At 34.6% G+C, this 72089-nt stretch overlaps 6 protein-coding genes across 6 annotated transcripts; 2 read left to right on the top strand and 4 right to left on the bottom strand.

Annotated features, from left to right (window-relative positions):
* Positions 1 to 24833: 24833 nt before the first annotated feature.
* Positions 24834 to 25351, bottom strand: LOC101706097 (keratin-associated protein 13-1). The gene has a single exon (XM_004842574.4). It carries the CDS (start codon positions 25347 to 25349, stop codon positions 24834 to 24836), a length of 516 nt encoding a protein of 171 aa, XP_004842631.1. The 5' UTR covers positions 25350 to 25351.
* Positions 25352 to 30852: 5501 nt separating this feature from the next.
* LOC101709101 (keratin-associated protein 13-1) lies at positions 30853 to 34238 on the top strand. Its single transcript, XM_087213254.1, is given in 2 exon segments — positions 30853 to 30929; positions 30932 to 34238. Coding segments are annotated over 2 exon segments (525 nt in total). The 5' UTR covers positions 30853 to 30922; the 3' UTR covers positions 31450 to 34238.
* Positions 34239 to 36158: 1920 nt separating this feature from the next.
* On the bottom strand, positions 36159 to 36897 carry LOC101709449 (keratin-associated protein 14-like). Its single transcript, XM_013071284.3, is given in 2 exon segments — positions 36159 to 36426; positions 36429 to 36897. Coding segments are annotated over 2 exon segments (504 nt in total). The 3' UTR covers positions 36159 to 36391.
* A 2256-nt stretch (positions 36898 to 39153) lies between these two features.
* LOC101706447 (keratin-associated protein 15-1) lies at positions 39154 to 56910 on the top strand. Its single transcript, XM_087213234.1, has one exon. The coding sequence runs from the start codon at positions 40109 to 40111 to the stop codon at positions 40568 to 40570; it is 462 nt and encodes a 153-aa protein (XP_087069360.1). The 5' UTR covers positions 39154 to 40108; the 3' UTR covers positions 40571 to 56910.
* A 10034-nt stretch (positions 56911 to 66944) lies between these two features.
* Positions 66945 to 67163, bottom strand: LOC147830351 (keratin-associated protein 19-3-like). Its single transcript, XM_087213240.1, has one exon. It carries the CDS (start codon positions 67161 to 67163, stop codon positions 66945 to 66947), a length of 219 nt encoding a protein of 72 aa, XP_087069366.1.
* A 3488-nt stretch (positions 67164 to 70651) lies between these two features.
* On the bottom strand, positions 70652 to 70903 carry LOC147830350 (keratin-associated protein 19-5-like). The gene has a single exon (XM_087213243.1). It carries the CDS (start codon positions 70879 to 70881, stop codon positions 70666 to 70668), a length of 216 nt encoding a protein of 71 aa, XP_087069369.1. The 5' UTR covers positions 70882 to 70903; the 3' UTR covers positions 70652 to 70665.
* Between the last annotated feature and the right edge of the window lie 1186 nt (positions 70904 to 72089).

The raw sequence follows: 72089 nt of genomic DNA, 5'->3' as shown, positions 1-72089 counted from the left end.
ATTTTGGCCTAGAACCTGATCATGTGAGCAAGGGTGACCTAGGACAAGAGGAGACTGAACTCATCTTTTTATAGGAAACTACTCCTAGGATAAAGAACTTAGTACCACCATAAGGACAACACTGATACATTTATGAAGACAGTGTCCCAGTGGGCCAAACACCTCCCAGGGACACCTTCCAAGGCCACCACACTGAGGATCAAGTTTATAAAACATGAACTTTGGGAGACACATTCAAACCACAGAACAATGTTATTCAAACAATAGAAAAATATAAATGTTTCTTTGGTTTGAGAGTATTGCCAATTTACAAAGGCAAATCAGAGAAGGGTGCTTGAAATAACCATGAAAAGAGGAAATAGGGATAAAGTAATCATGGATGGAAAGGAGAAATGACAGGAAAATAGAGAAGGATAAAAGGAAAAGAAACAACACAGCATTACATAAGTAAGATAGGAAGCTACTGATCACTGAACTTTACTCACTGGTTTTATGAAGGTTTAAAAGTTATACTGCAGGTGCTATCCCTGCATTTTAAAACAAGTTTACTTTGGAAATATCAAGTTTATCATTCAATCCTAAAAGTTTCATTCTTGTGCAAAAGAGGTTCTTGGACCATAAAAACTTACTTAAAAATATGTACAACAAATTCTGATTCTGTAATCTGATTCCTCAGAATCATGGGGAAGTCGTTGCTTTGCATATTTGACCAAAAGTTTACATAGATTCCTAAGGAACGTCCTGGAAGTAGCCCAGCATCTGTATCTATATTTATATATTTATATTACCCCATTTAGTTTACACAATAACACAATCAGGGAAGTATTATTAACCCCACACTATAGATGAGAAAAATGAGGCATGGAGAGCTACAGTCCATGGCATGAAATTCCAGTGCTGGAACAGTCAACATCAGGGTCAACAGCAACAGCAGAGTCCCTATTTTTAACCTCTTAATTACTATACATTGTCACACAATCTCAGTGACAGATCTACTCCCCAAACTGCTTTCTGTGCTGGTGGGGATTCTGACATCTATGTTTTAGGCCCCATTCTTAATCTCACCAATTTTTAAGATTCGGATTGATCAAACATTCTCCATTCCACAAGACCCTCAGATCACATTGTTATTTTTAATTGGAACTCTTTAAAATCAATTTAAAAATCCTGCTATTATGATGAGTTTTAAAAAGTCATTACATCCACAAGCTCTCCTTAAGGAATGTAATCATGTATTGCAAACATATACTAATGAAAATAAAAACTGAAAAAAAATTAATGGGAATGAAAGAAGGAACTCTGTGCATAAAACTTTCTCAAAAATAAACCCACGTTTATACTACTAAAATCCATTCATACTCCTATTAAGACCTAAATCTGCTGAAATGGGGCAGAAACTTGCAGGTGAATTATGCTTTGGGCACCAACAATGTTCTCACATGAAAATCTTGACACTGATCTTGACCACTAAAATGGGAAAATATGTAAACTGAGGTAAGCATGGTAAGCTGCAAGGAATGGAGAAAACCAACACAAGTAACCAGAGCTCAGTATGGAAGAAGAGAAAGGGATACAAAAAAATCTGGATTACAAAATTAAAGTAAGATAGCAGAAATGTATTCTAGTGTTCTATCACACAGTACCATTATGGGTAACAATGATTTACTCTATATTTCAAAATAGCTAGAAAGGAAGAAATGATAAATGTTTGAGGTGATAGATATGTTAATTGTCTTCATCTGACCATTACACAACATATACATTTATTGAAATATCATGCTGATATCATATAGATACAGTATATGCACATATTATGTGTTAATAAAAATAAATCTAAAAATAGCTTAAAATTAGAGATTTCTGGTTCCTGGATCTCTTTCCAGTTCTCTTTTGCAAACACCAAGATGCTCTCACCTTTGTGCTATCTGTACCTCTGATCTTTATTTACCCATAACAGAATTCTGACAAATGAGCTGGAGTTAGCAAGATCCCTCCAGAAAAAATAAAGCTCTGTTCCTATTCATCTTTGGGAGCTGATCTTAACCTTTCTTCTAAAAGAGTCTGAGAATCAAAAATTCCTCACATATCCTCTACTTTAAACCTCAAAATCCACAAGGAGCTTGGGATATGGCAGGGATCTTTTACTACACTTCCATTTTCTGGATCTTCTATCCATGCCGTGTGTGTGTGTGTGTGTGTGTGTGTGTGTGTGTGTGTGTGTGTGTGTACATGCATGCATTTTCTCCCTCCAGGGAGAAATGGAATTACTTTTTGTGAGCCATATATCATGCTGTTAGCAACTCCTGGGCTCTCATCAGGAGAATCAGAGGCCCAGAGCCACACAAACAGGACTTTCATTCTTATGTTCCAGTGTAAGGCAGTACATGGGGAGCAGAAATCCCAGGCTGCCTTAAAGGAAAAAGATGCAAAGCTTTCTATGGCATCTATGAGAAAGCAACTCAGTCTTCTTCATGTCATTGCAAGTAAAGGCATCATCTTAGTTGGATTCCCTCATGAATCTCCACATGATGTGTCTCTACTCTGTATCATCTTAGGTCTCAGTGCTGTTATGGCTTTCATGATGTTAAGACAAGGGTTGCTATGAGTAGTTTTGTGAAAACTTCATGCATGCATTTGCTTTTTACTACCTAGATTTTATCCCCATCATCTGAGAAAGTTCCTAATATTGCTTTTTTCTTTTTCTTTTTATTAGTACATGAGCCCATGATGTTAAGTGAACTAGATCAGACTAATGCTGTTTTAGAGCAGGCTATTGCCCTGTCTCAGTAGGTTTGATTTTAATGGCCTTGTAGCTTTTAGCTCTGACTCCCTGGTGTCTTGTTGACCTCATAGTCTTTGAAGGCTGTGCTTACTCCTGACTTTTTGTTTTGTGTGTGTCATTTTAACTTCACAGCCTTGAACATGGGTCTACTATTTATTCCTGATCTCCTGGAATGCTTGTTCATCTCAGGACAGACTGAGGATTCACTTAGCTATCTCAATCCCTTCAGTTCCTAGCATAGACTTTGGAGAGATCAGGAAAAGTCTAGGCCTTCTCAAAGTGGCAGAGGAGGAAAGGAGCTTTGATACACATATTTTCTAGCATGTTCTGTCTCCCCTTTAACTGACTGCTTCTTTGTAGGTGATGTCCTGATGTCAGACAGATGAACACAGACCTCAGATCTTATTTGACCCTTGTTAAGGATTTTGATTTCTGGGCAGAAAACCTTACTTTGTTTACTAGGTACAGACAATCTTCACTGCACTACCCAATCAATGAACAAATACACAGTATTTAATACTTAATAAAATTTCCTCCTATACTTTATTTAATTGAAGACATCTGCACATCTAACTTCCTGTTTATCAGCAAGTGTCTATGGAGTGTCTGCTACATGTCAGGATTGCTTCTGTGTTGCTTATATATTCAATATACCATTCATCTGACTTCTAACTCAGAGGCCATTTTTATTCTGGTTCCCAATTTCAGCTGTCATCGTCTCTCATGATTGCTATTCTTCTTTCTGGTAATTTTCATTCAAGGAGTTGTTACTAATCATCATAAGGCTGTCTGTACAATGCTATTGAGTAGCGACACACAGCTTTTGCTCAAACTCTTAAGAGGCTGCATCTTGCAGGATGGATATTAACGCCACTAAATCCATCTCCCACATTTCCCGACAGGAGCATCTCTAATAGCTAATATATCTGCACAGCAGCATTAAGAGAGGGAGTAGCACATTATTATCAAGAACTTCCTATTATAGCAGATTTACAATATTATACAAGAAAATAGATTACTTTTCCTCTATTCCTTTTTTTTTTTTTTTTGGTACCAGGGATCGAACTCAGGTCCTTGCTCTTGCGAGGCAGGCAATGGAACCACTTAGCTAAATCCCTGGCCCTACTTTTCCTCTAGTCTTAATTTTACTCTTTATATATCTGGAGAGGCAGGTTCTGTACAGAGGCAATCACAGTGCTCAGGTGTGTAGTGTGAGCTCATAGTGCTAAAAGGCTCTTCTGTGGACTCAAGATAGATATTGGCTCCTTTCTCCAACCATGGTGGCCCATGAGAATCACAAATAAAGGAGCCTAGGAGGTGATCACAATGTGCCTTTTTCCCAAAAAGTTGTTTGTTTATTTTTTGGTTTGTTTGTATATCCTATAATGACCCATTGTTAATTCCATTGTAATATTCAGTAGTGAGAACATCCCTGATTCAAGACTTTGTGAAGCATAAAACTCCAGTTAAATTTTGCTGAATTAGGAAGCATTTTAAGTCAGAGGGTTTAATGTCAAACAAGTACTTTTTGTAGGCAGATCATAAATATTAGTGAGATTGACCTGTGATTCATTTCATGGTTGATGAATCCATCAACACAAACATACAACACTTTTATATTGAATACAGAAAATCCTTTAAGTGCAAGAAGAATTAGTTTGTTTTCACAATTTTTGTAAGAATCCAAATCTTTTTAATTCATCTCTCATTCTGTCACCAGTGATAGAGACTCCAATGGACATAAGAAAACAAGAGCGCGGATTAGAAGACAAACAGCAACTGACATGGGGGAGGAGCGCTGGCAGGGAGAGGGGTGGAAAGAGTGGTCAGAGTGGTCAGGGCCCTTAGGAACTAGGTGGAGCACACTCCTGTGATCACGCAGCCTGCCTCAGTCCAGCTGTGCATGAGGAAACCCCACATCAGCAGACGTTTAGAATTTTTTTAATGGGCTAGAAATTCATATTTTATGTTAACTCTGTTTTCATTTTCAGTATTGACAACTAATGTGGAGTTTACCATAACACGATGTGGCCTGCTTAGATTAAGAAGGCCGTGTGGGCTGGATTGGATGGTTGACCCGAGAGTTTCTCTTTTTCACATGCCCACTCTGAAGTGGGGAAGTCTGGATAAGTACGGGAAGAAAAGGTCACCACCGAATGCCAGGGCAGCCAGCCAGCCATGACAGACACATTCACTGACTTTATTATTTTGAAAACACTGGGCTTGCTTCCACTGAACAAAATGTCACCCTTAATTGTTGCAAGACAGCTATTTTCAAAAACTTCTTTGAAAAATGGGATTTGAGAAAGGAACGGTCTCCATAGCATTACATAGGCTGGGAGTTTTATGCCCACAACCAGGAAACCATAGGAAGAAATTTGGAAATCTAGAAGATCACAAGAAAACCTTTTAAAATAGCTATTTGAAGTGTGTGCCTCTACTCTGTCATTCCTTTGACTTACTCAAATCCCGTATAGTGATACTTTTTAAAAAAAAAAAAACATTTTCACTAAAGAAACATTGATAATTTCATCCTTTATCATATAATTCTGATACAGTTTTGTTGAACAGAACTGCAATCCACTGACATAAGCCCTGACATAATATATCTTGAGCCTCAAATCATGTATAGTATTTCACATTTGATATACTTCATCAGTGTATTTGTTTTGAACAGTCAGGAAACATATAATTGTATTTAAAAACTAAATATATTGTATATTTTCTTTTTTTTTTTTTTTTGTATTTTGATTTGCAATGAGAGAAGACCAGGAGAAACAACAACAAACATAGAGTAAGCTAATTACTCAAAGTGAAGTTGGGTCCCTAGAGAGAGGCATTACCATGAAAGATATTGTGAGGGAGATATGGGAACTCAGTGTAGGTCCCTGACAGTGTAGAGAAAGCATCGCAGATAAATGTTCAGACACCTTGGGTGATGAGACACCATGCAAGCGAGATCCAACTATTGCTAGATGATATAAAAAAATCAGATTTAGGGTCAGGGATTTAGATCAGTGGTTTTGCTGCCTGCCTCACAAGTGCAAGGTCCCGGTTCTATTCCCAGTACAAAAAAAAAATCAGATAGGAATAAAGAAGAATTAGAAGAATGTATGAAGATTAGAAAATATATAAAAATTTTATTCACTAAAATCATAGCAGAAAACTTTCCACATCTAGGAAAAAAATAAGTATTCAAGTACAAGAGGCATGTAGAACCTCAAATATTTACAATCAGGAAAGACTCTGTAAGGTACATCATAATCAAAATCTCCCAAATTTAACAAAAGCAAAGAATACTAAAATCTACTAGAGAAAAACAGGAAGTAACCTATAAAGGCAAGCCCATCAGTATAACTGTATTTCTCAACACTAACCTCAAAATCCAGGAGAGCTGGAAGCAGTTTTAGAGCTCTAAAAGAAAACAAGTAATAACTTACACTTTTATATCCTAAAAATTAGCCTTCAAAATCGATACAGTAGTAAAGAGTTTCCACAACAAGGAAATCTTAAAGAAATGAATGACCATTAAACCAGCATTGCAGAAAATACTTAAGGGGATCCAAGACAGAGACAGTGAGGCCATAAGTGCCAGCGAGCCCAAAGAAAAGTATGCATCCAATTGGGAGCATAGTTAAACATAAAAATATTAGGAATCAATGCTGGAAAAATAATAAATAAAATAATAATGCTCAGTGTCAGTGTTCTCAACTGCAGAGAGTATGATCTCATACTTGGAAGACCCTAAAGGATCCAACAAAATATACTTAGAGATAATAAATTCAGCAAAGTAGCTGAATTTTTATAGAATCAACATTAAAAATCCAATAACTTTTCTATGCATTAGGCATGGACTAATTGAGAAAGAAATCAGAAAAACAGTTCTCTTCTCAATAGCTTAAAAAGTAAAGTACCCAGGGATCAATCTAACCCAGGAGATGAATAAGTGCTACAAAGAACATTTGAAAACACTAAAAATAACAACAACAGCAAAAACTGAAAAGCACATTAGAAGATGCAAAAATCTCCCATGTTCGTAAACTTTTGCAGAATCAAAGTTGTCAAAGTCATCATATCATCTACATATCAAATGCAATCCTCATCAATATTCCAATGATATTCTTCACAGAAGTAGAAAAAACAATCATAAAATTCATATGGAATCGAAAAGATCTAGGATAGCCAAAGCAATTCTAAGCTAAAGTAGCAAGGCTGTAGGCACGACAATACTTGATTTCACATTTTACTACAAAACCAGAAGAAAAAAGAAATAGAATGATTCTGGCCAAAAGAAAAGACACATAGGTCAATGGAACAGAAGAAAGAGCATGGAAACAAACTCATATGAATACAGCCCTTTAATTTTGGACAAAGGAGCCTACAATATACATTTCAGGAAAAAAAAAAAGAGCATCTTTTAACAAATAGTGGTGTGAAAACTGGATATTCATTTCTAGACAATTGAAAGTAGATCCCTGTCTTTCACCTTCTACAAAAATCAATTCAAATTCAATAAAAGACCTATCTATAAGACCCCAAACTTTAAAATTGCTAAAAGAAAACCTAAGAAAATACTTGAAGCTATAGGCATGGACCAACATCCTAAACAGAAGTACAGCACCACAGGAAGTGATAGCAAGAATCAATGGTACTAAGTCAAATTTAAAAGCTTGTGCTCAGTGAGGATAATAACACAGTGAAGAGACAGCCTGCCGAGCGGGAGAAAATCTTTACCATCTACTCTTCTGACACAGCATTAATATCTAGAATCCAAATCAAGAAATCCAAAATCAACTCCCCCCCCCAAAATCAAATATCCCAACTAATAAATGGGCATGTGGATCAAATAGATTCTTCTCAAAACAGGTACAAATAACCAATAAGAATATATTAAAAAAGACATCATCATTAGCCATTAGGGAAGTGCAGGTCAAAACCACACCAGAATTTCATGTCACCCAGTCAAAATGGCTATCATCAAGAATACAAAGTAAATAACCAAATTTTAGTGAGATTATGTGGAAAAGGGATCTTCATACATTGTTGGCAAGAATGTAAATTAGCACTGCCACTAGGAAAATCAGTATAGAGTTTCCTCAAAAAAACAAAAACAAACAAACAAAAGAAAACTAAAATGGAACTACAATTTGATCCAGCTATACCAGTCCTTGGCTTATACTTGAAAGAATTAAAGTTGATATTTATAGGGATACTTACATATCTATGTTTATTGTGCCACAATTCATAATAGGCAGGATATGGAACAAGTCTAGGTTTCCATCAACAGATGAAAGACTGTGGAAAAATATATATCATATATATATATCCATAAGTATATCCATATTTTTATATATATCCATAAATAAATAAATGTTTTCATTTTCAGGAAAATGTATGAATCTGGTCATCACTATGTTAGCAAAGTAAGCCAGAATCAAAAAGACAAATATCACATGTTCTCTCCAATGTGTGGAATCTAAAAAAGATGACATGGAAGTAGACTGCTAAACAAGAGGAAAGGAATTAGTGGGAGGGAGGAGAAATTAAGTGTGTGGGATAGGTGGATGGATATGATCAAATACATGCATTGAACCTCCCACCAAGACAAAGGCAAAACTAGGGGTAGAGGCTTGGAAACAAGGGTGATAGGGAGTAAAAATAGGACAGTATGGATTAGTGGATTAGTGCATAGCTCTTTCAAAATCTATGAGGCAATAGAGACATTTTCAGTCAATGAAATACTTAGACAATTTGTCACTAGCTTTGCAAAACCAAACTACAGAAGAAAAGTTAGACCAAGTGAAAACAAAATTGTCTCAGAATATAACAGAAATAAAAGGATTATAGTATATAAAAGTTACATGTTGGGTAAATTTAAGTAAGTATTGCCTATAGAAACAGGAAAGAAATACACGTCCATATATATAGTCATATATGAAGATAAAATACAGAAAATCCTAACTGTAGGACATCACATGAATTACAGTAAGGTACGTGACTGTAAGGACTTCCAAGTTTCTTCCATTGTGCAGCAAGTGGTTAAAATACTAATCCATCTTTGTAAATCAAAGGCTTGTTGCTTGGATGGAATAAAAAGAGAAAGAAGGAAGTTTTGCCTTTGCTTCTTCAGAGGAGCTCTAGACTTCATCATCACCTGTTAGACATCCACCTCCAGTTTCCAGCTCAGATCCTTCAGCTTCCCAATTCAGACTTACACAGGACTCTGCAGGGAGCTCCAGGCCTTTCACTTTTGATTGGCTCCTTTGGCTCTTTGGCATGCAGATGGCCCTTTTATATTCTTCTATCTGCGACTCTGTAGGTGGTCATTGTAAACCTACTTTATAAACCCTGTAAATATATTCCGTTACTCTAGAGAACTTGTTTCTCCAAATTCCTTCTGAGTGGCAACTATAAACCAATTTTAAAGGTTCCTTTACATAGTCATTTTATAGTAATAGCTATAATATTTTATGGACAGAAATATCTTCTCATTTTGACAGGGCCAGATAATATTTGAATTTTAATGTAGGAAATTAGTAAGTAAAAGTTTTACAAAACAGGGTACTGGGAACATTTCTACTAGAATTTCAGAGGCAAGTAAATGCCCAGTATATTTCATAGCAATTGAAACCAATCTATGAATTGTGTCAGTCTTGATTATATGTGTGATTACATCCTAGCTTGCTGTATAATAATTTCTCTGTAAATGGAACCATTCAATCTCAAATTATCTACTGTAATTAATTAAATTACCAATTCTACAAAAAGAGAATATATGACCAAATAAAAAATAATGCAAAGTATAAATGAAACCACAGAAGTATGCATATTAGAAAGATTTACAAAAGTAATTATGGTTATCATTCTTTAGTAATTAAACAGATGTTCAAAGTTGGACAGAGCACTAGATTATATAAACATGAATGTAAAATGTTGCAACTGTAAAATGTAGTAACTAGAATGAACATAACCTAAATGATTTAAAGGAAAGCGAAAATGATCTAAAACAATGAACAATCTTTCCTTCCAGCTGAAATATAAAATATAATATTGAGCCTGTGTATGGTGACTCATGCCTATAATCCCAGCACTTGGGAGGCTGAGGCAGGAGGATCACTGTGAGTTTGAGGCCAGCCTGGGCTATCTGGCAGTTCAAAGGCAGCCTGAATAACACAGCAAGACCCTGTCTTGAAACAACAACAACAAAAATACCAACAAAAAGAATATGATAATGAACTCAGATCAAGTAGTGCAACGAAACTGCCCTGGCATTTAGGCAAACCAGAAGTGAAATCAGATTGATATATAGGAATTACTGGAAGTTAAATCAAACAAAATTGGAGACAAGAGTTGCTTCACACAAGTAGTGAGGAAATTTACTAATTTCTTTATATTTGTATTATGGAAACAAGGGCTTACATTCTCAGGAAAATGATAACTCAAAATATTTGCATAAGTAAATCAATGAGCATTTGTAAATGTGTGAAAATGTGTATATAAATATTTACTTTTCTTCATTTCTGTTTGTTAGAATTTTCTCTTTGTGCTATCCAATAAATTTTATTTTAAGCTTTTATGTTTTGGATAAGCATATTCATTGACTTACTTTTTAAATTATTTCATTATCACTTAAAATTCTCCATTTTTGTTTTCTAACAAGCAGAGATAAAGAAAAATAAAGGTGCATTTAAAAAATAATTCATCATAAAATATAAAGATATGAAGAGTGAAAACAAAAGACAATAAAACAATTGGATGCTTTTTGGAAAACTAACAGGCAAACTAAAAAATTATATAACAAAAATCACAGAAAAAAATAGGACAGGAACAAAACCTACAGACAATTTCTTAAGTATTATATAAATTTTTCAAAACAAAACAACAAAGAAATTAAAAACTCCTTCCCACAGATTAAAGAATCCTAGGATCCTTAAATGAGAACAAACACAAATGAGTCCAGGATCAGCAAATAATACATAATTGATGGAAAACAAAAATATGTATCAGAAAAGTAGCCACAGGAAAATTGATTGTACATATAAGGGAATAACAGTAAGAATCACCACTGACTTTCAGCAAAAATAATGAGTGAAGAAACAGATGGATGGCTTTAGAAGGTAAAAAGTGAAATTAAAATTTGATATCAGTTTGAAGTATTCTTTAAAATATAGAAAAAACAAAGATACACTTTAAGCATTCTTGGATCTTCATAAATTATTACTAAATAAGGAACAAAAGTATTAATAACAAGTTGAGGAACAAATTCTAGAAGAAATTAATGGAGTTGCAAAAGTACATTCAATAATCAGTTGATGACACCCCTCAGATCTGAAATAATTGGATCCATATGAGATATGGATACAAATATAAAATAAAAAATCAAAATTATTTAATGCCACATTTTCAGGAATGATTCCCATCTTAAATGCTCCATGATTGTACAAGTGTAGAATTAGAATAAAGAGGAAAATAATTAATCAACAACTTCTTTACTACAAAGAACATGAGGTAAGACTGTACAGTCTTTGTAAACAAACTCATTATCTTTACATTTTCAATCTAATTCTTCTTACTGATTGCTACTCATAATTTTTGTTATGAAGATTTTCTGGAGGAAGTGTTTGGAAAATAGAAAAGAATGAGAAAGCTGAAAAAATTACTTTCCTTAACTTCCTGTAGGAAATGAAGGAAAATGTACTCTCCTTTGGAATATAGGAACAAAAATATTTTTTCAAAATATATAAGTTATTTGTACTCATTGGATCATCCCTTCATATATATGCTTTTTATTAATTGAAATAATTTTATTGCTTTTCACAAAATCATAATTTTGAGTTTATTGAATATTTCTTTTGTTTGACTATTCAATTGTTTTCATGGTTTCCAATCTTTATGGTTTCTAAAAGTTCTTTTAGGTTGTTATACAATTTTTACTTGCTTCCTAGAGAATACTAAAAATTTTATTTCATGCCTTGCATATTCATCAACATCTCAAATTTTACTACATTGTGTTATTATCATGCATTTCAAAGTATTTTCTAGTTTCTATTAGAGCTTTTCTTTGACATTTGAATATTATAAATAATGTTGTTTAATTTACAATCCTATGAAGTTTTTAAATTAAAAATTAACCATTTATTTCTTATTTCAACTGATTTCTACATATTAAAATGCATTGTGAGTAGTGAATTGAACAATAGATACAATTTGTAGTCTGATATATTTGTGATAGATATCATTTCAGTAAGTTTTCTCCTCAAAATAAAATACTTATTAATAAATTCTATAACCCCAACATAATGTGGCAAATAATGTAGTTTATAATTTTATTTTGTTGTTGTCTTCGGCATGAAAAGTGAAATATTCCCATTTTTCCTCTATGAGGGGGACTTGTATACAACATGCCCACCAATGTCTTCAAGGTTTTAAGCATGGTAATTTACTGGTAGCCTATAATTTGAATTTCCAGCTCCTAACTAAAACTTCCAGGAGAAGAAAACGTACTTCATTTATAACAAATGATCATATATCACTGGTGATAGGTAGAAGGAATGAGAATTTTCACACATACCAGAAATATGTAAAGTAAAATAATGACTTAGATTTTTACTGTGTGGTCCATATTAAGAAGAACAAGTAAAGAGTCAGAAAATGTAAACTTGAAGAAAGAACTCTTGTGAGCTGCTATCTACAACCCTTGAACTCACGCTGTTTTAAATCCAAAAGTGTTGGCACCCTGCATACAATTAGCTGGCCTTTATTTTGATTCATTTCTCTAAGTGTGTGTAAATAGACTATCAGGGAGCCCAGATGGGCAGAGTTTGGTTGCTAAATGTGTGGGTTCCATGTTGGTGCTTTCCCAAGACTTAAATTCAGTGTAGCTAAAAAGGAGTTCTGTTGCACTCAATATTTCGGTTTCAGCTGTATCTCACCAAAAGTTGGCTACTCTTTGATTTTCTCCTTATGGTTATTTCCTAACTTTTATAGATGTTGTACTTCAGGAAATAATCAAATGCTAAAATTATGGCTTGTTCTAAATGAGTCAAATTTTAAAACACAGTGATATTGTGTAGAACTCGGTGATCTTTAAGGAAATCTGTGCATTATTCATACCCTTAAGCAGATCTCTGAGGAATCCACTCATTTTTTCTCAGGCCTTTTCGCATATAAAAAATGAAGATGCAAAGAGAATCTCACTTAGACTTAACAAAAGCTCCATTTGTTTCGTAATTTGGAATATTCTACACTCTCTCTATATATTAACCGTGACAAACTTAGGTGAATGTAGATCACACCAATTTAAACTTGCTGTAATGGACGTGGGACCTGTGTTCCAGAGGAATCTGTGTTTGATCATGCAGCAATCAAAGGATAGGACTTTGGGCTCCTCAGTTCTATTTTAATGATATTTCATTTATGTCACATGATTTCATCTTCTCTCCTCCCTTAGCTCTTCCTTCTTCCCCTTTCCATCCGTTATTATCACCGTCATTACCACATTACTCAAAACATAATCATGTCGTCCAGACTTTGCCTGAGATCTAAAGAAATATTTTTTTGCTTAAATTCTTTTATTGGTACATTTTGGTATACAATATAGTTACATTTATCATTGGGTGCATGTACTTGTACATGATGTATCTTGGTTCTTATTTTTTCCCCGTTACTTGTGTGCCCCCCCCCATTTACATAGACTTTGTTTCCATTTTTTTCTTTTCTCATAATTTTTCCTTTCCTTTCTTTTCTTTCCCCTTCCCCTCTCACTTCCCCTAACCTTTTGGACCTTTGCTTCATATTTCAAATTATCAATTATTCATTTTAATCCTTATTTACACTTTTAGTTTCTCACACTAGAGAAACTATTCGGTATTTATTGGCCATTCGAGAGATCCAGATGAAAACAACACTGAGATTCTACCTCACCCCACAAAGAATGGCTGCTATCAAGAAATCAACCAAAAACAAATGCTGGCGGGGGTATGGAGAGAAAGGAACCCTTCTCTACTGTTGGTGGGAGTGCAGACTGGTGCAATCACTGTGGAAATCTGTATGGAGATACCTCAAAGAACTAGGACTAGAGCTTTCGTTTGACCCAGCTATTCCCCTGCTGGGTGGCTTCCCCAAAGAATTAAAAGAATCATACCACAGCAATATATGTGCACCCATGTTTATAGCAACACAGTTCATAATAGCGAAAGCTTGGAAATAGCCCAAGTGTCCATCAACTGGAAACTGGATAAAGAAGATGTGTTTTTTATATATATAAAATGGAGTACTACTCAGCCATAAAGAATGAGAAACTAGAGACATTTATAGCTAAATGGATGCATAGTGAGGCCATACTCTTAAGTGAAATAAATAGGACACCTATGTGTAAGAAGTATATTTTTTTAATGTTACAATCCAGTTTATCTCATCTGTAATATTTGAGTTTTTTGTGTGTGCTTTTGTTTTTGGTGCTGAGGATCAAACTCAAGACCTTGTGCTTGTGAGATAGGCAGCAGAACCAGTGAACTAAATCCCAGCCCCATCTGTAATATTCTTATCTGTGAGCCACAGTTGTTTTCAAAATCCCAAACATAGACAAAATAGTATTCATATTAAGGAATAATTTTTGACTAAACTACAACTATTTCTTGCATTTCAAATTATCTGCTTGTTTCAGATGTGAAAGTTGTTTTCTTCTCCTTATCAATCTTCCAGTCAGAAAAGCAATTTTCCTTTTTAAATTCTAGTGAGGGATAGAGCCAATAATAACTATAGAGTTATATAATGAAACCTTCACAGACAACTGGTAATTACATCATTGGAAATAATAAATATGTAATATCACAGTTGTTCCTGAAGTTAAATATAATATCAAATTTCAGGATATACATATGACAGTATAAAATTTTACCATTGTAGGTAAAAAAAAACAAAAACTGCTCTAATTCCATGGAAAAGGTGCTGTAGAAAAAGTAGTCCCACCCCCAAATCCTTGACAGTATTTTGAGGTTTTAAGATTAAGGCAGTTTTCTCTATATTCTAGCAACTTAGCAACCATGCTTCTGGATCTCCATTTGTCTGTGAAGAAACTCTACTTTATGCCAGATTCCTCTTACATTTGTCCTAGATTTTTTCCTCACTAGATTCTAGTCCTCCTGCTTGCTGCCTTTCCTATCATGTTTATTGTATGTCTTGAATCCAGAGGATCAGGTCTCAAGCTCTTATGGTCCAGGCAGTGTCATTTCTAGGAAATATCATTCATTTTGCCCCTGGCCCATGTGTAATTCTAATTTCTAGGAATTAGTACATTCAGTTTCCCAGGAAACTCATCCTGAGCCATTTGTATGCAGTAGATTTCCCCAATTTCTCTTTCTGTATTCTTGTCATGTAAATGATTACAGATGACAGCTTTCTGCCCCCCAACCTTGACTCTCATATTTTGTATTAGTCATGCTTCAGTAGCACATTGTCAAACATCTTATTGATATGAGTCAGTTCTCAAAATAATAATCATCTAGCTCTATTCTTAGGGAATTCTTGATGAGCAAATATTCAATATATCTAAGAAAATGAGTTCATTCTTATGTTACTCTGTTATAACAAAATTTACAAGCAATTTTTTAAAAGGGGGTTTCTTTTTCTCTAATCTTTCCACTTAGCAGGGTTAATAGAAGGTAACCAAATAATTATTTGATTACAACAGTCACTAAAGCTGTGAGTGAGCAGTTCTTTAACATATAAGAACATTTCACAAGATCTCACTTTTCTTAGAATTCAACAAAGCTTCTCAGAAGAAGTAAGCTACAAACTGAGTCCAGAGCCTGAGTATATAGAGTTTGATTGGCCTGAGAAGTTCAAGTAAGGATGTTGAGGTAGAATTTGTTTGCCATTGAATTGGGTAAGAAGAGTAGAATACCCAATTCATGACATCCAATGTTCATAATATCCATAAGAACCCATTCTATATTGCTTGCTCTGACTGCTGTTTCTCCATAAACACTTTTTACTTTAAACCAACTGAATTTTGATTCTTCCCTCAACAAAAACGTGAATTTTCCTCTCTGCTTTGGTTTCTTTTACTTAGTCTTCCCACACTTCTTATCTATTCTCACAGTTCTTATGACTTTGATGTTTATGACAGCCTCAACTTTTAGATTCATGTAGTTTTCAAGTGGTATTTCCTTTATAATGCCTTTATTGTCAAACAAAACTTTCCCTCAGTCTTTTGAAGTTGAGACTAGGCTAAATGAGTGTGAAATTTAAAGAATGATATATTGCAATTGTTGTTGTTTTTGTTGTTGTTGTTGGTTTTCTTAGACAGGGTCTCACAATGCAGTTCAGGCTGGTCTTGAAGTCACTATGTAGCTCTGGCTGGCCTCAAACTCACAGAGATCCTCCTCCATCTGCCTCCTGAGTGCTGAGATTACAGGAGTTCACCACTACATCCAGGGATGTATGGCAATCTTGATTTAGGTAAGATTCAATCAGTGAATTGCTTGGTGCAAAAATCCCATTTCTGGAATTGAGGCAAGTTTGAAAGTGGAGTTCTTGGGCTCGTGGGACTGACAGAGCAGTGTGCTGTTGCAGGTGTCTTCCATTTTAACTCTATTAATAATATTTAACAACTTTCACCTGTCTCCTTGGTCAAGTATTGTACGATTCTGTGAATAACCCCTAACCCTAAAACCAAAAGTAATTATATATATATATATATATATTTCCTAATTATTATGAGCACAAGAGAAATCACTATACAGTCTCACACACACACACACACACACACACACACACACACACTTGGAAAATTAAACAGAGAACATTCCTACAAGATTGTCTGTAGGTAATTCGACTGTAGATCGTACGGAAATAAGTAAAAAAAAAAAATGAATGCTTCATTCATGATTAGTGACAGAAAATCCTAAGGAATGTATAAAATATGCAACAGGAAATAAAATAAGATCCAAATAAGTATAGAAGCATATCAATTGAAAAATGCTCATTATCCCTCACTTAAGATTCAACAGATTCTAAACAAAACTGCCAAAAATATCAGAAATTGAAAAACTGATTCAAAATAGTTGTGAAATAAAAAAGAACAAGAATATGCAACCCAAGCTTAAAAAGAAGAAAAATGAAATTGGAATGTGCATTTAAGATAATATATTCCCGATATAGGAATAAATAATTGGCATTAAAAATAATGAGTTAGGGAATAATAGATCTATATGTGTCCCAGAAATCTATTTTTTGCAAAAATTTCAAATCAACTCAAATGGAAAAGTGCCTTTTCTACTAGAAGATTTGAGAGTTTAAAGAGTATGAAGAAAAGGAAATAAAATGAAATATGTCAATGTATGCCATAGGCCTGACACAGAGACCACCATCAGAACAAAGGACAAACTCCTGGGTCCTTAACTTGTTACTAATTAAATGCAAAATTTCTGTTTTCTTCTAAAGCAATTATGGACTTAGAAACTGTTTCTGCTAAAAAAAAAAAAAAAATGAGTCTTCACTTGGTCCTTTAGATACCAAATAAGTAATGAGAAACAGAAGAAAGCTTCATTTTAAAACACTAAAACTTCATGTATCTGATTTACTTAATATTATGGTCTCAAGGTGCATCCATTTGTCTACAGATACCTCAAATTCATCTTTCTTCACAGCACAGTAGTACTCCACTGTGCATAAATACAACATTTTCTTAATCCATTCATCTATTGATAGGCATGTTGGCTCTTTCCAACATCTAGCTATTATGAATTCTGCTGCTATAAACATGAATGTACACATATCTTTGCAGTATGATGTCTTTAACTCTTTTGAAAAGATACTTAAAAGGGGAATAGCTGGGTAAAATGGAATTTTTATAGTTAGGTTTTTGAGCAATCTCTATACTAATTTTCATGGTTGTATCAGTTTACAATTGTCAGGAGCAAGTCTACATAATTTTTGGGAAAAATCATTTCACAATTAAATCACAATTAGGCCTAGTTCTCCTGCCTATCAGACAGCTATGGCACATACAGACATAACTCCATTTTGGCCTCCATTCACAGCTAAAACCTCAGTGGTCCCGTGATGCTCCAGGGCAAGATTACACCCGCTGAAGACATCCAGGGAAGAACAAAATCTTCATCTTCATAGTTCCTCATTGTTCTAGGATTATCGCTGTGGGTGCCACCATTGCCCCCTGAGTGATCTTTTACATTTGTTACTCTCTGATGTTCTGAACTTTATGCCCTGAATCATGTTACATTTGTTTCTCCTAATGTACTGAATAAAAATGTGGCAAGCTCTGGGGCTTTCATCTTTGTGGCCCAGAGCAGCATTGATCAGACCCAAAGCTCAGCTTCTTCTCTAAGCCTCATTTTTTCTATCTTTCCTGTATAATAAGTTAATTCACCTTGTGCTGTTGTGGCTCACAGGAGACTAGGAGTTACTGCAGAGGTTCTAGTAACGTTTCCTTACCCTGTTCCCTACATGCACTCCCACCAATAAAGAAGAGTTCTTTCTTCCCTACAGCCTCACCGTCATTTGTTATTTGTTTATTTTCATTGGTTTCTGGGGAGAGGTGAAAACTTAGTTTTAATTTTCATTTCTTGAATGACCAAATATTTTGAACCTTTCTTCTTGTATCTATTGGGCAATTGCATTTCCTCATCTTAGAACTGTCTGCTCTTTTCAGATGCCCACATTTTTTTTAGGTCTTTAAATTTGGTGGTCTATTTTTTATATGTTATAAATGTTAGTCCTTTGAGGATCATATGTTAAGAAAAGTAAATCAGATACACAAGCTTGAACATCATATAGTTTTGCTTATATGAAAAAAGTTAATAGAAAAACAGAGGAGAAAAAAGTTTCTGTATTCTCAGTATGTTTCTGCTGTTAATTTCTAGTTTCACTCCAATAAGATGTGAGAGATCACTTTGCATGATTTCTTTGGATTTGTTAAGATCTTTATTGTTGATATGAGCATGGTCTATTTTGAATTTAAAAAATTCCAAGAATAAGAAAGTCTATGAAGATAGAGAGTGCAGTAGTTGAGTGGTTGCCTGGATTGGGTTGGGGGGCACAATTGGGAGATGATAGCTATGGGTAGAGTGTTTTGTTTCGGGATCACAAAAATGGTCTAAATGTGTAGTCATGGTTGTTCAACTTTGTCAATGTGCTATAATTTACTGAATCTTATACTTTAAGTGTGTAAATTGTATGGCATGCAAATTTTAGTTTAATAAAGCTGTTATTTTTTTTTTAACTGTGTCCAATTATTGCTCATCTCTGCACATGGGCACGTTTGTCACTTAGGGAGTGTCTATCTAAAAATTGTCTATTTAAAAGCAAAAGTTGTTTATCTCTAACTCTACCCAAACTAACTCATCCTCTGTCAAGAATACGAACACCAAAACAAGAGATTTATGGGGTTTGAACTTCTAATGAGCACCCCGTAGTCTTCAGTTATTACTCTAAACATTAGATCACTTTAAGTTTCACCACAGCCTCCAGAAAACCGAGACCACACGAAACAGAAGCAACCATCTCATTGAAAATAAATTGCTTCCTTCAGCAGTAAGGACCTCTCACAGAGCCGTCTTGCAAAACCAGAAATGTAATAATGATCATCCACAAGCTGACCTACCTCAGGCAACCCATAAAGTTCAGTTTTCTACATTTATGAGAAGGCTGGCCTGATCCTCTCAGTCAGAGGCCTCAGAGATATCTTCCTCATCAGCTCCTCAACCTAAAGCCCTCTCACTATTTTCCCTTGTTTTCTAACTCTGACCAGTAAATCTGCCTATGCCTCATACTGATGCATCTTGAAATGCATTTTTGTTGTGTGTGACAAGAGTCAATAACCTCTTCTGGGAGACCAGATGAGCGCTCTGTCTTCTCGTTGGGGAGAAGTCCTCGGATCCCAACCAGTGATAGGTCTGTATATACAAGCTAAATCTGTAAAGCTTCAAGAAAAAAAGACATAAGAGAGTGGATTTCCATCCTGATGATAGGCAAAAGTTTCATATAAAATATATACTCTATATAAATATAGAGTATATATAACATATGGATATATAAAATAAAAATAATTGATAAACTTGATTTCATCAAAATTAAAAATAAAATTAAAATAATTGATAAACTTGATTTCATCAAAATGAACATTTTTGCTCACTAAAACAGCATTAAAATGAGAAGAGTAAACAACAAGTAGGACATTATTAACTTGCAATAATATGATAATGGGCTTACTTTCAGAGTATGTAAAGACTCTTTTAAGTAATTGTAGAAAAGTAAATAATCAGTACACAAAAGAAGACATGGTAATGGCCAATAAACATAAGAAAAGATGCCAAAAATCACCATTCCACAGGTAAATGGAACTTAAAACTACAGTGTGATGGCACATAGCATCCACCTCATGGGGAAAGAAATACAACACTGTCAAATATTCATGAGGAGATAGATGATGTTAGAACTCTAGGGCAATGTTGATGTGAAAGTAAGATTATAAAGCTAACTTCAAACCAGTCTGTGGGCAATTTCCAGTGAAGTTAAGCATTTACTCACTCAACAGAAGAGAAACTCCATTCTGAGATTTTTTTCTAAGAAAAAAACCTAAAAACATCCCTTAAATGAATGGACTGATCCATATTCAGTACAGCTTTATTGATCAATTAAAAAAATTTGAGGCAATTCAATGCCCATCAATAGGTGAAATAATAAACTCATTATTATATATTGACAAAAGGGAACAGAAGACAAAAATAAAATAAAACATTCAACAACATAGTTTCAAAGGCATGATGAGTGAAAAAGTTGTTTGCAAAAGAGAAATGCTGTATGATTTCATTTTTATGACATTCTAGAAGAATATTAATCTATGGTGATAAAAACTCTCATAGTAATTGCTTCTGGGAGACAGATTAATTAAAAGGGAACATGAGGGAATGGGCTAGGGTGGGGAAATATATATTTTGATCAAGTAGTTATTACACATATTTGTATTTTTGGAAAATATCGAACTTTTTAATAAAATCTGTCCAGTTCATTATATGTACATACAAATTAAATCAAATTATTTTGAACATTAACAAATCAGAAAATGTCAGTTTTCATTAAAAATATGAAATGAGATTCTTATCGCTTTTAGGAGAAATTCTGCAGTCATGAATTACTTTTAGAAAGACTTGCAGTGAATGGCTCCAAAATAGCTTCATAGGCTTATTTTAAGTTATTTTTTTTTCCTTTTCTGCCTATGACTAGTCAAAATACCTTTCAGGTTTGTAATTCATATCTCAAGATTTTGGCCTTGAAAACATTTCCCCAAGCTCCTACTATCCATTCTCTACTTATTCTTTAAACCTAATTCAAATGTTATTCCTATAGGAAAATTTTCCTGAATCCTAAGATTAATGAGGTTCTTCTGACATACATTATTTTAACATCAAGAATTTATTGTCTATATTTCATCATTACTACAAATAATAGTTTATTTAAGATGCTTTATTAGACTCTGAATCTTCTTAGACTAGCACTACCCAGGCCTTAAAACTTTTCATTATAGAAGCATGAACAAGTATAATCTTTTTTTCAAAATATGTTCAACAGTATATCTTCATAATAAAGATTACGGTTCAGGCTAAATCCTCAATAATTATATTTTTAAGATCAAAAGTGCTTCAGATTTTAGATTTTTTTCAAATTTTGAAATATTTGCATAAACATAATGAGATTATCTTGGGAATGGAACTCATAGACAAACACAAATGAAATTTGTGTTTCATATGTACTTTACACACATAGTCTGACGGTAATTTTGTTTTACACTTTTAATACAAGTATTTTAATTGTCATTCATTACACACATTCAGGTGTGGAATGTTTCACTTGTTGTGTCACTCTGGCACTCAACATGTTATGAATTTTGGAATAATTCAAATTCTTCGTTTTCAGATTGGAGATAACCTGTACTGGAAATGTTTGACAATGTATTTCAAGGCATATCTAATATCAACAACAAAATACTTGGGGCAAGAAGTTGGGGAACACAAATCTGGCCTCTAATTACTAATAAGGTCAACATTAATGAATAGAAATAGGTGAAATTAAGCATGTAGGAATAATTCATGAGAGAATTTGCTAGGAAAAAAATGATTACATCAATTCTTGGAAACCACATCTGAAAACCAGTTGGTAGTCAGATGATTAGCAACTTTTGGAAATTTTAACTGTGCAGGTAGCAGATGCTTGGAATGTAAACCTCTGAGTTTGAACTCTCTAGCCTTATACAGCTGTTTAACTATGCATCAGGAGCAAGCTAGAAGGGTGGAAGCAAGGAGAAATAATCCAGATAAATGCAGTGTGGTCTCCTGTTAGTCACGGAAAGTGGGATTAACTTGATGAAAATTGGAAGATCCCAATTTACTGTGCTATACTGAATTGTTGTAATAGAGAGAGAATGAAATCTACATGCTGGGAAATTTAATGTTACCAGAGACTTAGACCTACAGAACTTCAAGATAATAAATCTGTATGCCTTAAACTACTTAGATTAATAGAACTTGTTATTGCAGTAAGAAGAAAGAAACTAAGACAATACAGGCGCTCCCTAACTTACGATGGGATTATATTCCTAATAAACTCTTTGGAAATGGAAAATATTAAAGGTAAAAAATATATTAAAATACACTGACATATCAAATATTTTAATTTAGCAGCAGAGAACCCTATTTAATGTGGGCTGCTTACCCTAACTGCTGCTTCCCAGAATCAAGAGAGATTCCTATACCACATATCACCAACTTGGAGAAAGATCAAAATTCATACTTACAAGTCATGCTTATTTTTTCATCCCTTGCACCTCCTCTCCTCAATTCGCTTCTCCCCACTCTCCCCATGAGGTGTCCTGTACATGTACCAACTCCACTTTTAGCATGTAAATGCTATGTACTGCAAATATGTACAGAAAAAGGGAAGGAGATCAAAACATAAGTGGAGGGGGAAAGAGAGAAGGGAAGGGGATGAAAGAATGAATTAACATATGTTGTGTACATGTGCCACCTCCCCACAAACAAGGTAAACATATGTACTACATACATGTACTAATGAACAATTTTTAAAGAAAAAAAATGCATTAGCCTGTAAAAGAAAAGTAATGCTTCTATTAAATGCCTATCATGATTATACCATTCTGAAGTGGAAAAATCACAAGTTGAATTATCATAAGTCAGGAACCACTAATAATATATTTCTAAAGCCCAGAAAACTGCTCCTGAATCTGGAATTTGATGACAATAACAGGAACAAAGCCTGGCCAAGAAGCTGCAGTTGCTCCTTATGTAGGTCTTTCTGTGCCCATGTTTTAGGGCATGAAACTTGACAATTTATCTTGAGTAAATATTATAGACAGGGAAATAACTCCGAACATTTAAATTATAGATATCCGTCAAATTATGCAAATTATTGAGATTGCAAACGAATTTATTGTTTGTATGTGAATTTTACATTGTAATCATTAGTTTTTCCCCAATTCTTCTTTTGTTGTTCTGTATTTTTTTCTAAATATATCACTGCCATGACTCTTTCTTAAATGTAATAGTGAAAGAAAGAAAGGAGAAAAGGAATAGGTGAGGGAAAAGGAATAAAGAGATCAGATGAGAGAGAGGAGTGGCCATATGTGACAAGGTCTAGTTAAATAGAATCAATAAAATAAATCGGATATGAGTGTTTTTCTGTAAGCATAGTTATGTTGAAATAAAGTTGTGAAAAGCAAAATAAAATAAAATAAATTGGATGGAGTACAACTCCTAGATATACAATAAATTTCTACATAATTTAAAAATTCTATGTAATTCTTCTGTTTCAATATCTACCACAGTAGAATAAGTATATGGAATTTAACAAACTTCATGAGTCCTTCAATATTTCATATTTTATTACTTTCTTTAAAAATGACGACGAGAACATGATGAGCTTACTATGCTGTAAGATTAACTTTGTAGTGAAGGTTCTAATATATTGCATTCTATTTCTGATTTCAGAGAGTATTTGAAGATCTTCTAAAACAAAGGATAGGAAATATATTAGACCATAACTTGCTCTGTACAAGTATATCTCCCTTTAATATTGTTCTATCTTAGTACATTTGAAAGTATATCTTTGAATTGATAGTATCTTATTCTAAAATTGAATGAAAGGCAGAAAAATGTAATAAATGCAAATTATCAAATTCTACTTCAAGATCCAAATGAAATAGTTACTTTTGAAGATAGTGAAGTTTTGATATTTTCAATTAGATTTAGTTCGACAAAGAATCCAGGTGCAATTTCACACTTGCTGAGCTTAGTTTTTCCTGTTTGTTGCCTCCCTTCTTGTAGAAAGAGAGAAAATGTGAACAGATTGAAAGTGTTCATCGGAGTACAGGGATTTAGCCAAATTTTTTAAAAGATGACATTCTTCACTGTGACTACCAAAATCTCAGAGGGCCTCTTTTTTTCTGAAAATATACACCCACATTTTAGTCCTCTGTTTAATCTTTTTCACGCACAGACCCTATTATACAAATCTAAATTCTCACATTCCATCCTTAGAGATGTATGTCATATAAATTAAATAAACAAAGATATTCAATTATTTTTAGATTTTGGTTGAGCAAAAGGTGTATCTGGAAGTCATGAGGGTTTGGGAAACTTGCTCAAAGAGAGGAAAATACCTAAAACCCAGCCAAATTTAGTGTACATACACAACTATCTGAGTACTCCCAAAACCATGAGCAGAAGCAGTGACAAAAACCCACCTCATCAATACATTACTAATAAATAACAACGTATTTCAACAGCAGAATGAAGAATTTATTAAAATAAAATTACTTGACTTTCTATTTTGGAGGAGAAATTCATTTAATTTTGTAGTTTATAGAATCAATGCATCAGGTAGTATTTAAGGGCTAGAAAGGAAAGAGGAGCAGATTTTCAGGAATTTGTGGATATTTCTCAATGGACGAAATTCATGGATTATCCTACCACAGAATCTGCATTTCCTAAATGGCTTTGGTGAACCAATAGACTCTTCAATAAATGGCAGATCTACGAAATGGCCGGTAACAAGAGGATTGGAAACTCCTAAATGGAAAAAAGATTGGGTTACAGAAATTGGACCCATAATTCAGGGTAGGAAAGCTACAGATTCTATAACCCAGAGGTCTGAAGCCAATGGAGCCACAGCCCAGTGAGTAGCAGCTCCTTGACCCATACCCCAGGGAGCGGCAGCTGCTGGACCCAAAGCCCAGAGATCCAGAGTAAGTGGTCTGGCAGGGACTGCAGAGCGTGGAGACCCTGGGCCGGTAGCAGGACGTCTGGCAGGGCCTGGACACCACACAGGGCCTCTGGCAGCTGATGGGCTCACAGTAGGTCTCCTGACAGCGTCTGGAGAGAGAGGAGCCCAGCTGATAGTTGGTGGGAGACCAGAGATCGGGGCGGTAGACCAGGTTGCTGGGGTAGGAAGAGCCACAGGAGGAGCCTGGGTACTGCAGGTAGCCCCCAGCGGAGCGGGAGGAGAAGTTTCTAGAGGAGCAGCAGTAGGTCATGTTGACAGGAGGTGTGAGCTCAGCTGAGTGTAACTGAGAAAGAAGGTGCTGAGTTTTAATGTTACCTCTGGAGAAGGGCATTTATATACTCTCAGTAATAGGTGTGGTCATTCTGTCATATTTATGCTCCCTCATTTAAAAAGGTGTAACTCAGTAATGTTTGTAATTGCTTTTGAATAGGTTTCTACATATTGTACTCATAGATGCTATAATTTTATTGTTATAGCCAAAGCCAATGAATTACTCTGAAGCCAGATATGCTCTGACATTTTACATAAATGCTTCATGTATCACTTCCAGGAAAGACCTGCTTTTCCTCTTGCCACAATGTTTATGTGTAAATTTTTAACTGGATGTTGGAGGAAAATACTTTTTTCTAAATGAAGAGAAAGGAGATTAAGTTACCTTTCTTTTTTTGTCAAGGACTTTAAATTACATTTTTGGCCTTAAATGAGGAACCTATTGAAGATTCAAGTTACTTGTTACCATTATTTCTCATTTTCCAATATTATTATTCATGGATTATATACCATTAGCCATTGTGTTTCACACCCAATAGAGAGCAGACAATATGATCTCAGACAAACTCAATAATATTGAGGCCTAGGACTGCAGAGAAACCTAGGCTAGCAGAGAGCCCCGGTGAGAGCGAGGAATAAAACTGAGTCAGTCATAAGTGATAATCAATTTGGGCCGTTATGTAGAGAATCAAAGTGGTAAACACTCATGTGATGAAGGAAATGGATCTTCAGATTTAGAGTATCGGATGTGAAGCTGGAGTTCCTACTGTATTCTTACATATATGTATGTGCTGGAAAATTTACTTCTTTGAGCTCAAACTACAGGAGACATGATTGAACTTTGGCCCTTCCTGCTGTGGTCCAAAATCTAACAGGACATTTTTGTAGAAAACTTGCTTTAGAAAACTGTTCAGGAATATCACCTGCTAAGGTCTATCTCTCAACCATCTAGTTACAGTAGACCTGTATCATATTCTTATTACTATTTCACACACAAGTTAGTGTCCTTCAACATTGGTAAATCCCCAATTGTACTCTCCTCAAATATTGTTTCTGTCCCATTTTCCACTTCTTTTTCTTTAGGTTAAATTACAAGTAAGATATGATTTTTGAGGTAGGTTACATATGTCTTTTACAGTATTTTCTCTATTTTCACCTGTTTGTCTCTCTGTGCTTTAATTTCAGAATTTCCGTCTGTCCCATTGTTCAATTTGCCAATTGCTCTGTGAAAAACTCATCTATCAAGGTTTTCAAATTTTTTACTGTTATAGGGTTCAAAATTTTGACTGAGTTTTATTATGTTGTTTTCAGTTTTAACCAAAATTCTGAATCTTATCTTTCCTTCTTTAAATGTAATTATTTCTTGAAAAGAAAATGTTTGTCTTTCCTACTGTTAAATTTCTCAGACAGGTACAGCTATGAGTCATTTAATGATGGGCACACTTTCAGAGAAATGCATACTTATTTGATAACACCCTTGCACAGTATGAGAAGGTTTACATACACAACAAATAGGACCATGAGACTATGCAATACAAACTCATGAAACTACCATTAGATATGCTGTTTGTCATTGACTGAAATATTGCTACATGATATGTGACTGGATGTCAATGTCATGTGGATTATATAGGCCTGTGATTCAGAGTCTATATTCTAGTGTTCTCTTCTGATTCAGTCTCATCTTCATATAATCTTCTATATTTTTGAGAGAATAATAGCCACTTATGAGGAAAAATGTATTATTTTACCTTCCTGTATAGATAATATACTTTTGTTTCTGACAGACCGCTAGAATAAAGGCACCAGTATCTTAAATCAATTTAATCCAATGAGGCATTGATGTAATTTAAACCCAGGATTCAGTCCTTATAAGAAGCTATCTATTAGAAATTCAATTTTACTTCTAAGAATTGGCACTTTAAGGTCTGGGATATTTCCCAGAGCCTAACTTTTGATAGGTCCTGATTTCTAATTTTATTCCTGTGGTCCTATGAGTTTCTGAAAATTCTCTTCATTTTCAAAATCACCATATAACTTTATGGAAATTGCAGCTCAGGGTGAAGGCTCATTTCTTTACCTCATTTTTGGCTTAGAAAGCATCTTTGTAACCCTGTGGTACTTTGTTATTTCTCTGTGTGTGAGTTTATATGTATATATGTATGTATACATGTATGTATATACACACATATAAACCTATGTATATGTAAATATAGAAATATAGGTTAATAGAGAGCTATATATTGCTATTATGCATGTATATATACATATACATAGTTGTATGTGTTTTATTGGGATCAGAAGAAATAGTTCAATATTATAAGCAATGTATAATTGATATTTTTATATAAATTTTGAAAGATTTATTAATTTTTAAAAATATATAGGAATGACTCCAATAACTAAGTAGTTTCCATGAGGAGAACCATTTTTAAGTCTTTTCCATTAGCTTATATATATCACAGTAGATGACACCTGTCAAAACTTACCAAATTCACATTCTGGAGTTCTGAGTATCTAGCCTGTCTTTCTAAATCTGTCTGTCATTTTTATATCATACCCATCTACCTTCTACAGTGCCCCCATGTGCTTTTAACTCATGTTTTCACACTGTTCTGCTTTTCCTTCCCATTTTATCCTTCTAGATGTTATCTTATTTCCTTCCATCTATGTTGTATCTATCTATCCTGTTCAAAATGGCATCCTCCCCAATAGCATCTGTCAACACCCTGTGATATTCCATGGGTAATCATATGTACGTTCTAAACAGTAACTACTGGGAGCCACTATACAATTCCACCAGGAGAGGTTTTCACTTCTGCAAGGTATGTTGGCTAAGCCCCTGCAAGGGGTTCTCCACTACAATGGAGCTCCAGATGCCCATGGTAGTAGTTGGCTGAATAATGCTTCCTGCCTTGTTTTCCTCCCATTCCCTGGCACATTTTCCCTCGCTATAGGTATTTATTGGGATTGCCTCCCAAATAAATAGCTTGTCTTTGAATCTAGGTTTACAACCATTTTTGAACAATTTATAGAATAAAATCATACTCAGATACCTCATTGATATGTTTATTGGGTAACTTTTAATGTTTCCCCACCTTATAAAATTTTAGTATAAAGGTCCCTAGGGAAAATATAAAAGTTATATTGCAAGGAGAAATGTACTTTATTCCGTATTGGTTGTGAAACATTTAAGAAAAAAAAAAACGCAAGGTATCTTTCTTGGTATATTTGAGAGTGTGGACTTCAAAAACTCTAATTCAATACTAAATAATAATAAAAACATATTTTTGGCTAATAACTACTAACATGTAATGATTACTGAGAAACTATATTTTAAGTATTAGGCTGTGAGGTTCTAATCTAAATTATTGATAAAAACAAGATCCCCATCATGTTAAAGTGGGCTGACTACTAATTTAGAGATGAAAAGTAGGGAGGTAACAAAATTGTAACTTTCAGCTTTGACTGGGACTCTACTGGAAGCACACCACAAACATCTAAAAGCATTTTATCTATAGAGAACTGATGGGACCATAAAAATGGACAGATCAGAAGCCTCGGGATATATAGCCCTGAGTCATAAATTTAATGTGAAATACAATAAGTTTTGATTATTGATGAATAATTCAAACAACAGTGATAGAGTTCTATATCATACAGAATAAATACTGAAATCTCTGCGATGAATTTATTTCAAAGGCAGGAAATTTCCTAATTTTTATCTCAAGACAATGTGGACAAAGATTGAGAGACTTAGAGACAAAGGAGAGGGAAGAGTCCCTCTCTTTGGGGTAATTAGTTCAGAGAAGAGTCCTTGACCAAGGATCCTGGAGAAACTAAAAAAAACAAAAAAACAAAAAACAAACAAACAAAAAAAGCTAGATTTACCAGTTTTGCCTAACAAACTCAATCACATGTGTCTTCAAGATTATTTTACCAAGTTGTATTTGAAACAACAAAATCCAAAATGGGCAAGGAATTGTGTCCACAGCGTCATACTGATGGGACACTTCACCTACTTACTGAGGCACAAAATAAGGAGACAGGACCTCTGTTTTTGAAAAACAGAAAATTGTCACATAATAGCTATTTGAAAGGGGGTATGTACTTCTTTCCTCATCTTTCTTCTCGAAGGTCAACATTGTATTTTTTTAATATTGCCATACATTTGACATTTTAAACATTTATTTCATTAGATTTTAGTAGAAAATGAAATATGAAAATGTTTCCATCAATTATGACAGTACACTTCTTTTGGTCTTGAATTTAATTTAATTAAGTTGTGCTTTACCTTAGAATATTTTCTCAATGAAAATAGAAGCATCTGATAATGCTCTAAGAATATGATTAATGTTTCAAACTTTGTTTCAACTTTGAATCTACACTTCCCCTGAGGTAAATCAACCAACACACCATAAAAATAACCAACCAAGAAACAAAAATAAGAAAACAAATCAAACTTAAACAGAGAAAAGGGAAAAAAATAAGCAAAGAAAAGACAAAGAATGGAGAAGTGATGAGAGAGAGAGAGAATAAAAAAATATTCAGAGAAATATTCATCTCTTCTGCAAAGGAAAAGAGAACAGGGAAAGAAACTGCAAAATTAGAGAGAGAAAAACACAAGGTTCACCTGGCCACACAGGTGGCAGACGCTCATTGGAAACTCTCACTTTGATAGGCTAGACACATCCTAAAGGGGTATAAGAATAAATGCCAATGACAAAAAGAAAATATATCCAAATTCCAAAAACATGCTTATTTTTCAAAGTTTTGTTTATGGAGACATTGGAACAAGATAAAATGCAACAGAAAAACAATCTGAAATTCCTGTAATTCAGGAAATGTTTTAATTCTGTCCTTCATGGTTACCTTTTCTTTATGTATATATCAAGATCTTTTTCAAGTCTCTAGACTTCTCTGTCAGTCTCTTTCTTTCCTTTCTACTTTTTGCTCTCTTCAATGATTGTGAGACACATTATGTAATTGTAGTGCTTGGTGTAATAATTTTATACCACTACCATAAATTAATTTTGAAGAATGAAAATGCATGGTGACAAAGTGGATTGCTTGGATAAAAGCTCCCATCAAGATGGAAACTGATCAATCATAATAGAAAAATTAATATTATCTTATTCTTCAGTTTTCAGGAAAAAGAATCCCATTAGCAAAGTCCAATGTGGACACACAGGAAACAAGGAAGGAACATAATACAGTGCATTATGAAGGGCTTCCCTGACCATGATGAACTAGGCATCAATATAAAGTAGTCATAGTATTTCTGACATAGGAAGAGTTCTCTGGATTTCCCGGTAACAAAAGATTTATAGAACCCATAAATATACTATGTAAAAAATTATTTCAATGTAACTACAATTAGGAAGAGATTAGTACATTAAGCATTTGTAAATGACAGAGCAGAAATACATCAAGGATGACAGTGTTGGGCACCACGCCTGTTTCTAAGGGTATATAAATGCTCCTGTCCAGCAGGTGACATCAAAATCAAAACCTTCTCAGTTATACTCAGCTGAGCTCACACCTCCTGTCAACATGACCTATGCTGCTCCTCTGGAAACTTCTCCTCCCGCTCCGTTGGAGGCTACCTGCAGTACCCAGGCTCCTCCTGTGGCTCTTCCTACCCCAGCAACCTGGTCTACCGCACCGATCTCTGGTCTCCCACCAACTATCAGCTGGGCTCCTCTCTCTCCAGACGCTATCAGGAGACCTGCTGTGAACCCATCAGCTGCCAGAGGCCCTGTGTGGTGTCCAGGCCCTGCCAGACGTCCTGCTACTGGCCCAGGGTCTCCACGCTCTGCAGTCCCTGCCAGACCACTTACTCTGGATCTCTGGGCTTCGGGTCCAGCAGCTGCCGCTCCCTGGGGTATGGGTCAAGGAGCTGCTACTCACTGGGCTGTGGCTCCAGTGGCTTCAGACCTCTGGATTATGGAATTCATGTCTTTCCTTCCCTTGGTTATGGATCTGGGTTCTGCCTCCCATCTTTCTTAACTTCTAGAACCCTCCAGTCTTCTTGTTACCGACCAACCTGTGGCTCTGGCTTCTATGGAATCACTTGTTAAGCACCCGTATTTCTTAGTATTGTGCTCAAAGTTTATACTCAATATTTCCTCTGTTTTCCTTCCTACCACTTACAGTATCTTTTTATTCTTTCCTCAACAGCTTTTTAATTTTCGTCCAAAAAATTGAAAATTAAAATTTCATCTAATAAAATTACATAATCTAGCAATTAAATATGTTGTTCATATTATTATTTCTTGGTAGTAGCATTATATTATCATGATCAATGGGGTTCTGTATCTACGTATTGGGAACATACAATTTGTTTGATTTCAGCAAATATCTGTTGGTATTGGACATGTTCTTTGCCAGGTGTAATAATTTCTTGTATAAGCATCACTTGCATGTGCACAGTCATTTCAATAACAATGAAATTTACCTGAGACTGAAGGGCATGCATTTCCGTAGACAAAGAAATTGTTAATATGGACACTAGAAATGGGAACAATGCCATATAATGTATAAGGTGAGCTGAATACTTAAACAGATAGTTACCAAGATCTAGGATTTGAAGGTTGTAGGTTTTCAGTCAAGAGAAAACTAAAATAGACTCTTTACTCTTCACTGGTTTACCTAATTGCCAGAATCCCTGTCTCCCACAGCTGTGGTATTCCTAAACGTCATCTCCAAACATCTGCACAGAGAATCTCAAGAATCTAAGATGGAATTAATTAGCTTTATGTTGTGTGTAGCTTTTCGATGAGGTAACCTCATGATGCTTCTTCAGGCACAAGTTCAATGAAGCTAAGAGTAGCACACCTGAGCGCTATCAAACAAACCTTTTTAATCATCAGTATAAGTCTAGATCCTAAAGCAGAACTAAAATCAAAGACTTGGATGCAGAACTAAAAGTCAAAGATGAATACAGTTTATTTAACACAAGATCCCAGGAAGCAAATATGAGACCATAGAAGGGGAAAGAATCAAAGAGAAAATGTAACAAAAGGGTATATAGTTTTAGTTGATTTTATAATGAGCAGCTGAAATGCAATTCTGCAGGGAGTTTGTAGGAGCACACAGAATGATTTGTAATTGTCCATTCCCAGATCTGATCAACAGCAACAAGCATTTCTTCATTAGCTTCTATCTTTCATTCTTTGAACAATGTCTAAGATGTGTAATTTTCTGCAACTTCAAAACTCTGCAAGGGAAGAATTGGGGTGGGATCGTTCTTTTTTCGAGTGTGATCTCTCAGATACCCAGGCACATAGTAAAAGAAGTGTTGTATATACTTTGGAGAATGCTGTTCACACAGCAGTGGTTGTAACCTACATAAAATTGCCATAGCCTTTCCTTGGATCACCACCAGCAGCACTCAAGATATACAATTTTCAGTCAACATTAAACCATCCCTCTAAAACCAGCAAAGATGATAAACTATGGGCATTTACAGAAATGAGGAAAAGCAGACTTAAAAAGGATTAGAAAATTTCCAAAGTTTTTACTAAGAACTTAGCAGAATCTGATCTCCTATGAGAATCTTGTCCTGTTGGTCTTTCCTGAACTTTTTATTTATTTATTCTTAATATACAATGGCTATTCTTTGTTTCTGGTCCCATGGAAGTTGCTTCTCCTAGACAATATTATTATTGTATGTATTTCATTAGCCTAAGGTATTTTTCATGAGGATCATGCACAATAAAGAGTAAAAATAAAAATAAATTTAGCCTAAGGGCAAGAGCTCCAAGAATGTTAACATAATTTATGTTACAAACATTTGTGTTAATTATTATACCAAATGATGGAGAAACCGTGTGCTGTGAAAAATTTATATTATTCATTTAAATTATCATTATTAGTGTTGTTTAGCCTATTTGGGTTTACTACCCAAGATGGTAGATATTGTGCCCTTTAAAAAATAATATTGAAAAACATGAACGCGAAGAGTGAAACTGCCAAACTTTAGTGACATCTCACTAATACTATAAACCAGACCCCATTCTGGAGGGGAGTGGGGCCAGCCAGGGAAAATCATGGAACAATCTTGAAGTAAATACTGCAATGGAGTGTAGAAATAGAACAGGGTGTGAGAAAAAGATCTACCGTGGAAGAACATACAATTTAAGCAAATGAAGAAAGCTCTAGAAAAATGCTTTGCTTTATCATATAACTTAATAATGACTTAAAGTCAACAAAATGAGGCCTTAAGGATAATAACAAAATCAGTGGAAATGAAAGTCCTGATTGACAAAGTAAGGAAGAACATTGATTGCTAGCATAATTTAGAATGCCATACAATTGTTTTTATTTTACCCTTTTTTATTTAACATTTTTAAAATGATGTTTTTCATATCAATTGGAAGACCATGGAGATTAATTTGAATAATACAGTAATGGGTCACATATTTAACACAATTGTGAATTTATTTCTTCATAGAATTATTATAGTCGTTACTGTGATATCAACCTTCAACAAAAGGATGTGATTCCTACTGTTACCAAAACAACAAATAATTGTATTCTCAGTGTTGAACTTTTATTTTAAAAAAATGTTACATTAGAACTGTCAAAAAAATTCACAACTTTTTGTAGCTTTGTTTGATTTCTCTGGACCAAGTAAAATCATCAAATCATTGGAGTTGATTTTATATTTGAAGATTTGGCAATTCTGATACAAAACTAACTTTATTTTACTCTTAGTGAGAAGATTTTCAATGTTAATAGAATATCATTACTACTGCATCTATTGCTTCTTTTTTTTGTACATGCACAAGAAAACTTAGGAGTTAACATGAATAAAAATGATTTAAAACTATTCCTTAACCTAAATGAAAAATTGTGGGTCAGAGTGATACAGAAATATATCTTTTTGAAACTGCTAATTATAAATAATTATTATTTGTATATAATTATTTATATATAACACAAAATATTTATATTTTATATATAACATATAAATATGTGATATATTTATATAAAATAATGATTATAATTATTTATAATATAAATATTATATTTTGGAAGCAATTCTTTATGACCTTTCTTTGAGGTAGATACTGCTATGTCTTCAGTAAAATTTATCGTTTTCATGTGTTTAGTGGTATCATGTACATACTATCATGTGAATAATAAATGTCGCTGAATAGCTATATGGATTATGTACTCACCATCAATTTGCTTTAGTAGCAGTACTCAATTTTTTTTTTTTTTGCAATACAAATGAACTTTCCTTTTTCGTGTATTGTTTATAAAAGGATAGCTTTTTACAAAATAAAAAAATTATTGCTACCAAACAAAAAACCCCAATAAATTATTTAAACAATAAAATATATTCCCAAATCACTGTGAAAAGAGCATTTAGATCATTCTTTCTATTCTCTGAGGCAACAGACTTTCACTCCTGTGTTCCATGTATCCCTAACCAGTAATTCTCAAGTTTCCCACTACCTCCACCTACTGGTAGCTCGGCGAACATTGCCGCGTCCTGCTGGGGGTGAAACTGGCCAGAGCATTACTGGCTATGTTAGAAAAAAGGAGCCTCCACAAGGGTCACTTGTTTACAGTGTAGGTTCTCCTATACCTTGTATTTGAGTGTCACTTCTTTTACATGAGCTCTCTGTATATTGTCTTTGAAAGAAACGTGACAGTTGTGTTTTTACAGGGAAGGTGATAAAAAGCTGGGATGTTTTTTCTTCTCTAGGCTTTAACAATGGTTTAAAGTAAAATATTGTCACTGTTCAAGCATCTTCTGTTCTACTAGATGAATCCACAGTGCAAGTAAAGTGGAGGTCCCTGAAAACAATCATCATTTACAGGCAGTGACTGATTACATCTAAAGAGTACAACTCTGAGGCTGCTGCCACATGAAACTGGGTGTTGAAACAAAACAGAATACATCAAGACATATGGTGACCCTGAGAGTAAGAATCTAAATCATCTCTGCCTTTAATGGTGTTATCCCTGACGTGTAAAATATTTGGGCCATAACTGAATATTCGTGTATTATTCACTGCCTGGATATTTAACTGAATCTTACAATAAGAGAATATTTACATTGACCTTGAAAAGTTTTTGTTTTTCTTTCAAACTAGTGCTAGTAACCAAGCAATGAGAAAAACAAGAGAAAATTTAGACTTCATCAAATTTATAGAACAATTATATTGAAACTGTTTGAGCTGCTTGCTAATGAATCTGTTAGAGATTTTATGTAGAGACTTAAATTTTTATCTGATAGGAAAACTAGGAAAACTGAACTCTTCCCCAGATTAAACCTACTAATATCCAGCTTCTTACTGGGTGTTCACACTTCAATTCTTCATATATTTCAAGAGTGGGATTTTCCTTCAAAACTACTGTCATGTAGTCTATTTAATATTTCTTATAAATTATAACCATTTTACATTTTATGTAATGTTTACAACTGTGTAATAGATAGCTACTATTTAAAGTTCATTGGTTGTCTTAAAAATGTGTACTCTTTATGTTATGTGAATTAACAAAAAGATGAAAACATTTCTTCAAATCAAAAAAATGATTTCACTCTTCTTAGGTTAAATTTTTTAATGATAATCACAAGATACATAAAATCTCAGCCAGATATTTATAAATAGTTTGGAAGAAAAAAAGTATAGTAAAACGACAAGACATATAAAGGTTAGGTAATAGTTTTATTTACATTTATAACATATTTCACTGCAAAACAAGACAAATGCACTAGGGGAAATAATTAGGAGATATATTAAGAAAAAATATGCTTCAGTTATTGCCTAGTTACATAAGATTAAAAGAACAATTTTGATGTCTTTCCAATGAATATATTTTCCAATTCCTGGAATTCCAATCATTCTTACTCCATGGGGGAAAAGTAGAAGACCAATTTCTAGCTAATGACAAGATAAGAGATCAAAAGATAGTATTAATCTTAAGATCTTGGTGTTATATTTAAAATTCTAATCTTAAGATAGTAGGTGTTACATTTAAAATTCTGATTCCTGAAATACGTGGTTAATAGAAGCCAGATCCACAAGTAGGTTGGAAAGAGTAGACTGGAAACTTCTAGAAGAGAAGTAGGTTGGACTGTAAAAGTTGGACACACAACTTAGGGAGGAGAAAGTACGGGGTCCATAGCCCACTGATTGAAAACCAGTAGATCCAAGGCCCAGAGATGGGGAGCCACAGCCAAAAGACTGGAAGCCCCTGGACCCAAATCCCAGAGATCCTGAGAGAGTTGTTTGGCAATTATTGCCCAGGGTGGAGATCTTCGGGAGGTAGCAGGACGTCTGGCAAGGTCTGGACACCACGCAGGACCTCTGGGAGCTGATAGCCTCAGAGGAGGTCTCCTGACACCCACTGTGGAGAGGGGAGTCCAGCTGTAAGGTGATGGGAGCTTGGAGATCAGTGCTGTAGACCAGGTTGTTGGGGTAGGAAGAGCCACAGGAGGAGCCTGGGTACTGCAGGTAGCCCCCAACGGAGCGGGAGGAGAAGTTTCCAGAGGAGCAGCTGTAGGACATGTTGACAGGAGAAAGGAATTAGAGGTCAATGTTCTGAATGAGTTTGGTGTCACTCCTTGGACTAGAGCATTTATATACCCATACCCTTGGGTGCGTCACCCCCGTGACCCATGAAAATGAGTTATTCGCTGCTTTTATTTGAATTGAAAAGATCATCATAGTCATCCATATGTAGTTTTTGTGGTTTTACAACAGGAAAGCACGGTAATGTTTGTGACTGGAATTCAAGTAATATTGTTGAATCTTCAAAGCCATTATTCATCTTCCCTTAGCAGAGGCCACCTTTAGATCACTCAGAGAACTGCTGTGCAGGTAGGCAGTGCCTGGGCTGAGGGAAGCTGCCTAATTAAAAGTAATTGATACTAGTTTCACAATCTGCTTCAAAATCGTTGCCATCTGGCTAGCAAAGTTGTTAACTGATCTAGTCATAGTTGCTTCTTTTAAACAAACAAATGAAAAAAAATACACTGATTTTTGCTGCAACGTGGCAAACTTACTAAGTGAATAGCATCACCAGAAAGCAGCAGTATTCATATGCAAGGTATATATACGTTTCTATGTTAACTGGTCCACAATATAAATGACTTTCATGAAAACTTTTCTGAGAGACATTTTAAAAATTTTCTGTGCCAATATTTAAAACTATACATGGATTTTTAAGTGCCCATCTTAGCGATGCTTTGGGTCTTTCCTGTACTGTGAGCTAAATACTATCAATTGTTTTACGCTACTTTGAAATGTTGGAGATTATTCATCTAACATATTGAAAAAGCCCAAAACAAATAAAAAGAAGAAAACACATGGCAAAAGTCCACAATGAATTTCTGTCTCTAAATAGTGTTTCCTACCAGAAGAATTCCCCAGCACTTGGAAGATATTCTTGTTCTAAGAAAATGTGTAGAATAAATGTCTTGAAGTGTTGAGCCAAAGGAGCCATTTTAAGGAGACTTCTTCTGCCTCAGAAAACAATGTACATCTCTTTGACTTAAGTCGTTTTCTGGTGCTTCTGAAAAGTGTTACAAATTTTCTAAAATGAGGATCATATTTTTTATTATTCCAAGACGTGCGCTTCACCTCTGTGTAATAAGGTAATGAAGATGCCTGCGGGGAGAACGGAGACTGAGGTTTACCTTGCTGTAGCCTCTATGCTGTTTGATTTGTTTGTATCATAGAAAAGCATCCTCTTTCTACTCTGAGCAAAAGTGTTTGATGTAAAAGCATCCATTTTCTTTTTTTGAGAAAAGAATGCTCATAGTTACATAATATCGGATCTCATAGAATATTTTTCCAGCAAGATGTTTTACATAAGAAGAGGTGGCATTGAAACAAGCAAGAAAATTCAATTTAACTGAATTAAATATTCACGTGGAGGTTGATTTTCAATATTTTATTGACAAATAAAACAAGAAGGTTTGAAAACTGCTAGAATGCTTCTTGCTGTTTATAATTAAGAGCCCTAATAAACAAGAATTGTTTATTTTAGAAATAGAGGACAAACTGTGTTACCTAACAAATGAAACATGATTGGAGAACAGTTTCCTCAAGTCAAAATGTTCAGGTTCATTTCTTCCTATTTCAAATTATCAATTATTCCTTTTAATCCTTATTTACATGCCCAGAAGTCAGGACCAAGGTTAAATATAAAACAGGGGATGAAATGTGGACTATTGATTTTTAAGTGATTAATGCCTGATAATACTAGAAGAGAATTATACCAGTCTCTTATAAATAAAATAGAACTGCATGAAATAAAAATGTTCAGGTTCATAAAATCAACAATTTGAAAGAGAGTTCGGCAAAGATCTCTAGTTTTGAACCTGATTGGAGTCTCACTTACATCTTCCTCATCAACTATTTCCAGTACCCTGGATGGAAATCTTATTATCTACCAAAGCAGGTCATTTTAGATTTTCCTTAAATCTTCTACTTAATAATCTTAATTCTTCATAGAATGAGTCTTGACTTATTTTCATTATACAATTTGTTAAGTTTTGAAGATGGAGACCTCAAGAATGTTGTCTGTTCTCAAGTTTTTAAGCCATTCCTTAAAGTCATACACTACCTCTACTTATGTTTGCTAAGAAAAACTTTATAGCAAAACCCTCATACCACTTAGTCCTTTATGAAGAATGTGTATGTCACTTGATAAATGTACCACATCAGATATCTCAAGGGTATTCATTCTCTATTTCACATTACCATCTGTTTTAATATCCTTTCTCACTCACATTTAATTTATATCATTTGTATCTGTGGATTCTTCAGATCCTATTCTTCCATACTTTCTGTAAATGCATATTACTTTATCCTCCATAATATCAATGCCATCAAAAAGTACTGAAACTTTATGGAGAATATTTTATATTCAAGTTTACTGAACTTGTTGCTGATATTTTTAAAGGATCCAACTTGGAGGATTTTATTTAAATTTTTTATTTTTATCAGTACATGTTTGCTGGAACTAATGATTACCTTCATCAAGAAAGTAGGATGATGGAGATGGATATGAAGCTCTGTGTCAGAGCTCTTACTAAGCATGCACAAGACACTGGATTCCCCACCAGGGAAACACAAAAAGAAGAAAGCAAGTGGAGTTCAGAGAAAAGATTTACAATGTTATCTTCAAAGCACTCACACTTCAAACTTTGGATCATTCATTCTTAAAAACATACACAAAATTAATTGAACTATTTGTGCTATAAGGAAACAAAAATCAAACTTACTATCCACTCATTTAGAATTTCTATCAATTAAGTTGTGGTTTCTTTTGTAAAATGTGCAAGATTTGGGAGAAGGAAAATATAATGAGAATTTATTTTTTGTATTCAATTGGGTTCCTAAACTTAGAGTGATGTAACTACCTCCTTCAAGGTACATGTTAGAGCTTTAGACACAAAAGATTTCTTAAAGTGTGGTCCATCTGATCTAATATCTTAAAGGAAAGAATGAAGAAAGCTTCAATCATACAATTACAATTATGGTACTTTTCATTCTACTCAAGGTAGATTACTGAGATAGGCATTTTTTTCCATGAACAATTGCTTTGAAAAACTAATTTAATTTAAAAGTCTGCATTCATAAAAAAGTTCTTTGAAGTTTAATGTATTTTAGTTTTACTGCAGCCTAATTAAGATGACCATATGTGATTATACCCATTTCTAGGGTATGTAAGTACCCAACAGGGAAGGTATCAGTCATACTCACAAACTACATGCCAGCTGAACTCAGAAGTCCTGACAACATGTCTTACAACTTTAGCTCTGGAAATTTCTCCTCGCAATCCTTTGGAGGCTTCCTGAGGCCCACAGTTTCTGCCTACAATTCTGTCTACCCCACAAATGTAATAATTCCTCTGAAGACCTACCAGCTGGGCTCCTCCATCTACAGTGGACAACAGGAAAGCTTTTGTGAGCCCATTGGCAACCAGACGTCCTGTACTGGGACCAGATCCTTCCAAACATCCTGCTTCCACCCAAGTAATTCCATCTCCTTCAGACCTTGCCAGACAAATTACACTGGATCTCTTGGATATGGCAACACTGGACTTGCACCTTTTGGTCATGGCAACACTGTCTTTGGATGTTGTGGTCATAGAAACACTGGCTTCCGGTATTTGGGAAATGGATCCAGCTTCTACCGCCCATCTTATTTTTCTACTAGAAGTTTCCAGTGAACTAGTTTCCAAACATCAGCCTTTGGCTCTCACTTTTTTGGATCCACTTACTGAATATTTTCCACCTTCTTGAGCTCACCTCTGCACCTGAAGGAACTTTATCCTTTTGTTTGCCCAATATCTAGAATTTAATTCTTATACCAATGCTTGAAATCACTTCTGTTACCATCACTCTAAAATTTTTCGGTCATTCTTCCCTTTTCACTCACATGTATTTTAAATAAACTTTTTCTGTAATATGAATTCTGGCTTTCTATTTTCCTTTATGAATAAGACACAGTTATTGACTACATCCCACAATTTTAACTGTCTTCAGTTTTGTTTTTTTCTGCTTCATATAGTTAATTAGTGTTGTGTTGGACAGAAAACAAGAACTTTAGAAAGAAATTACAATATATTGCATATCTCATACATCTTATCTTGAGAGACTTTTATCCCTTAATGAGGACATTCACACACATTATTGTTTCAGAGATTTTTCTTTCCAGTGAAGGAATTCATTTTAATTTAAATAGAGTTCATATTAATAATATTTGATATAGAAAATGGCTGTATCTATAACTATATAACTGAGTTTAAAAGGGGAAAGAGAAATAGAGTTAAGTAGGTTTTCCAAGAAAAATGTATGAAAACAATAATAAGCCAGCTATCTATAGTCATGTCAGAGGACACTAAACATCCTACCTAGCCTCTGAGTCCCCTCTATTTGTAACTTAGTCTTATAAATCCAGAAAATACTTTTTTGAAAGTAAAAACATTTTAATTTAAATAGAGTTCATAGTAATGATATTTGATATAGAAAATGGCTGTATATGTAACAATAACCATATATAGAAATATCTTTGAGTCCTGATGGGGGAATGGAAAAACTAAATAAATCCTAGTTCCTCATGACAAAATGTATGCAACACTGAGATTAAAGACTAATTTTAAATGAATATAATGGATTTTCAACTGACCACATAGTTATAGCAGCCTGGTGCCATGACTTTTAACTATTTAGAATCTGTCATTATAGACCTTCTTTAATTGTTTCAATGTGCAGAATATTCTAAGCAAGATATGTGGAAGAGCAAACTGTAAATGTTGCACATTTGTAATCTTTATATTGATTCTTTTTGTGTCCCTTCTAATGTAAAATTCAACTAACAAGTCAATATTAAAATAGTTAGAAGTTGCTAACTTAGTAGATATGAAAATGTGGCAGGTAGATGGGCATGTTGAGAGCCCATTGCATTTCATACATGCAAGCCTCCTTTGCCTTTGTGTGTAGACAGCAACATTTAAGCAGAACCGTCTTCTACTGCATCACCTGTCGTCACTTCTCTACATATTTTATTGATTACCATTATTCTTCCTTTTGTTCTCCATGATCTCCAATAAGTATTTTATTTTATTTATTTATTTCTTAAATTCTTTTATTGGTACATTTTAGGTATACAATACATTTACATTTATCATTGGGAGTTTGTACCTGTGCATGATGTATCTTGGTTCTTATTTTTTCCCTATTACCTATGCGCCCTTCACCCCCTCCACCCTTCCCTATTTACATAGACATCATTTCCATTTTTTTTTCTTTTCTCATAGTTTTTCCTTTCCCTCCTTTCCTTTCCTCTTCCCCTCCCTTCACCCCTAAGTATTTTAGATACTCCATCCTGTGTGCTCTTAGATGTTTTAGGAATATTTTTGAGCATTCATTTTACTTTTTACTGGGATATATAAAGTTAGTTGTGAAAATGCAATCAATTATTAATTGGCACAACTCACAACTGCATAATGTGTTCACCTTTTTTTAAAAACTTGATATTTAATTTTTAAATTTTAAATATTCAAAAACTTTCAATAAGAAAAATAGTTATTACCATAAGATCGTGGCAGTACACAATTATCAGGATAAATGATCTTTTATTTACTTCTTTTCAATTTTGTCTATGAGAGAAATGGAGTATAAGAGAGTTTTGAAAGCAGACCTGAGTTTGCAATATGCAGCAGCCTTTGTGTGACACTGGATAGGTTAACTTTATGTCAGATGTCTATACAAAAATAAACACATAAAAATATAAATAAATAGAGAGATTTACTACTTGACTCAAATCTTTCTGTTACTTTACAAATTGTAAAAATTGCTATAATGTTCATTTTGTTAAAGAAATAAATCTCGCAACATGTGGACTTTTGCTTTCAAAAATAATATAAAGGGGAATAAAACAGTGATTCCAATATTCATAATTAAATTCTATTCTGATGTACAATGGACTTATTTTAATATTGCGATCTTATTTTTACCCAGCAAACAAAAAGAACATAATTTGGTACAAGAGGGCACACATTATCGCACATGTCCCTTACCCCTTTGTACACAAATATGCTTGAAACTATCTCTGAGAAATATCTGTGTCTTCTGAAATGCAGTATTCTCCTCCTCTCTCTGTTTCACCTACACAAGCTGTCTCTGGCCACCAGAAAGTAGCATATGGTAATCATGACCAGTGGGCCACACAATAAGCTCTAGACCAGAAACACTGATGAACAAGGTATTGACATCTTGTCAATCAGGACAACTTTCAGGATAAAGTATATTGAGTTATTTTTCTACATTTAATAAATAGTCCATATCTAAGGCCATGTTTTTCTTTAGAAGAATCACTTGCTAATATGTTGTTGAATGATAATCTGCAGGTACTGAATTATGAAGAAGATACAATCCTCGGTTGAGGGTATCATTTAAACAAGTTGTCAAGAGTTGGAAAATAGGATGTAGCACTCAAACAATAAAACATTTCATATGCCTTTGGGTCCAGGATTACACAAAATAAAGCATGAACAAAGTGGATTGTAAATTTAACTAAAATGAAAATTTGCCTTAAAAATCAAATAAAAATTTTATTTAACAATCTGTCCCCTTCATAAGTATATTAAATTACATAATAGACTGAAATTGCAGTTATTCTTTGAAAGTTTCCAATGATCCACTCTTATGTAATATAATGTAAATATGTTAATGTGGCACCACAACTGAATTATACAAGATCAGTGTCTTTTTATCATGTACCCTGCAGTGCAGAACCTTCATACTTCCTCAGACATTGCTTTGCATGTTTGCTGTGATATTTTCATGTTTTCTTCCCTATGATATTATTCTGCCATTTAGATTTATTATTCTCTAGGCACTAAGTTGAGCTTTACATTTTCTGGTACATTTTTTCCCATTTCCATTGTTTTTCTCATAAGATTATATCAGTGGTTTAGATCCAGGTTCTCCAGAGAAACAAAACCTCTCAGAATTAATAGGAGATTATGTGTAGGAAGTGGGCTTATAGAGAAAGAGACAGAGAGATTTATTATCAGGAATTGGCTCATATGTTCATGGAAGCTGAGAAGTTCCTCAGTCAGCTATCTGTAAATTGGAGACTCAATCTGAAAAATAACTGACTCTTACTTCTTGGTCAATGAAGATCATTAGAGGGTATGATCTCAAGTGAGAAACATTTTATAACTGAGAAATTTTTCACAAAAATGTCACTATTCTTCTCTAATAGGAATTGAACAGGCCATTATAATGTAAACATGATCACAACTACTGTGTTCATGTTCAGAAGTGGAAATACCATTTGGCAAGTTAGTAGCTCATTATTATTTTAGATTTACCAAGCATAGACTTACTTTTTTAACAGGCATCCAAAATACCTCATTCACACATGCAGTATATTATATTGAATCTGTGCTATGCTATCTCTATCCCAATTGCTCAGTACTTAGGGCCAGGGTCCATAATTAAGAATTGTCCCACACAATTCATTCCTAGCATACTCATCCACAAGCAGAGTTTCTATATGGGGAATATTTTTGGATTGAAGTGATATTTGGCAGTATCTAGAAAGAACAGGGGATGCGGGATTCTATTGGCATCTAGTGATAAGAGGAAAGATGATGTAGCTAAAGATCTTATAATACACAGAACACCCTCAGTCCTAACAAAGAAATATCCAACCCAAGTGCTCAGGATTCCAATATCTATGGAAACTACTAAGAAACCAAATAGTTGGTTAAAGTGCAGGAAATGAAGCAGAAAATTTGAGAATGATGAAAGAAGAGTATGACAAAAAGAGAGTAAAGAAATTAAATAAAACCAGAAATGGGATGGCCAGAAAGAGCAAAAGTTGGGAATTGAATTTAAAAAAAAATTGAAAACAAATCTCTAGACATCACCCTGTTCTCTTATGACTTGTTTAACGCTGGGATGTGTTTAAAGCTGTGTTCTTAACAGGGACTAGATGGGGACTCATTGACAGGAGACGTTACGGGCTTTTGAATATGGTAGAACTCCTAATGACATTTTAGTTACTCTAGAGAGCAATAGTCTAAGAAAATATGTGAGAAATCTCTTACAAAAGTAGCACATACATATCTAAATAAAAGATATAAATCTATGAAAATCATTTTGCGGATTGATAGATTATCCACAAATTAATTTCTCTAATTTTCATTTTCAAAAATTCCTTCAATAATTTAAAATATTTTTATGAAATAATTTTTTTCTAGAAAATGGAGACTGATGGTGAATTCTGTGTGTCAACTTGACTGAACATGGTCCAGTTATTTGATCAAATGCTAATCTTTATGTTGTTTTGAAGGCATTTTGTAGATGTGCTTCAAATGTAAAAATCAGTTGGGTTTAAGTAAAAGAGATTGCCCTTGGTAATGGGTATGTGACTCAATTAATCAGTTAAGTAGACCTAAAGAGGAAAGCAGATTTTTCAGAAAGGAAAAAATATTGCTTCAAGTATATAACAGAAATTCTGCTTAAGTTTTCAGTCTAACAGCCTCTAAAATCATGTCAGTTGATTTTTAAAAATTCTTCTCATGCATGAGAGAGATGGAGAGAGACAGAGACAGACAGAGTCAGAGAGACAGAGACAGAGAGACAGACATAGATATCTCTCCATGCAAAAGACTCCATTAAGGAAAGAGCCAGTATTCAGTAGCATTTGATATCTTAGTCATTTTTGACTACTACAATAAGATTTCATAGATGGAATGGTGCCAATAACAGACATTTCTTTCTCACTTTTCTGAAGATAGGGAAGTGCAAAGTCAGGGAGGAAGACAATTCACCTCTTGGATAAGGCCCTTTTTCTGTCTTGCAGATGACAGGCTTTACTCTGTATGGTCACATGGAAGAAATTAGAGAGCAAGAAGCAAGCGCTCTTACATCTTTTGTACATAGGCTCTTATTTTTAAAGTTAGGGCTCAATCTTCAAAACCTAATTACATCTTGAAGGCCCCATCTCCAAACACTGTCACAATTGTGATTAGGATTTCAGCATATGAGAGGCAGCAAGGTGGGGAAAGGCACAAATGTCAAGTTCAGAACATGTGATAACGAAGACCATTCAATAACAGAAATGGGAGCCTACTGAAGTTCAAAGACCTTTAAGTCCCTCCTGAACAACATATGTCACCAATCAATCAGTTAATAAGGTAAAGGAAAAGTGCCCCAACTTCCTGCAGTAAGAAAGAACCCCACCTTGAGTGTATTTTTGCTATATCTCCCAAGAAGGATGTTAAAAGTGAGACTCTAGAATCTGGCTTAGGGTAGGTATTTCAAGCCAGAGAGCTAATTGACATTGGGAGAATTTATTATAAAATGGTTTAGAATTGGTAGGCAGAGCAGAGAAGGGTATTGAAATAAAAGAATTGTTATATATTTAAATGTTTATAAATGTTTAAATGTTTATAAAAGAAATGTTGCATATTTAGAGAGCTGTTTATCTTGCTCTTCAGATTATTGTGGTCAATAAGTCAATCTGTAAAAATTTCCTGAAGCATGAAATGTCTGAATGGTTAAATCTTACTTGAGATCATGGAGAGCAGTGGAAGAATAATGGTAATCAACAAAATGTGTAGAGAAGTGAAGACAAGTGATGCAATGGAAGAGACCTCTACTTAAATATTGCTGTCTACACACAAAGGCAAGAGAGGCTTGCATGTATGAAATGCAATGCCCTCTCAACATGCCCATCTACCTGCAACATTTTTATATCTACTAAGTTAGCAATTTCTAACTATTTTAATATTGACTTGTAAGTTGCATTATACATAAGTTTAGAAGGAATACAGAAAGAATCAATATGAAAACTAAGAATATGCAACATTTACATTTTGCTTTTTGATATGTTCTGTTCAGAACATTCTGCACATTGAAACACTTAAAGAAGGTTTATAATGACAAATTCTAAATTGTCAAACTCATGGCACCAGGTTGCTATAACTCTGTGGGTAGTTGAAAAATCCATTATATTCATTTAAAATTAGTCTTCAAACCACAGTGTTGCATAAATTTTGTAATGAGGAATTAGGATTTACTTAAATTTTTCACTGCCCCAATAACACTCAAAGATATGCTACATGTCAATGGGTAACTACTCATTATTTGAATATATGGTTATTCTGTTACATATACAGCCATTTTCTGTATCAAATATCATTACTACAAACTCTATTTAAATTAATATGTGTTTACTTTCAAAAAGTATTTTCTGAAATTATAAGACTAAGTTACAAAAAGAAGGGACTCAGAGGGTAGGTAGGACATTTAGTATCTTCTGACATGGCTGTAGATAGCTGACCTATTATTCCATGTCTGTTTTTCACCCATATTTCCTGGGAAACCTACTTAACTTTATTTCTCTTTTCCCTTTTAATCTCAGTTATGAAGGTGTATGTTTTTGGCATATGAGTTGAGGAATTTCCCTTACCTCTTCCCATCAATTTCTTCATTTTTTTAATTAGATAAAATAATGTTAGGCAGCAGTAGTATATTGAATTATATAAAGATAACTTAGGACATTTTAAATTATTGTTTTCACTTATTTTAGTGTACATGTCTAAATATGAAGATTTCTTCAGTGGACAACCAATGCTCATTGAATGTCACCTTGTGGTGTCCGCTATCGCAGCTTTGGATTTATAAGAAAAAAGTTGCTATTCTTACCTTCAAATAACTGAACTGACAGTTTGAAAACAAAAGTGGTAGAATGAAAGAAAATCTTCTTGTGTATTTAAGTGTTTTAGGAACAATGATCTCTATCTGTCAAGAAAATTATTTCCAAGTACTATAAGATTAAAATGGACACTTTGCATAGAATTGTATGACTTCCCCTTTACATGAATCCTCGAACCTGTGTACAAGTCCAGCTCTGCTAGCTAAATCTCCACACTATTCCTGATGTAGTGAGTCTGCTCCTCTATTCAGGGCAATGGATTCCAATGAGGCGTTCCTATAGAGCAGAAGCTTTCTGATTTATGTGATTATAGCTAACACTGAGGATCTCTCTCTCTCTCTCTCTCTAACAAATTTAATTTTTTTATTATATCTCATCCATAATATTCTATTACTTCCATTGAAAGAATCTGTGATTGCTATCAATAAATACATTTCGTGATGCATTAATGGTACAAGTCTCATTAATATAGTGTAATTTCTATTTCTGCTATTGAGATTCCTCACATGGAAGTTGTTAAGAGAGTTCATTCTGTGTCTTTCTCTTTCCCCTTATATCAAAAAGATTTCCAGTTTTGTAAGAGCCTACTGTTTCTCAGTAAGTGCATGAAAGTTCCCACGGGACCATGGTTCAATCTTCAGGTAATTAGATACTCATTAAAAAACTCTAAGATTTCTAGACACTTTTTTCCAGATAACCTTGCAAATCTTGGCTAAAGGATACATAAGATAAAAACCAGAGTTTTTACCTGAAAAGGAATAAAAATGAAGAAAGTACATCAATTCAAAACTCAGTGTTTACCCATTCCAGTGGCTTCCCAGTCTACTCACCAGATCAGTAAGAACTAAAAGGTAGTCATGCCAGTGCTGGTTGTAGCACAAAGAACTGTCGAGTCAGAAGGTTTCCTCTCACAAAAGCCATGTGGTATCAGTGCCCCTCTTCTCTCCAGTGTTTCATCTTGGCTTTTCCCTTTGACTCTACTAAATTTTAACTGACAACAAAATGGGTTCTTATAAAAAACAATAGCATCATAACTCGAAGAGACCAGTCTGAGCAATTCTTTTCTGTGTCTCACTATTTGCCTATACAACCCATCCCCGCAAAGTACACGGACAGCCCAGCTGAGAACACACACAGGGCCACCTGGTGCACTCGGGGCTGCTGGATTCACTGTTATGTGTGCAGTGTCTATGCAGAGCCCTCGAGTATTTCTAAATGCATAAAGAAATGAAGAAATTCATGGGGCATGAAGATTTACACACTTCACAAGTTTTCCAGATCCCTTATTGTGCCAGGCACTATGCTAAAAGCATGCAGTATCTAGCTTACTTGTCCTCATAGTCAAATTTGATAAATCATATAGAATCCTTATTTTATAATAACTAGACATCTTAGTGAGATTATTTGCCAAATAAGAGAACGAAATTGACGTTTGGATTAAGGCCCTTCTGACATCATAGTGCCTGCGTTCTTATTATATTTGATATCATGCTTTTTAAATAAATATGGGTTGAAGTCAAAAGGTAGTAGTGGTGGTGTTTCATTTTGCTTTTAATAGTGTTTAACATCAGACTTGTTTCTTAGAACTAGTTTTTGTAATATTTGGCCTTATTCTCACTCGGTTGTCTGCCACTTTAAGATAAGGATCATGTTTTAGATTATTTCATTTCCCTCCATAGCACTCATCTTATATTTAAGAAATCTCTAAATAGTAATTAGTGACTTTGAATCAATGAAATAATAATCAAGAAAACCAGAACCACAGAGGTTGAATCATTCAAAATATTGATAATGAGAAAAACAAATTTTCTTCATAGTGTTTGTGTATATTCTTAGTAATGTCCAACTTCATTTACAGCTGATTTTACATAAATAACAACACAAGGGCCTCTTGTAGGCATAACTGCTTTGCAGAGATTGCTGTGTATCGAAAACTACTTAAAAGTTCGATGAACTAAACAGTACAGCATGTGTCTAATATCTTTGCACATTAATCTCTGGATTAAATCATAAAACATAATTGAATAATAAAACCGAAGTTGCCTTCTTGAAGATTTTTCAGACAACACCCTCAAATGCATTCAATGGCTTGTCAATGTAACACTAAAAAGAATAAACATTTAGTGACAGTTTAGGATTAGTTAAGGCACATGATATATACTTTATGCCAAAAGCTAAAATCTGTGGGTCAGATTGGGCCTGCCTTTGGTCTTTAATTCACTATCATTCACTCAGGGAGTATTTATTGAGCCCCTCTCCATGGCAATGACCTTTCTGTGTTTTCTTCAACTGACATAACGTTGATTGACCTGAAATAGCTATTTTCTTAGCTCTAACTTCTACTAAAAGTGAAAAAAAAAATTATTGAATGTGATCTGTTTTAAAAACTATGAAGAAAAATTACTTCTTTTTGAAAAAAGATAATTTCTACATACTGAGTATATGAGGAAGTATGTTGGTGTGAAAACATCAGCACAAGATGGTATTTCAAATATGATGCACCGCTCTTTCCGTGTGGCTTGCTTTCACTGATGTTTGTACAAAGAGTGTGGCTCATGATCGTGTTCAAATATGTTATCTGGCCTTTGCCTGAAATACTGTGTTTCATGCTTAAAACTCTCTGTAGATACCAAAAGACAGAGAGAGCAACTAAAATGCCCAATGATGTATAGCTTATAATTTCTGAAGCTGGGCTCAAGGTTAGCTCTATGTGTATTAAGGCCTAATAATGTATTATTTGTTTCCAAATTAATTCTTCCAATTCATTCCTTACTGCACTCCAAGTTAGTCAGGAATTTCCCCTTAGGCTGTGCTTTTATATACCTTTCCTTTCACCTCTGCTGTTGCTCTTTTAAAAGACATGTTGAAATGCTAGGCTCTATCTAAGCTTGTTCTTATCTCTTTTAGAAGTATTTATCTTGTCCATGAAAGAAGTACCTAGATTATGATGACCGTTTTTCTCCTTGAATCACAAAGTAGTATAAACTTCATTAAATCAGGAGGACTGCTTTTGGTAGTTATTTTTTAAAGTTTAATACAGCGACCAGCCCATCATTTTTCAGTTATTGCCAGCACATACTAGGTAATCCATTAATGTGTATTGCATTGCACTTAATGTAATGAGAGAGGTTTACCTGGATGAACACTCTTAAATAATGATTCCTACAAATCACTCTCCTTTCTAACTCTATCATCATTAATAAATATGGAAATACTAGAGATTGGTAATCATTTTACTTATAATCTACTTCTTTAACAAATAGTAGATGACCTTCTAAGGGGGAGAGGGATTTTTATTTTATACTTGAGGTACACACTTAGATTGCATTATGTCTTTAATGAAATGTAAATTATTGCAAGAATAAATGAGCATTGGAACTTACATTACTAGTTTAGCATCGATGGTGGAGTGTAAAAGTATTCATGCTTGTGGATCCTTTCACCTTTTCAATGAGGGAGTGAGGATGGCATACTCCATGTGATGACTTTCTGAGAGGGTTTACACTTGTTTTTTTCCTTATGAAACCAGGTTGCTAAGCAACACTGTGCATTGGTATATTTCTTCTCAAAGCCTTCTACCATGAGAGCAGTCTAGGAGGTTTTCACTTGTAATTACTAGAGTCTCTTGAGAAATAAACCACAACATAGCCTCAAAGCATTGCTTTGTAGTTTGCAATGAATGGAATAGGAGACGAGTACTCCACTTGACCCCCAAATACAAAGGTGATTGCCAGAAGCGAGATTTCCGGAGTGCAAATGAGTATGATTTATGACACATCTTAGAAGCTCCCCAGTTGTTGTTCTTCATTATGTTGCCCAATCTGCAGGAAATACTTGCCTCACAAAGGCTGTGCTCTGCAAGCCACATGGAAGATGTTTTCTATTCCAGTTACACAACCTGTCTTCTTCAAATTCAAGTGTCAAAAGTGAACTGACAAATCCTTTCTCTAGAACATCAAAGTACTACACATTCAAACTCTGACTTCCTACTTCAAGAAAGAGGAAGATTTTGTATTTGATTTGTATTTATTATATGTTCTTAAACTGCTACATATGATATCTATCTAGGCAGCTATATCTATTTATCTATCTCTATCTATCTATCTATCTATCTATCTATCTATCTATCTATCATTTATCTATCCACCTATCTGGATAGATTGCCTCCAGGGCCTTGGCACTGAACTACATCTCCAGCCCTTTTAAACTGTTCCAGTTTTAATTTTGAGAAAAGGTCTTGCTAAGTCACTAAATTGCCCATACTAGGCTTGAACTTACAACGGTCCTTCCTTGGCCTCCTGGAATGCTGAAATTACAGAGGTGCACCACCATGCCTGGCTCAGTGGGACCTTTTTTACACTAAGAAGTGTGTTACAGTAGCTTCAAATTTTCTATGATTTTCAATAGCTAAGAAGAAAATATTTTTGCTAATGAATATTTTTGAATGAGCCATTAAGTTGCATTTTAAGACTTTTTTTTTCATGGGGTTTTAGATTTCTAATCTATCACTGATCTTAATAGGAATTGTTCTTAGTAAGATGTAAAAGTGGAATACAACCATCCAAAGAATGTAAGACTCAGAAAACTAGGTCTTATGCATCCCAGTTTGCAGCAGTTTCTATCTGAACAGAACTGTCAAGCTTCATAGAACAAAGAGGTTAGATTTAGAAATAATGCATTAAATGTTTGAAGAATTTTATTCCATTTAAAAATGATTCTTGGTGGCCCTATAAATGATACTTAAGGTAGAAACTCCCAGCTAGCTTCACGTTTTGGGGCTCCTGAATAATATAAGAAAAGACTACTAGGAATCTTGAAAAAATAGTCATATGGTCAACGGGTTGATGAAGGAAACAAAGAATGACCGGAAGCATTACGATAGATTCTAGAAATTCGAAAGTGGTGGAGTGAACTATTGTATTTCGCCCCCTGGTGTACAGAAGGTACCACTGCGGTCTTCTTTTATTTTATTTTTTTTAACCTTGGTCGACCAAAACAAACCAAAAACCCCCCAAACAAACAAATAAACAAACAAAACCTGATCTACTGTAAACATGTATCAAGGATTTCTACAGACTCTTGAATTGTGAAGAAATTATGCAGATTCTTTCCACAGTGATACTTTTAAACCTGTAACTATTTTTTTCTTTAAAATTTTAATACACACCTCATATACACACCCCGACTGGTCAAAGCTTCTTCCTTCTAATAATGCCCAACCCCATTTACCAAAGGGGTTGGCCTGCGTGTGGTGTGTGTTAGGCAATATCGCAAATGAGAAAAGGCGCTCGGTGGAGTGGTGGCTGTTTCTCCTCTCTCTCTGAATTTACCCTCTTTGTGGATTATCTGTTTACATTTTCTCCTTCTAAACACCCGGACTCCAATGATATGCCTATTGGCCTTGGTGGTATTGGAAGATGTCCCTCTTTTAAAAGGGTTGGAGGGGCACTATGCACAGGGTTGGAGAGGTGGTACACACAGGATTGGAGGGTGGTACACACAGGGTTGGAGGGTGGTATACACAGGGTTGGAGGGTAGTATGCCAACACAAAATAGAGAAGGGAAAGGAGGGTGAGGGAAGATTAAAGTGCATCTTCATCTTCTCTCCCTTAGCCACAGTTCACTACCTCCTGTCTTGTTACTGTAATCTTCAACCTTACACATTTCCCTTACAGCAAAAGGATTGTTCTGTTCATTTTTTACTTGTCATGACTTTTAATATCTGCATAAAGTTTTATTGATATCTAGTCCATCTGAATTACAAATACTTAAAACCAAAAGTTGTTCACTGTTGACTTATAGGAAACCTACTTGATTTTCCCAGCTCTATGACAATCTAAAGCTGGTGATCTTAATTAAGCAAGATCCTTTTTCTTCTACTTCAGCCCGGCTTCCAGAATTCTATTAATGCCAATTTATACTCTATCCTAAATAAGCCTGAGGACTACGAACTCAGTCTGACATTTTTCAACATACATTTTGTCCCAAGTGTTGTGCCTGATACCTGCTTCCTGGACACAAGAGAGCATAGATAAAGAATCAATATAGATTTTGAATCCAGATTCAAATATTAACTTGTCCACCTAATATCTCTGTGATCTTGAACAACTTACTTAACCATGGTGATTCAATGTCCTAATCTTTACATTGGGAATAATAATCCTTTCAGATCTTTTTGATGTAAGATATTCAAAGTACTTGGTTTAAATTAAGAATTATAAGTGATGACTGTACTATTTTGGCATATATAACATTTATTATGCATTTATTATTACATCTATCATTATAACATTTATTATACTTACCACTTCTAAGGTCCTTAGTATACTTGCTACTAGCTGATCTCACTTGTCTTCTTTAGAACTATATTTTTCTTCACATTAATTTTCTTTTATATGCCCAGTACTTTATAAAGCCATCCATGGTACTCCCAGTACCTTTCACTCAAAGGAGAAACTGCAAAACCATAAAGAATTGTACCAAATAAGAACTGACAGGTGTTATATAAAACTTTACTTAGATTTAGAAATTTATACAGATTTTCAAGCCTTGGATGTGGTACTCTGAAGTTCAAGAAGAACATTGCTTGAATAAGCAGGAATTTATTAAACTTACCAGCAGCAGGTTTTAAACACAAGATGAAAGATGAATATTTCAATTAATTCCCATTGAGCAACCAGGTATATATGAAAAACTTGAAAGCTCTCTCTACTAGAATACTGTTTCCCAAACTTTGCATAACAAGAGTGAAAGCAGTTTAGCAACATATTTTCTCTGCATTTCTCATGCTGATTTCTGAAGACTCTTTTTCTTAAAAACAAAAACAAAAACAAAACCAGAAAAATACACAGGAAAGGATGTACCTGAAACTATATCTTCAAAATTGTATTGTTGCTAGCTAAGGAACACTTGACCCAAAACAATGAACTTTACTACTTTATCTACTTATATAACAAACACTTGTCTTTCTTTTCTTCCTTCCTTTAGATTAGATTCTCGGAAATCTTTCAGCCATACTAGCCCCTTCTAATACAGACTATATCCCTCTGAATGTTTACGCAGATGAAGATTAACAAATATTTTCAGTTAAGTGGTCAGAAGGGAATGACTTCACATACAGAAATAAATTTCAAATTCAAATATAAATGGACAAAACATTTGCTAGCATGTAAGTGTATTTGATAACCAAAAGGAAGGTATTTTTGATACTTGTACTTTCACTCTAATCTGTTTGTCAATTCTGTGTTTTCTTCCACCATTGTCTTTTAATTTACAGATATAGCACATTAGTAGAAGAATTTAGGGACAAATATTTAGAAAGAATTATTGTTTGTTTTAATAAAGGCAGGGTTTAATGGAAATAATAAAAAATAGAGTAAATAATATGTAACAACCTAAATCATGTATGAAGACAAACATGGGGTAAATTAAAGAAAGTTGGTAAGCTCAAGGTCACTCGTATTTATACATTTGTAAATGTGGGATGAGGTCTGAATATTTAGAATGAACTCGAGTATTTAAATGGTGGAGTTTTTATTACATTTAAGTGACCTGGCTGGAAATGATTAGATTTAAGGCTGGCTAGACTGACTGCTAAGTCCAACTGTCTCTCTCAAATGTGAAGAGAATCAGGAAATGGAGAGAGTGGTAAAGGAGGGGTGAAAAGGATGAAAAAAAGAATTAAGAGGTGTTATGCACGTGTACCACCTCCCCACAAAGAACGTAATACTTATATACTGCAAACATGTACTATTAAAAATAAAAACATGAAAAAGCTTATATTTGTTTGTTTTATTTTTAGCAGTAAAATCAATTCATGAAAGCTAAAAATCTTAAAACTCAAATACTTTCAACTCATGAGTTTAAATTCCCACTGATTTCTTCAGGAAACACTGAAGAGTAATTATTTTTCAGGGGTTTTTATTTTAGTTAAAACTAGAAAATTATGTGCATGCTGAAAGTTTTAAGATTTTCATTTTAGATAGTATGAGCTATGTATTTGATAACCAGAAAATGACTAAGCATGCAAGTAATCCATACTTTAGGAAATTCTATAAGGTAAAATTAAAAATCAAAACGTACATATATAACGTATCAGGTTGTGATAAGAAGAATTATTAGTCTTTCATCTTAAAATGACTCAAATTTTTAGAACTTATTCGACTTCATTTGCTAAATAAAAATTTAATATGGAAAAGAAATTCTGTTCAGAAATAATGGCAACAAATGGATCATAAAATATAAAATTATGTTGGCATAAATCTCACACGACACCTATACTTTACAGGTAAGGAAGTTGAGCTTGATGAACTACAGAAGCTTTTCCATGATGTGCCAGGGATGTGTAACTGGTGTGTGCTATTTGCACTCTACTATACTGTTTGGCATAAGACCTGACCAGTGTTAGATCTACATATAAAGTCACTCCTAATGTCAACAAAGAGTATTCACTGATGTTTCTAAAAGGAAATTAAAGACATGTTTTCAAGAGTTATAAGAATATAGAATTAACTATATGATTTAAATTTGCTTTGGAAACCACACATCCATCCTGTCATCATTATTAGTTGCTTATAGGCCAACATTTCTTATTTCTAAAAATAAGACATTACTGTTTATTCAGAAGGCCCAATCAACACCAAGAAGTCCATGCTTTTGAGAAATCATTGCTTTTTACAACAACAATACTCACATTCAAAGCAAAAGTACATAGAGAAAAATAATGCCTCTCCTGGTCATCATCATAGATTTGAGCTGGCTAAAGGTATTGAGATCAAGACTATTATTTCACAAGCACAACTGTCACATGAAATCAGCTGCTGGTAGAACTGATTTTTTAAACTGGAGGATTAGTGAAATCAGAAGGATGGAAAAGGTTGCGTATGATGCCATAATCTTGATATTCTTTGCCATGAAGCCCTCAGTGAAATTGTTATTTTTTTCTTCTTGTCATAAATACAGACTTTTTTTTAACCAGAGACTGAATTTTTCATATGTCAAAATAGTGTAGAAAAATAAAAACGTAACTGAATATTGCTCTCCATGGTACAAAATCAATTTATTTGCTGATTTGTTTGGATCGACTTGTCTTTATTGCTACAGACTTACTACTAAATAGACTCGATATTGCTCTCAAGTACTGGTTACTTTCAAGTACTGGTTATTTGAGCATCATGGTGTTTCTGTATTTCCTACCACTGATAGAAAAAAGAAAGAAAAAAGAACTTCCCATCTAACCAAATGCCCTTAATATATAAAGAAAATAACTATGGTAAACCCATACATGAAAAAAATCCACTGGAAGAATAATGTCTTTTTAATAACTTCATCATAGCTCCTCTCATGAGAGTGTCCCATGAATTTATTGCTCTTTTCATAGAGAAACTTACTTCTATATGGTATTTCTAGGCTTAAATTTAAGCAGCCTGGAAGAGAAATATGATTACTAAGGTGTCAAATTTGAGATTTTTTCTACAACAACTAAATACCAAATTAGTCATTCACCAAAAGAGTTTGAGAGAAAAAAATGCTTTGAAGCTCCTAGTCTACAAATGATCAACAGAGGTCAAGTGATGAGAAAAAGATGATTCTAACTCAATGACTGCAGAATGTTGCCATTTTGTTGATAGATATTGAAATGATTACTGAGAACATATACCTTTGATGATCTGACTGAGGTCAAATAACTCAACGAATGCAGAATGTTGGCATTTTGTTGATAGATGTTGAATTGATTTCTGAGAACATATACCTTTGATGATTAGACTGGGGTCAAATATATATTTTCCCCTATCTTACAATGTTCCCATCTCCACAGGCAAAAAGAGGATGGTGTTTGAAACTACTGAGGTCACAGTATTAATCCCAAAGCTTCTGTGGAAGCACACATTATGAATGGCTGTAGCTAACTCCATATTAGAGAAGTAAATTCAGCTGGGTAGCAAAAGCTGCATGAGTCTATCTTAAATGTCACTGTCTGCACAGTGTATAGTGAATTTATAAACCCTCAGAAGTTGGCTGATAAAACTCACAGTCTTTACATCTTGAAAACATGTGACCCCCCCCAAACCTTTTAATAGTCTCTTCATTCCAATAAGACAGGAACTCCTGCATATTAGTATGTTTTAATTTAGTATACCTTTAATCACCTTTGTGCCTATTAGAGGTAATTTTTACACCCTCAAAGCCTTGGCTTGTATCTGATCCTGACTGAAATTCTCATAAATTTACTATATGACATGAGGTAATACTCCAACTGTATTTCAAAAGATTGTTTTGGTTTTCTAATTATACATGACCACTTCTGAGATTCTCTGTAAGAAAACATTTTACTTATACATTGTGGTCTGTTCACTATTATAAAGACCAACATCCATTCAATGGTTTACCGTTTCAACTGCATCCCTGGGAGAGACAAATCCTTCAACCTAGCAATAATAATAGTAAGAATAGTTAACTGTTTATTAAACTGTATTACCTACTAGGGAACCTTAGATGCACTAATTCATTTAACAAAAACACTCTATGAGGTAGATACTATTATCACCTACATTTTATTGATGTCTTGGAGAGCTTAAATAATGACTTACTCAAAGGCACTATGGTTATTAAGTGCAAAACTTAGATTTGAACTTAGCTATGCTGACTCCAGAGCCTATGTTTTCCCACTTAACTGTGCTGCCAATTTAGAGAGTTCTAGAAGGGAAATAAAATATTCACTTTTGAATGGCATTTACTACAACATATTTAAGTCATCTACAGCTTGGGGCACAGTTTTTGTAGAGATGGTTTATCTTCTAGTTTCCAGAGGAGGACTTCGTGTTTCCCTCTGGTTTCTGACTTGCACTTATCACATCCATCCTGGAGAGCCTAGACACTACCTGCCGCCTCCTGGCACCCAGGGTTCTTACTGTATACCGCTGAGCAAGTTCACTCCTTCCACACTACTTCTCTGGCTCCAGATCTGTCCCTTCACTCTCTCCTGCTAGTCCCTTTCTTTCCCAATATTTGTGTGCTTGGCATTCTAAAGATTTGGGGGACTAATGTGCAGTGCCATTCTCTTCCTACATCCTCAAGAAATGGATTTACAGTTCTAAACCATGACCATGCTAAATGAAGATTTCATGCTGTGTATTTTAGTCACAGTAGAAAATCAGAGAAATATTTTGGGAGGTTTAGTGGACAAAAAAATGAAATTTCAGCTCCACACATGTCACTTAGGGAAATCATTTACTTATTTATAGTCACAGCTGAATCTGGTATGGAAGAAAGTACATAGATTCACTCAAAATCAGAGTAGTGTCACTGACGTGAGTTTTGGTTATGCTACCCAGAACCTGAGCCTTGTTCTTATTCTACAAGAAGGATAAAGTATTGTGGCTCATAATATATAATTTGGAGAGGAATAAATGATTCCTTTCATTGCTCTTAGGAGTGAAGTCTTGGGTGTGTGAATCAGGTTAAGCTAGTCAAGTGTGCCACCTAGACTTGATGTTGGATGATAGGATCAAGTTAGAATTCATCTAGAGAAGTAGCATCTAGAAACAGATGAGATGGCTCCAAACAGATACAGCGATAGTAGGAACTGCAAGCCACTTTAGTGGTAGCTAAAAATAACAATGACAGTAATGAAAAAATCAATGTCCTAACATACTACCACTGTGTCATTGAGGTGGTTACTACAGCAGGTATGCTGACAATTCTATATTTTGTGAAGTTTATCAACCTAATTTCTCAGATTTCCCCCAGGGTTTGTGAGCTACTTATATTTATAGTAAATCTCTTTTTTTTGGCAAGTGATTTTCATTATTTTAAATCAGTAGCCTTAAAAGATAAATCCTATTTCTTCTCACATTATTTACATGTAGAATAAGTATAACCTATAAGACAGTTATGATGAGTTATATTCTTTCCTTTAACTGCTTTCTTGCTAAGTGGAAGCAATGCTCTCCGAAGATCTTTGAATAGAACCTAGAAGGAATTGAGAGTGAAGAGAACATGAGTGTAGGCCTCTTCATGTAGAATATATCACTGCTAGAATGAGAGTTCTCATAATTTATGTACCTGTATTATGCATCTACAATCTGTTTGCTTTTTCATTTGAATCTCTTTGGCAAACTATTTCAGTTGATATTTTAACATGAAAATATAGCATAAGAGAAATACTTCTTAAAATGGGAGTGTGTCAGATTGAATAAATGTCCAATATTAAATCCATGAGTGAAATAAGAAAGTAATTCATTTAACTGTATGAGTCTGTAATGAATTTCAATGTAGAAGTATAGTTTCAATATTAAAGTTGAATAAATCTAGACTTGAATAAAGAAGGTCATAATTTAGCAGGAGAAAAAGATTTGTAAATATCACATTCTATAATAAGAACAATTGTTGAAAAAGAAAACATGTGAAAAGAACATAGTTAATCATAAACTGTTTAATTTTTATGGACCGTAATGTCAGAGTAGTTTTTATATGTTAGGCTGTACAGGAAGTAGAAGTGTTTCTATGGAATGAAACAGGGTAGTAAGCTATTCTATAAAGATAAAAGTATTACAGTATTAATATTTATAGCACATATCTATTACTGTCTTTGTAGCTATTCTTTTTGCTTTGAAAACATTAGTCGACATAATCCACACCACATTAAAACAACATTGTTTTTTAATTTGCAGACAACAAAAATGAGGTTTAATGAGATAAAATAAGTTGCCTAAGGTCATAAGCTTAAACAGCAGTCAAGTTGATATTGGAATCCAAACAGTCTGAATTAACTTTGGGCATCTAATCAATGAGAATCACACTTTAAAATGTAATCGGAGTACAGGTTGAGTTAGGAAAAGTCTTACGAGAAAGTTTTGTGAAGAAAAGATGAGAAGACTGATGAGGTGAGGGTAAAACTGGGAACTCTTTGAGAAACATAGAAATGTGAGGATCAAGGGGAATTAACAGTCCATGAATGAGGAGAGGGGCTGCATGGGGAATTATTTCAATTTTAAAACACTACCTGGATAGAAATTCTAGACAGGGGGGAGGAACTGAGACAGAAAGGGAACATATAAGGAAATAATAACCTGTTGGTTAAAACATGTTGAGGTTTGGCTCTCTATATTGACACACATTTGGAATTATTCATCAGATAGGTAAGAGAAGAAAAGCCAGATTGAGGGATAGGCCAAACTTAGCAAATGACAACTGCAGAGTACCCAGTTAAAATTGAATTGTAGTCAAAGTCTCTTTTTTTTCAGCATAAACATGTTTAATGTGCTTTTTTTGGACACACTGATACTAAAAATGTTTTCCTCATTTTCTGAAGTTTACACATCACAGAATATTTCTTAATGTTTTATTGTATCTGTACTGACTGGACATGTAAATTTGTGTATCATGTCTTCTCAGAGAGGAAGCCACTGACTGGAGTAGGAACAATTCCCTGAAAGACAAAACAAAACTAAACTAATCTAACAGTTTACAAAATGGCAGACTGGACAGCTGTGGGGGGCCTTGTCCCCCCCCCCCCGCTAGAACTCTTGAGCGCCTTTTACGGGCATGTCTGGGCCTGCTGCAAGTCTACCCGGCAACAAGGAAATAGCCCCAGTACCCTCCCCTTGCTCCTCCCCTCTAGCCCTACGGTATATATGCTGTAGCAGCTTCCGCAATAAACGAGACTTGATCAGAAACCTGTCTTGTCTCCATCTCTCGTGTCTCTTGTCCCCTGTCATTCTCACTCCCCCTCTAGGGTCTCCGTTGACTTACCCGCGGGCCAGGACAGACAGCATTGTTTGTGCTAGAACGCAACCTCTCAACTGTTCCCTCATATATTTTTCTGCCTCGTAACTGTGCAATGTTCTTCCACTCTGATTGGCTCAGCTATGTAATAAGGTGTGACCAATGGGGAGGCAGAAATGATGTGCCAGCCCTAAGTAGGGATTGTCTTTGCGTGAATCCATTTTTATTTTATGCCTTTGCCATCTCCATGAGAACACAGCTGGTAGAATGTAATTAGAGAGTGGTGGACATACGGAGCAGTGAAGTCCCATTCACAAAGCAGATATCCAAGTCCTAGTCATGTGAATGAAGCCAGCAATACTATCTTACTTTCCTCAGGTTTTGGATGTGTGACCATGAATCTTTTTGTTCAGTGCTAAGATTTCTGGTTGTGAGTTTTGCAGCAGTATGGTAGTGATAGAAAACCAAATATAAATTGTCTGAATAATGGTAGCAATGAACTAACACTATTAATCGCACTCTGCATGACAAGCATTGCCTTGAGGGATTTTATGTGCTAATCATTTATCAACACAAGACCCCTATGAAGTTGTTACTGTTATTATGGAAATTTTAGTGATGAGAAAACTGGATTAAATAACTTGCCTAGTGTCACCCCAGGAAGGGGAAGAGCTAACAGTCTAACTTAGGCAAATTTGCCTTTAGAAAGGCCTTGTCTACTCCCTGATAACAGTGCATCACAAAGACAAGTTGAGATTTGCCAGTTCAGGAGCTGTTTGGAGCATTTGGGTATCAACTACCAATGAGTAACAGCGTGTTAGTGGGAGGATGAAAGACTAAATGGAAAGAGAAGTATAGTGGAGAAGACAGGATGAAAAGAGTGAACACAAGCCCTTCATTAAGTCTTTCATTATTATTTGGAGAGTGAGAGAGAGAGAGAAAAAGAGAGGATCCCTTTAAGCATAGCTCAATGTGTCTCTGATATTTTAACCTTGATTTCTTTGGCTTTTTTGTGATAAGAATACATATATATTTGAATACACATATATTTGAAAATGGAGTATTGTAGTAACATCTCCTGAGTTGAAAATCCAGTTTTGCCTTGTAAACATTATCTGACTTTAGAGATTATCATTATGTTCCTGAGCTTTACTTTTATAATACACAAATTCCTCATAGGATTTTTTATAGGCCAGAGCATATTATCTTGGAATTCAGATGATGGGGCAAATGAGTCGATTCCATACATTTCCATACAAGTCCAGTGTGGAAAGACTTGGAGAGAGAATAGTGGATGAAACAAAACAAAAATGAGCAAGAAAATAATAAACAGGAAAATAGGAAAAATGGAAATGGATGAGTCCATTCTTTATAAGGGAGAAAGAAAACTTCTTTCTTAGAGATAATTGATTACATCCTTTGCATCACGAATGTTCTCCAAAACACACATGTGTTAAAGGCTTTGTCCCAGGGATTGCACTAGTGGGAGACTGGGAAGTCTCAAATATCTTGGTTCCACTGGGAGGTCCTCATGTCCTTGGGCTTGTGCTCTTGAGGAGGATTAGGGACTCCCAGTTCCCTTCCAAAATTTTATATGTCTAATAGACATAAACAGAAGCTCAGTTCAATCAGAAGCATTACTTAATGATTACTATTTAAAAATGGTTTTCGTGTTTCTAGTTTCTGATTATTTAACAACCTAACCAATATGCTTCTAAAAGCTATGGCATTCAGGAGTAGCACTAGTTTTATTTAGATACAAATAAAATTTAACAATATCTGGGCAGGTAAGATCAGGAATCAAAATGGCTTTCAAAGAAGGCCAGTATTTAAATCTAAAGTTCAGGGTACACAAGATCATCCTTAGTCAATGTGGTATCTTTCTAAAGAAAATTAAGTGTAACAATCACATGTTATATATCTAGATATGGTTCTTTAAAAGTACTCATCATTTTAAAAATGCTTATCAAGGACAGCTTTGTATATAATTGCATTCCTAAGAGAGCAAATGAAAATGTAAATAGTTTAGTTATCATTAAATTTTAAAGTGAAAAATGAAAAATTGAAAATTAAAAGCATCCTATAAAATAGTAATTATAGACATTAATGTACAAGAATCATTATACTGCCCTTTTGGATAAAGCATACAATAACTATCTGAGTAACTGTCCAAGGGATTTAGAGCATACTAAGCTTTAGGTTTCAGAATTTCACTAGAACAATTAATTATAGTAATTACAAAGGGTTTCTACGGGAGAGGGTTTGAATCCATACCTTCCAATTTAACAGCATCTGGGAATGTGTTATTAGTTTTTACAATTCATCTTCACAAACACATGGAAGTCATTCTATGTAAGTAAATGACTAGGCCGTTGAACAATGAATTCTTTCTTTACCTTCCTTCTTTCCTCTTTCCTTCATTCTTTCCTCCTTTCTTTTTCCTTCCTTCCTTTCTTCCTTCCTCCCTCCCTGCCTCCCTTTCTTCCTTTCTTACTTTCTTTGTTGGGTTTTATGATTTGAAATCTAAGCCATTACAGATAAAATGGTCATTTTTCTATGAGAAATAATACACATAGTAATTTTCCTCCTGCAAGTTTATAAAAGTTCAAAAGAGTTTCTCAGAAATAAGTACTAGGGGTCTAAATTTGAATGTAAGTGAGTTCAGACATGTCCGGTCATGTTTGACAAACTTGAGGATCAGGTTTTTCTGGCCAGTTTAAAACTTAACAAAGAACTTTACTAACAGGGACTCATTTGCTATACATTACTGAGTTTCCAGGGTGCCTGGCCAGGAGTGGTAAATTTGTGGAATGCCTAAAAGAAACATGCTTAGGAAGAAGTAGCGAAAGGAATTTTCTGTGAGGGAAAATAACCTATGGATACAAAAACCAGAATTCTTGACTTTCACTAAGTAATGGGGTCACACCTGACAGTCAAGAAGGGCTCTCATGAATCAGTAAAGCATCTTTTGTGTTAGCAATGATTCATTTTGTCTTATGATGATAAGATTTATGAAAAGGTCTAACAAAATCAGGAAAGCTCACACTTTTCCCAATTCTCCATGGTACTCTGTAATATTTGATTCTTTAGCTTTATGGTCATGGCAAGTAAATCATCTTTATAATAGACAGTAACCCCCTCATGAGTCTTTCCCCCAAAATAAATAATATTTCTCAGTCTACACCATTCCACCAAAACTAAGGTTGGAGAAAAACAAAAGCCAGACAGTAGTACGAAGATATGCAATTATCAGTGTTACAGAAAATAATACTGGAGATGAAATTTGAAATATTATATCTCTAATCCTGTTAACTGTATGATACACTGAGTTCTTGTTCTCTAGAAATCAATGAATGAGTCCTAGGAACAAGGGAGGTTAAGAGTAAGAAGATATTTATTGCTAGCAAAGCTCCGGAGGGCAGGAGGAGTCCCAAGTTGGTAGCCCAGGGAATCCCAGTTTACACAGGAGTTTTATGGGGTTAAATCCATGTGGATACAATGTGGGCCACAGCCATGAACATCCAATAAGGTTACAAGTATAGTCACTTAGGTAATGGTGGTCTAATTGGGAAACAAGTCAGGTAACAACTGTGGGTGGAAAGATCAAAGATTCTCCTAGGAAGTGGTAGGTACAGAGGTGGCTGGACCTGGGTGGCTGTTGTCTATCTAGACTTCATTAGGCCCAGTGTTTATTCTTTGAGGAAGTATCTCTAAGTCTGGTCATCTTGTCTTCATCTTAAGGCCTGGTTTTCAGCTAATGTGTCTCCGGTGCAGCTGTGCTGTGTTTCACTGTTATTCTAACCCTCTGGAGGACCTAGCCCTATCTGACTGCCTATAATATTTCTACTTAGCTCATCGATCTACAATAGCAGCTATATTCCACAGACAATGTGAATATGACAATCTCTCTACTAATTTCAGGAACACTCTAGAAATATATGAGAGGGCTGATATGCTGATGGAGTAAATGGAAATCAGTTACTTGCAGTTATTGTTAATGTGACATCCTATATGTTCTTAAGCTTGTGTAACACAGTAAATTGGAAACATTTTTATCACATTGTATCTTGTACCTTCACACATCATTACTTTATAAGCAATTTTCCATATGAGTTGCAAAGCAGACATTGAATAATAAAAATAAAAATATTGAAAGAGCCAAATATTTATATTTTAAATGATCTATTTATTAGATAAAAATACAAATTTTCTCTAAGATACTGACTTAAAAATAATACCCTCATAGTGGTGGTAAGAAAAATAAACCAAAATGAGAACAACTGTTATGGTCATGACACAGGAGTAATATAACTGCTGACCTGTTACATGTCAGATGTGCCAAGCTCACAGTCCCACAGCATTGAGGAATGAAGTCTCGAACCAAAGGAAGAGGATAGGATAGTTTTATTGGAAATAAAGGAAAGAAGCATAGCTCCTGGATTTCTAGGAGGGATTCTGAGTGGATGGCTGCCAAGGCCTTTTTAAACAGCAAAGTACAACATTTATAGGATGTAGGTCTAATTACAATCAATCTATACAATTAAAAGTATAGCTGCTTAGCTAATATTGATCCAATAAGGAGTACATGGAAATAACAAAGCTAATATTGATCCAATAAAGGACACATATGTGGGGAGTAATTCTACATAATTTTGGGGAAAAATCGTTTCACAATTAAAATTATGATTAGGCCTAGTTTTCCTGCCTACCGATCACCTATGGCACGTTGAGGCAACTCCATTTTCACCTCCACACACAGATAAAACCTCAATGGTCCAGTGATCCTGTGATGCTCCAGGGCAGGATTACACCAGCTGAAGACATCCTGGGTAGGAACAAAATCTTCATCTTCATAGTTCCCCATTGTTCTAGGATTTTCACCGCTGCTGCCCTGTGAGTCACCTATTACCCCTGCTGCCCTCTAAATCATCTGCTACATTTGTTACTCCCAATGTACAGAATACAGGTGTGGCAAGCTTGAGGTCTTTCCTCTTTGTTGCACAGAGCAGCATTGATCAAGCCCAAATCTCAGCTTCTTCTCTAAGTCTTATTTTTCTATCTTTTCTGTCTAATTAATTAATTCGCCTTGTGCTGTTGTGGCTCACAGGAGACTAGGACTTGCTGCAGAGGTTCCAATAATGTCACCTTTCCCTGTTCCCTACACATGGAAATAACAAAGGCATTCTTGGGGAGGACTGGGTCCAGATGCCTTGCCCACCCTCCTGGGCCTATTTGGACTTCCTGGACCAGGTGGTGCTGATTACAGTATAATCCTGAGTTACTGTTGTCCCTTAGGGAGGTATGCAGGCCTGACCATTGGTCCTTTATCTTGAGGCTTGGTGTTCTTCAGATTCACCTCCAGCCACAATGTTGATGTCTTTATTCTTTGTGCTGAATTACTTAGGGGCCCAGTCCCTCTCTGACTGTATATTAATTCCTATCTAAAGTAGCTACCTAAAATAGTCTTACATATGATGGGTTCTGGAGAGTGAAATATAGCAACTACTCATAGATTTAGCTCAAATACTGATAAATATCAATCAATAGATGCTAGAAAAAAAGGATGATTCTTGAATAAAAGCAAAGTATAGAACCAGATGTATTTGAAAGTCTCTCCTCTGCTTCCAACATCTGCAACTCATTTAGTAGAATCCAGAGACTCCATATCCTCCATAGTACGATGGTGGGCAGCAGCCATATCTGTAGTTTCCAAAGGCAGAGCCAAATCCATAGCCACCATTGCCACTGCTCCTGCCCAGTCTGCCAAAGCTGCCATATCCACAGCCACAGACACAGCCCAGGCCACCAAAGCCTCCATAGCCACAGCCCAGGCCTCCGTAGTAGCTGCCACAGTAGCTCATGGTGTCAGGGGTGGTAAGTTTAGTTTGCTGTTCAAATGAAGATTCACAGTGTGAGTATCAATGTCTTTATAGGGAAGCTTATATATGCTAGTCAGAGAATGTGATAAAACACATGCCTGTCCTTTAATGTTATGCTGTAAATTATTCTTACCTGAGACAACTCATTCTTCATTTGTCACATGACAAACATACTAACAGTCTCTAAGCTTGTTTGGCTACCTAGTTAGCTTCTCAATGAGATCCTTGCTTTAATTCTGTTAGAAGGAACTGCTGTATGCTCCAAGTTCTATACACACCCCACAACCTATGTAGAATTCTTTTTAGTAGTCATTTAATATCATTGAGTATTTTTAAATGTATAATTAAATATGATTTCAAGAATTCAGTGGGAGTGTTGCTATAATTGATTCTGAAAATTTGAAAAGTAGTCAGAGTCAAGAGTTAAATTTATCAATTTTTTCAAAGATTTACATGTTTTATAGCATGGGTAACAAGAAAAATTTGACTCATCAGGGATATAGTTCAGAAACAAAAAGAAAAATTGCACCTGATTTCTAAACTTTTAGGACTTTGTGCATAATTGTTATTTTTATATTTGGCTTTACATAACAGCAAGCAAAATTTGTTTTTGGTTTAGCAACTTAGAACAACTGCAATCACCCTTGGAATGATGATTGGAGATAAAAATTACCATCTAATGGGAAGTTCTGCCAGAGTCCTTTTTTTGGATTCTCACCTTTTCCCCAAAGTGAGGTGTAGCTTTAGTGCTTCCACAAATTCAGATCAGACATTCTCTGTCCATCATTCTGTCTTTCTCCATTTTCTAAACATCAATGTGTTGCATCTTTTTCAAATCTCAGTTCCAATGTCACCCCTCTTCACTTTTCTCCACTGTTATTGTTGTATCCAGCTGAAGGTGTGAGGCAGGTAAAACAGTTTTGACTACAACCTATTCAATACCACATTCCTTCCCTGTAGCTCTCCATCATCAATATAACATATTTATCCTCATCATCACTTTGTCTATTTTGTGTCCATGTTTGGGTTCAGGCAATTTCTAACTAACCTGTTCAGTACCTCAGAATTTTCTAAGGTACTGATAATGTTCATTGTTGTTTAAAACATATCTCATTCCTTATTATCATCTGATATTTTGAAAGGATTTGTGCAACTTAAAACAATGTAAGAGAATTCCTGGCATATAAGGCACAATTGCAAAAAAGACAGAATTAAGAAACATTCCTTGACAACTAGTGTTGGCTTGATGTTCATAGTGTCTCTCAGCTCAGCCCGGCAGCACTATCCAGAGCTGTTGCCATACTCAGTTAAGCCTGTCCCAATTCTGACCCAATCTTGAAACCTGAGACTCATAAAACTTAGTTATTTTACATGATTATAATCATGCTACTAAGTTTTGTTGACTTTTATGAGCAATATTTGGATGACACATTTTCCCTCCAATGGTTTCATTCATTAAGCTAATTTCAAAACAAAACCTAGCATTTATTTAGCACTCAAAATATATTTTGAAGGAATTTTATGACTTTAATTGACATTTTAAAAAAAGCCACACATAGGATTATGTGAGCACCTTACTGGCTATATAGGAAATGTTTTCCTGTTAGATAGGAATTTCAACAAGATTTCTGGTACCATGGTAACATTTGATCTAATGTTAGTCTTGCTTTTTATTATCAGTGCTACTCTAACTGAAGTTCATTCCATTTTTATTTGCCTTTTCATAAGTCTGTTAATAAAATGAGTATGTTTATTTTTAATGAATAATCGAGAATTATGCATAAATTGCATAGTTAAGTATTTCATAATCTTGTGTAGTTTTGCCAGTGCTTGTGGCTATGATTAATGTTTATTTTTTTGGTTTTGGTGCTTAAAATTATTTTTCTATATAGAAATAGTATGAGATACAAATGAGAAACTTCAATTAAAAAACCACTATATCTATTTTAAAGAAGAAAACACATGACTATGATATGCACAAGTTATTTCTTCATTAATTGGAAAAAAGAAGAATATGCAACAAATCAATTTTTTTAACATATGCACAGTTTCATTGGAATTTTTGTGGGGGTGGCACTATTTTGTGCATTCACTAGATCAAAAGCACATGTGTATCATTACTATGTTTTTAGAAGTTTCAAATCATAACCTAAATTTCTACTCATGTTGATGAATGGAAGGGTAAAATATATTTTCACATTTTCTGTGGAGAAAAATTCTTGTTATGAATTCAAAGCATTTTCTCACAAACAGGGATCAATGCAATCTTAAAGAGAATAAAACTATGATACTACTGATAACACAAAAAATGTCAACCTCAATAATGATTACATTGATTGTTACTTTTCAGCTCCTTGGAGACTGTCCCTGGAGATACTACCCAAATCAGAAGAAAATGCTTCCAGTAAAGTCCTGAGTTCCTGGTTTAGCTGATGTAGTTTGACCTCAAGTAGAGCTGCTTAGCTCTAATTTCTCTGCTCAGACCACTAAGCCAGCACAGCCAACCCCAAGAACATTGGCTTAAAAGAAGAGGTCGTAACGAATTTTTCTTTTTTAACCAAAAGTTGAATTTTAGCATCGTTCATTTGTTACTTATATTCAGAAGCAGATAAACTATAAATTGACTTGTTCCATTCCTTATTAAAAGAGCAAAAATGATTTAAAATACACAATGGAATTTTATTCAGCCATAAAGAAAATGAGTTCATGTCATTTGCAGGAAAATGGACAGGTCTTGAACCCATAATGTTAAATGAAATAAGACACAGAAAGTTAAATATCACATGATTTCTTTTATATGAGAAACTCAAAGTATAAATAAATTACAGAAGAGATAGTAGGAAATGGGTAAGCAGACTTTTTGGGGGTTGAGAAAGGGAATCTAGAGGAGGAGGGAGAGAAGAGGATTGAACAGATCAAGGTATGGTAAATGTGTATACCAGATCCCCAAGGTCAATATAAATATTATTTATCACAAAATTCATAAAGTCAAAATAGGAAAAAATAAAAATATATAATGTAATGATTATGACAAGGTACATAATTATGATGTACAGTATGACATTTCAACATATTTATTGATTAAATCAGGATAATTAGTATGTCTTATCATTTATGTTTGGATCATTTACCATATATCTATTTGTATATATACAAACACATTTATATGCATATATTCATAAGTGTATTGTATTTCTATGTGACAATTGGTAAAACTGTTACATAAGTATATCCACATATTGAATTAAATGAATCAACCAACAGCCATATTTTTAGTTTCATTTAAAATAATTTATTGGGCAATGAACTTAAACCAGCTCATAGTTCTTAAGCGGCAGATCCAGACACATTTACAAATAACGAATTCTCTGGAAGTTTTAGATTTTATATGCTCCATAGGTATAGAGTGATCTCAGTCCATCGACTGAAGAATATCTCAGAAAATCCACTCATGATAACAATGTGGAGACACTAGAGCAGAATTTCAGTAGAAGCTAGAGAATCCATATCCTCCATAGTATGATGGGCTGCAGCAGCCATATCTGTAGTGTCCAAACCCAGAGCCAAATCCACAGCTGCCATAGCCAGAGCCCCAGCCCAGTCTGCAGAAGCTGCCACATCCACAGCCATAGCCGAAGCCCTGGCCAAAGCCTCCAAAGCCATAGCCCAGGCCTCTGTAGTAGTTGCCGTAGTAGCCCATGGTGTCAGGGGTGGTGAGTTTAGTTCCCTGTTCCAGGCAAGTGTGAATATTAGCATATGTGGAGGGATGCTTTATATACCCTGGTTAGAGCATGTGATAACAACTTTAGGCATCCTTGGTTTTGTATCATTCCAGGTTAATGGTTTACTAGAGTTAGCTCATTAATTTGTTTGGTAACATTAGAAGGAGGGGCGCCTAGCTCATTAAAATGTTTTAGCTTGCTTCACTGTTTAGTTAGAATGCCTTTGAATTTATTACTTTTTAAATTTATGAGTAAAATTCTGTCTTCAAAGTTATCAAATTATAAATCCCTTAAATAGAAATCTTCATTACCAACATATTGCATCACTCATGTTTCTTCATTTTCACATCATTCTTTGGGTTTGTACATCTAATACCTACCTAAATTCCAATAAATAATCATGATTAGGACTTATATATATAATAAATTCTTCAAATTCAAGTTTATTTTCAGATTGCAAAGTCAAAGTTACACCCTACTTCAAAAGAAGATGATTATTTTGAATAAACTGATCCTTGTTGATATATACAAAATAATGAATAAAAATATTTAGGCATGATAAACTATTTTGATTTTATCCATTACTTTCTAAAAATTTTGGCAGGGTAATCACCATACTAAAATTTATATGAAATTGAGAGACTATCCAAGCAAATAAACTCAATGTTATAATCAAAGTGAACAGCTGTTCAAAAATAATCTCTTTAAACCATTACTGTATTCTCATTTCCAAAATGGACTCTACCCAAAGTATTATCGAAAAGAAGCAGATGATCTTAGTTTCATGCTCTTCACACACCGCTTTTATTCCTCACGCTTTCCATTTTCCTTGTGAAACCTTCATTTCCTTTTTATTCAATATTAATCCTGATATGTACTACCACAGGCTAGGTATTTTGTTCATATTCATTTTTTCCCATTACATATTCATATAACTAACTTGATCATAATATTTAGCTTTTTATTTTATTTTCTAATTCACCCTTATTTTTTCTCTGGTAAGCAGCTAATTTTTTCTCATAAGACACACCTTATTTATTAATCTTTCAAAATTTTAAGCAATGCTTTTCTGTACTCTTAAGGTCATATGCTATTTTTAATGAGGTCCTTACATCCGGTTGTCTTGAAAATCTCCAAATACTGATCACAGAGTTCAGATACAGGGAGAGGAAAAAGAATATGTGTG

The sequence above is a fragment of the Heterocephalus glaber genome, unplaced genomic scaffold (assembly GCF_053883595.1).
Source record: "Heterocephalus glaber isolate CG9 unplaced genomic scaffold, H.glaber_assembly_v1.0 deba00000122, whole genome shotgun sequence".
Classification (NCBI taxonomy): Eukaryota; Metazoa; Chordata; class Mammalia; order Rodentia; family Bathyergidae; genus Heterocephalus; species Heterocephalus glaber.
This window is presented reverse-complemented; position numbering and strand designations above follow the sequence as displayed.

Excerpts from the sequence above, each read along its gene's own strand:
- LOC101706097 (XM_004842574.4), bottom strand. The coding sequence starts at position 25,349 with ATGACCTACTGCTGCTCCTCTAGAAACTTCTCCTCCCGCTCCGCTGGG.
- LOC147830351 (XM_087213240.1), bottom strand. The coding sequence starts at position 67,163 with ATGAGCTACTGTGGCAGCTACTACGGAGGCCTGGGCTGTGGCTATGGA.
- LOC101706447 (XM_087213234.1), top strand. The coding sequence starts at position 40,109 with ATGCCAGCTGAACTCAGAAGTCCTGACAACATGTCTTACAACTTTAGC.
- LOC147830350 (XM_087213243.1), bottom strand. The coding sequence starts at position 70,881 with ATGGGCTACTACGGCAACTACTACAGAGGCCTGGGCTATGGCTTTGGA.